This window comes from Oncorhynchus gorbuscha, linkage group LG15 (assembly GCF_021184085.1).
Source record: "Oncorhynchus gorbuscha isolate QuinsamMale2020 ecotype Even-year linkage group LG15, OgorEven_v1.0, whole genome shotgun sequence".
NCBI lineage: Eukaryota > Metazoa > Chordata > Actinopteri > Salmoniformes > Salmonidae > Oncorhynchus > Oncorhynchus gorbuscha.
The window spans coordinates 25,248,845-25,320,933 of NC_060187.1; the positions used below are offsets into that span (position 1 = coordinate 25,248,845).

At 42.3% G+C, this 72,089-nt stretch overlaps 2 protein-coding genes across 2 annotated transcripts; both read left to right on the plus strand.

The window, feature by feature from the left end:
- The first annotated feature begins 2,467 nt into the window (after positions 1-2,467).
- On the plus strand, positions 2,468-28,129 carry rgs8 (regulator of G protein signaling 8). The gene is made up of 6 exons (XM_046300640.1): positions 2,468-2,702; positions 21,076-21,167; positions 22,271-22,378; positions 22,615-22,676; positions 25,623-25,789; positions 26,830-28,129. Exons 3-6 carry the CDS (start codon positions 22,278-22,280, stop codon positions 27,022-27,024), a joined length of 525 nt encoding a protein of 174 aa, XP_046156596.1. The 5' UTR covers positions 2,468-2,702; positions 21,076-21,167; positions 22,271-22,277; the 3' UTR covers positions 27,025-28,129.
- A 12,270-nt stretch (positions 28,130-40,399) lies between these two features.
- Positions 40,400-42,543, plus strand: rgs16 (regulator of G protein signaling 16). Its single transcript, XM_046301069.1, has 4 exons — positions 40,400-40,535; positions 40,810-40,955; positions 41,356-41,522; positions 41,685-42,543. The coding sequence occupies exons 1-4, from the start codon at positions 40,492-40,494 to the stop codon at positions 41,883-41,885; spliced, it is 558 nt and encodes a 185-aa protein (XP_046157025.1). The 5' UTR covers positions 40,400-40,491; the 3' UTR covers positions 41,886-42,543.
- The last annotated feature ends 29,546 nt before the right edge of the window (positions 42,544-72,089 follow it).

The window sequence follows — 72,089 nt, forward strand, 5'->3', positions numbered from 1 at the left end:
ATGGTCCAGTCACACAAATGTCCTAGGTGGCAAAGGCCCGGAAAGATATTTTGATTTATTGGCGTAGTAACAAACCCCACCTCGCAATCCATAGGACCCCAAACTGTTCAAACTGTTCACACCCTTCTTGTTGGCAGAGAGACAAATTAGCAGTTTAAAGCTTATTATGCCATCAAGCAAACAAAACATTTAGCCATTTTTTCCCTGAAATTCCCCAAAAATGTGTGTCTTATTTGTGTTTATATCCTTACCAAATTCCAAAAATATTTGGACAGTATAGCTGTCGTACCTAGGTCTTTATCCAATAAATGTTTTGTGGGTGTTGTTCAGATTAAAGTTGGGTTTGATTGGGATTGTCCCTTTTATCTCTATTCTACTAAAGCTGCCATCTTCTGACACTACAACGCATTTGCTTTTGTACTTTCCAGCAATTTACTCACCAGCTTGAGAACCTTGAAAACCCCATTAGAAAAAAGCTTAAAACCCAAGGTTTAGAAGGGATTTTTTTTAAACTAAACATAATTTATGATTGTTTTGATTTGAATTTAGTTTGTTTTGCAGTCAAAGATTATAGCTTCGGTAGTTTTATTTTTTCAAATGTTTTTTTTTTTTTTTTATTCCAGTCTACTAAATAGTTTTTCCACTTTTAGTTATTATTTCAGTTTCAATTTTGTTTACTATAATTTACTATAATGTCGCTACAATCATATATAGGGCAATATGACACCAATCTCGATGACACACTCCGCGCCATTCATCATGAGCCGTACGTCCGTTACCAAAAACTACACACCAAATTTTTTACAGGTTCGTTAGCAAAATCTTTAGCCAGGAACTAGCTCAATATCTTGCCGTTGGATAAGAACAAGGCAACAGAGTCCATAAAGGGACCATTAGACTTGACACCTTTCGGACTGAATAAGTTTGTAGGTGCAACATTTTTGATTACATTTATAATTTATCACTCTCACATGCTGATTTTTATCATCTATGCAGCACTCCGCCAATCAGGCCTTTATGGAAGTGTCCAGATAGAAGCCAATCCTAAGTAAAAGGCACATGACAGCCCGCTTGGAGTTTGCCAAAAGGCACCTAAAGGACTCTCAAACCATTAGAAACAAGAGTCTCTGGTCTGATGAAACCAAGATTGCACTCTTTGGCCTGAATGTCATGAGTCACATCTGGAGGTAACCTGGCACCATCCCTACGGTGAAGCATGGTGGTGGCAGCATCATGATGTGGGGATGTTTTTCAGTGGCAGGGACTGGGGGACTAGTCAGGTTTGAGGGAAAGAAGAACAGAGCAAAGTACAGAGAGATTGCTGATGAAAACCTGCTCCAGAGCGCTCAGGACCTCAGACAGGGTCTGAATACTTATGTAAATGTGATATTTAAGTTTTTTATTTGTAATACATTCGCAAAAATGTATTAAACCCTTTTTTGGGGCATTTTAGTATAAGTCTCTAACAACAAAATGTGGAAAACGTCAAGGGGTCTGAATACTTCCTGAAAGCACTGTATATCATTTGGCTGTATGTATTTTTAGATATAGGCCTATTGTAAATGTGTATTAACGTTGCATCACCATCTTTATTGCAGAAATAAATTAAAGTACAAACATAACTTTAAGCAACATATTATTTTGACAGGGGTAATGAATTGTCAATTGATCAGCACAGCAATTGATAAAACAGGACAATTTTTGACACACAAGGGGTTCTGAGCTTATGTCAATATTACACAGGTAATCTAGCAGTTAAATGAATCCGGAATGTAGACAGGCTCTATCTATCTGAGCTACTGTGTTGATATGTTGGGCACCTACTGGCCAAAACAGTACATCATTATGATTTCTTTATGACACGTATTGCTAAAATAAAGGTTTAAGGAAATACATGCATACACCACATTACACCACATAGTTATTAGATATTCAGTTGGATGTTTCTCGATGTGGAAGCAGCGCAGTGGTCACATCCTTGCTGTGTATATCTCCCTCTGCTGAAAGATATCAAATTAATTTCTCTCCTCTCCTATCCTCTCCCTCTCCTTCCTCTCCTCTCCCTCCTCACCTCTCCCTCCTCTAAGAGAGAGGTGGATGAAAGGAAGGCTTTAGTCCATCTGCCAGCATCATTATACTTTTTTATCAGCTGAATAATGTTTCTGTCCTACCTCACCTTAGTGGTTATCCTGAAAATGCCTCAACATTCTCTGTCCAGAACAGTATTTCGATACAGCCCCTGTGTACAACTGTATATTTCTATACAGCCCCTGTGTACAACTGTATATTTCTACACACTGTATTGTTTCCCATATATCGTTTAAAACAACTACTCTGCTGAAGCTTGGCTTGTCCTCTGAGAATTCTCTGAGCATTAACAGTGTTCTCTACCTCTCCCTCCCTCTGTTTCTCCCTTTCTCCATATTCCTCTCCATACGCCTGTCTCTGTTTCTCTTTCTCCAATGTTTTCAAACCGATGAGCATGCTGTGTGGCTCCTAGCCTCCTACTCATCACTGCAACTGTAACAGTAACAGCAGAGATATCGCCACTCAAGAGGAGTGCCATCGCCGACATCTACACACACAGTCACACACACACCAACGTTGGATGAACATCGGCTTATTCTTCTCAAACGTACGCTGGGGAGGTAGAGAGAGAGAGAGTGTCCACCTGCGCTTATCTCATACACAACAGGGCTAAGGTAAAGCATCATCCATATTCATCTGGCTAGTAGATAGTTTCATTACGTAAGTAAGTCCACTATGGATAAGGGATGGGAGGCAGGCTGCCGTTATGTACATCTGCTGTTTTAATGTACTGTATGTCTGTCTGATCTTGACTGACATCAGAATATAAAAGATGGAGACTGTTTGTTTGTTTGTTTACAGGACAGGCAACTGTCATCATCTGGAAAATAAATACCGTTAGAGATGTAAGTGGAGAGTGTGTTTGCTACTAGTTAGGTAAAATTGGTTATTGATTATTTACTACAGCAGTGCACTGTTTACTTAAATGTAAATGTTTTGTAAAATTGGTTATTGATTATTTACTACAGCAGTGCACTGTTTACAAGTTTTGAAATGTGTGTGTGTGTGTGTGTGTGTGTGTGTGTGTGTGTGTGTGTGTGTGTGTGTGTGTGTGTGTGTGTGTGTGTGTGTGTGTGTGTGTGTGTGTGTGTGTGTGTGTGTGTGTGTGTGTGTGTGTGTGTGTGTGTGTGTGTGTGTGTGTGTGTGTGTGTGTAAATGTCAAACAGTGAAGGAGTCACAGATGGAGAGAGGCGGCTTTGAAGCACCCACACATCCAACCTACATGTTTCACACCTCTCTCTCTCTCCCTTTCTCTCTCCCTCAGATTTTTCATCCCCCTACTCAGAAAGTCAAAGCAACTCTTCCTTCCTGTTTATTTTTCTTCTCCTTCCTCCCTTCTCCTCTCTCTCAATAGGTATCCCTCTTCCTTTCAGTTTCTCACACAAGCATCTACAGTTAGGTCAATCATTTTTGCAATGTTGATAAAGATGCAAAAATGACTGCATAAAAGTAATATTACAAATACTGAGCTATGTTGCATGCAAAAACAATGCTAATTGATGTTACTTTATATACTAATGCAATTGCTCAGAGAAAGAGATAATATTTAAGTCATTAAAAATATATATTAAAAAGATAGGGGTCAAAATTTTGTGGATCGTTCAGCAAGAGAATAACTCCACGCACTAAGCAAAGTCCACATCGAAATGTTTAGTGGACCACAAAACTGACATTTTTCAATGGCCATCTCAGTCTCCGGACTTGAACCCCATTTCCATATCTGGAAACATTCTGCATGGAGGAATGTTCTATGATCCCACCCAACATGTTCTCCAATTTCATGAAATATTTCAGAAAAAGACACCCACCTGGTGTCTCAGGTATAAATCAGTTCCTGATTAGAGGGGAAAAATTAAAAAATGCAGGGGAACTGGCTTCAAGGTCCAGAGTTGAGTTTTAGGGCACAATAGAATTAAAACAGTGGTGATAATCATTTTTACCCATATCTTTAAAAAAAATTGAATTCATTACTTGTTAAACATTAGCTCTTTCGCTGAGCAATTGTATTAGTATGAAATAATATACATTTCCGCATTTTTGAGCATACAATAATATAGCTCAATATATGATTTATTTATGTTACAGACTTTTTTGGTCAACTTTTCCCAGTGGGTGGCAATAATTATGGACCTAACTGTCTCATCCTTGTGTATAGAGAGAATCAACATCTCTCCCTCTATTCTTCCCTCCCTCTCTTCCATCTCTCCATTCCTCCCTCTTCCCTTACCCCTCCCTCTTCCCTTATCTCAGTACTCTTCCCTCTCCTGCATATCTCACACAAGCACCTGCCCCTAATCCAACAAAGATTCTGTGTGGCCACTCTCAACACAGAAACACTATATGAAAGTCTACATTCAAACTGTGAACAGGATGGGTTTAAAAGAGCAAACAGCTGCCTAAACATAGATGCAGCTACAATACTTTTAAAACAACTGACCCTACAGATGGTGAGCAACTGTGAAGGTTTTAAACATAATGAGCTGTCAAATGTATACTTTCTGGATGGAGTGGTCTGCAAACCTAATCCCCCAAATAAATTGATGACATAAAATGCTAAAGTCAAGATTAAGAGCATCATTCCAACAGAAGAGCAATGGTCCGACTTGTAATCATAATCTTGATAATCATTATACTAGTGGTTATTATCACCACATAGAGCATGAATCCAGACCCCAAAACACACACATACACTGAACAAAGATATAAAAGCAACTTGTAAAGTGTTAGTCCCATATTTCATGAGCTGAAATATATGATCTCAGAAATGTTCATTTTGTACAAAAAAAACAGATTTCTCTCAAATGTTGTGCACAAATTAGTTTACATCCCTGTTAGTGAGTATTTCTCATTTTCCAAGATAATCCATCCACCTGACAGGTGTGGCATAACAAGAAGGTGATTAAAAAGTATGAGCATTACACAGGTACACCTTGTGCTGGGGACAATAAAAATGCACTCTAAAATGTGCCGTTTTGTCACAAAACACAATGCCACGGATGTCTCAAGTATTAACCGAGCGTGCAATTGGCATGCTGTCTGCAGGAATGTCCACACGAGCTGTTGGCAGAGAATTTTATGTAATTTCTCTACCATAAGCCACCTCCAACGTCATTTTAGAGAATTTGGCAGTACGTCCATCTGACATCATAACCGCAGACCAAGTGTAACCACGCCAGCCCAGGACCTCCACATCTGGCTTCTTCACCTGCAGGATCTTCTGACACCAGCTACCCGGACAGCTGGTGAGGAGTATTTCTGTCTGTAATAATGCCCTTTTGTGGGGAAAAACTCATCCTGATTGGCTGGATTTGACTCCCCATTGGGTGGGCCTGGCTCCCCATTGGGTGGGCCTGGCTCCCCAGTGGGTGGGCCTGGCTCCCTAGTGGCTGCACCAGTAATGTGAAATCAATTGATTAGGGCCTAAGTTATTTATTTCAATTGATTGATTTCCTTATATGAACTGTAACTCATTAAAATCGTTGAAATTGTTGCATGTTGCATTTATATTTTTGTTAGGTATATCTTTTTTAATGTGCTAAAATGCTTAACAAGTTTTTTTGTAAAACATACAATGATTCTAAAACAGAGACAAAAACAAAAGCTTATTATCTGATGCTCTGCAGAATGTCCCAATTACCGTGACCACTCTGTGCATATATTTATTTTAAATAGTAATATCCTCATCACCCAGGGCTGGATGGGTATGGCCAATCTCAGGGTCATCACAAACCTTGTGTCTTATGCCTCAATCCTCAACTTCCACCTCCATGTGTGGGTGTGCGTGTGTGTGTGCGTGCTAGCAAGAGATGCGCAGGTGCACATGCATGTGTGCATGCGTGTGTGTTTTACTCATACTTATTTGTCCTGGTTTAGAGTGCCTTAGAGTTTATTGTAGCCTACTGGGCAGCAGTAACTATTAAAATCAATCAGAAGCAAATTACCACTGTGGGGGAACAAAGTGACATTGACAGGACTGTACATCGATGTACCTGAAGAGAGCAAAGAGTAAAAATAGATAGACTGTATTCGTTTGATGAGCTGAGACTGAGAGGCTTCTGTCCTGGCTTTACCCCATGCCTCTCTAGATGAGCCATAAATCAGGGCTGATGTGTTCATCAGGATTAAGCCTACTCTATGAGAGTGTTTAGATAACAAGTGTAGGCTAAGTGCTAAGCTGGCGTGAGGCAAGGACATCAGTGAGACTGCTAGCTGCAGAACAGACAACAGGGCTATTTTTACCTGAGTGGGTAAGGTCAATGCCTCTGTGGATAAATCATGATAGCTGGAGGCCCACATAACAATGTTGGAGGGTAGCTGTTGGCAGTGGCTACAGGTAAACAAACAGTGAGGGAAGAAGAGATAGAGAGGGGCAGGGAGGAAGGGATGGAGAAAGAGGAAAAGACTGATGGAGGGAGAGATGGAGAGGGGGTACAGAGAGAGCGACGGAATCAGTTCAAGCGGAGTCAGGTTTTCCCCTCAGAGACACAGTGGACATCAGACAGACAGACAGTCTCCAGGCTGAAACAGAGAAAGGAGAGCAGCATAGGTCTGTAAGACCAGAAATTACCCAAACGGTCCTCCCGCCGGAGGCTACACATCAGATGGCCTGACACACTGTCTGTGGGCAGCACGGCTTCCGCAGGAGCCACTTTTCCTTCAGACAGGGACATAGAGGGTAGCCAAATGCACGCAGGTGCAAGTGCACACATTAAAACACAAACATAGGCATCTGAATGTGTCTGAAAGTGGAAGTACAAAAAGAGTGGGGGCTCCCAGGGGATTTTTTGTTTTTTGCATTTCCTGCAATTCTTGGGGGAATCCATATTTGTGACTCCTTTCAGGAAACTATGGGTATGTCGCGGCTCACTACTTCACAGGAGAGCCACCATGCAGAAATGCCTTCTGGAACATGTGAACTTTCATCTGCCTAAATAACAAACTTGTATGCCATTTGTAAATTCCAATAAAATGGTTAAATTACAACCGTAGTTGTGTTTGCCTCGGAAAAAAAGAAGGAACCTTCAAGCTAGCCATGATGGCTGAGAAAATGAGTGGGCTGGACATGCCGAGAGATGAGTTCAGATTGGTCTGCCATGTAGGTAACCCTTTCTAACGAGACTTTTTTGGAAGATATCACTTGGTAGAAGTACGTAAGTTTTGCTCTCCACTTTTTGGAGGACGGAGTTTTGAAATCAGTGGAATTAGAGTATGATAGGTAAGGAGATTGAGACATTTATGGCATATGATTGCAAATATGCAGACAGAGTCGAAAAGATAACGCACAGAAGGCTGTTGTATAAAACATCTGTCTACAGATTACATCTTCAAACTAAGGGCAACAATGACATCCATGACAGAGAGGGAGAAGCATCCATCCATGTATACAGGTAAGATAGTCTAGTTAGCTACATTTTCGAATATTACACATTTCTAATTTTGCCAGAAAGTTGTTTTCATTTCAAGTTAAAATGCTAGCTAACGTTATATGTATGATCTGTGTAGTAATATTATTCGTAACTCAGAGCCATTTGCATTGCTAGTTATAGCCTATTGTTAGCTAGCTAACATTGCACCTGGTTGGTTAGCTACCTGCAGATTCATGCAGTGTGGTAAATGCTATGCGTTGGGATTATGGTTCATTGTTTCGCTAACTTGCTACATGTCAAAACAAAAGACACTATGCAAGTAATCATTTCAGTTGAATGTTCATGATGTCACTGCGACCACCTCTGCTCTGGCTGTCTACTCTGATTTCAGATCACTCTCATCTGACTGTGCAAGAATAACTGACGAATTTACGAATGCTCAATACCTGTGTCAGTAAACGTTGCCAAAAAGGAGTAATTACATTGTTGCCAGCAGCACAGTTGCAGTCACCAACACTCTGGATAACATAAAAGCAGCCTAACCAGCTCTGCTAGGGCGAGTAAAATGATCAGGGTGAGCTGTTCTCTCATTTGTGTCTGGAAGTAGCTAGCAAGCTACCCAACGTTAGCCAGTTAGATTAGGTGCTTGACTGCTGTTTTTATGTCAAAACACTCAGATAAACCCTACTCCTCAGCCAGGGCATCCAGTGTGCACTCTGAATGCTCCAAGAGAGAAATGTTCTGTCTTTATGAACTGAAAATCTGACAACACTGAGTTTATGAACACCCAGAGCACACTCTGGCACTCCAGACTAAATTTATGAACACACCAGTAGTATAAACCAGCCTTTAGTCTTGATTTTTTTGTTTGTTTAGTACATGGCCTTACACGTGAATCCTTAAAGAGATCAATGGGGCTAAAGATTATGAGGGTGTGAACTATGCTGAATGGGTGTACCAAAACATTCAAGTGCCATTTTCTCAAAAGTGAGGTTACAAGTTTTCCAACTTTCAAAGCAGAATTACCTTGCCATTGTTCCTCAACTGTAGTGTATGATACAGAATTGTCTAGCGCTGAGTCTCTACTTTTATCCAAGTTGTAGTTTTCTAAGTGGCTCCCATTTCGGCCAAGCGCATGGCCGAGAGAGCGTGTTCTTCTTGTTTATCTCCGGTAAAGGCAATAACAATTATCCGTATTAAATGTTATTGTTTATTTGTGTATTAGGGTACCTAAGGATTGATTTTAAACATTGATTGACTTGTTTGGATAAGTTTATTGGTAACGTTTGGGATTCATTTTGTATGTATTTTGATGAAGGGAAACCGAGTGAATTATTGACTGAAGCGCGCCAGCTAAACTGAGTTTTTATGGATATAAAGAAGGAATTTATTGAACAAAAGGACCGTTTTAATGTAACTGAGACCTTTTGGACTGCCAACAGAAGAAGATCTTCAAAGGTAAGGCATTTTCTTCAAAGGTAAAAAAAATTCAAAGGTTACACTATTTCTGACTTTCGTGTCGCAACTCCCTGGTTGAAAATGATTTGTTATACATTTGTGTGCTGGATGCTGTCCTCAGATAATCGCATGGTTTGCTTTCGCCGTAAAGCCTTTTTGAAATCTGACACCTTAGCTGGATTAACAACAAGTTAAGCTTTATTCTGATGTATTGCACTTGTGTTTTCATGAAAGTTTAAAATTTATAGTAATTTAATTTGAATTTGGCGCTCTGACATTTCACCGGATGTTGGCCAGGTGGGACGTTACCGTCCCGCCTATCCCAAAGAAGTTAATGACGAGTTTGGAGGGTATTATGGTGTTAAATGCTGAGCTGTAGCCGATGAACAGCATTCTTACGTAGGTATTCTTCTTGTCCAGATGGGTTAGGGCAGTGTGCAGTGTGATTGTGATTGCGTGGGTCTAGGGTGTCAGGTAGGGTGGAGATGATATGGTCCTTGACTAGTCTCTCAAAGCACTTCATGATGACAGAAGTGAGTGCTACAGGGCGATAGTCATTTAGCTCAGTTATCTTAGCTTTCTTGGGAACAGGAACAATGGTGGCCCTCTTGAAGCATGTGGGAACAGTAAACTGGGATAAGGATTGATTGAGTATGTCCGTAAACACACCAGCCAGCTAGTCTGTGCATGCTCTGAGGACGCAGCTGGGGATGCAGTCTGGGCAAGCAGGCTTGCGAGGGTTAACACATTCAAATGTTTTACTCACATTAGCTGTAATGAAGGAGAGCCCGCAGGTTTTGGTAGCGGGCTGTGTCAGTGGCTCTGTATTGTCCTCAAAGTGAGCAAAGAAGTTGTTTCATTTGTCTGGGAACAAAACATCGTGGTCCACGACAGGGCTGGTTGTCCTTTGTAGTCCTTGATTGACTGTAGACCCTGCCACATACCTCTCGTGTCTGAGCCGTTGAATTGCGACTCTACTTTGTCTCTATACTGATTGTTAGCTTGTTTGATTGCCATGTGGAGGGAAAAGCTACACTGTTTGTATTCGATCATGTTTCCGGTCACCTTGCCCTAATTCAAGGAATGGTTCGTGCTTTTAGTTTTGCGCGAATGCTGCCATCTATCCACGATTTCTGGTTGGGGAAGGTTTTAATAGACGCTGTGAGTACAACATCACCGATGCACTTGCTAATAAACTCGCTCACCGAATCAGCGTATTCATCAATGTTATTGTTCGGCGCTATGCGGAACATATCCTAGTCCACGTGATCGAAGCAATCTTGAAGCATGAAATCTGATTGATCAGACACCTCAAGGATGATCAATGGAAGCTGGATCCACCTGAGCTCAATTTTGAGTCTGATAGCAAAGGGTCTGAATACTTATGTAAATCAGGTTTTTCTGTTTACATTTTTTTTTGTACATTTGAAAAAAAGTTTTTTTTTAAAGTTTTAGAGTTTGGCTTGGAGTAGGTGTCTCCACCACTTTATTTCAAAGGCTAACTCATACCCAAGAAAATGTGCAAGCTACTCATATACAGCCTGCGTATTAAACATTTTTTTTATGTAGGCCAAATTTGATGAATAGAACAAAGAACAGCGCTGCATACATAATGTAATTGCGTTTTGGTTTTTAAAACCACACATTTTGAACAAATATTCTACTGTAAGTCTACCTTGAGAATCTTGCCTTTTTAAGATGAGAGACAATAAAATGGTAATTCTGTTTAATAGTAGCCTTTTGAACAGCAACCACGGTGAGTAGGTTACATATTTGACAACAAATCATGAAGAAACAGACTAATAATACAAACTATGAGGAAAGCAAAAGTGTTCTCAGCAAGCATATTAATTGACCGTTCGGCTTTTCCTCCAACATAGACTTTAATTGACGCTGTTGTTTGAAGCGCTGTCACCATGACAATGTTAAAAATGAACTTGTCTTAGCAGCATACATATTTGATGCACCAAGGTTAGAAATGGCTTAGCAGAGCTGTTTAATCAAGACTCAAATATCCTGCGCTTTTCCATTTGATCAGAGACACCAGCTATGCTGCTGCGTTTGCAAATGAGGCTCAGCCAAGACTGTTACTTTGTAACTGAATGAAAACATTTTAACATTGAGATTTAACATATTGAAGTTGGGAAAATAGATAGCAAAAATGCACAATGGTGTTAGATGCCTGTAAACAGCTTTTGGGGGGGGTTATATCAAAGGTTTATTCATATAGGAATACTGATTATTTCTCACACTGGAGCTTCTGGAACCTACCAGTCGTTTCTGTCCCAGTGCTCCCTCATCTTCGAGCTGCAGCCTTTTTCATTCCCCTCAAGCCGCTCAAAGATAGAATACGTGATAACGCTGATGTCTGAGAGAGCACTCGCCTGGGCTACGGTGGTGTGTGAGCAACAGTCCACCATTTGCCTCAGTCTGGAGGAGTTTGTGGCAGAAGCACGAAAAGTGTTAAATTCTCCATTGTCCGAAAGAGACTGCTCGTAATGATACGCTTGGAGGAGCAGGTGAACCCAAGTGCAGACTCAGACCTTGGAGACAGAAATAAGGTAACTAAGGTATTTATTGAAAATTGTGGGGGGGTACAGGCCAGGGGAAGCTCGGGCGGGTAGCAGGGAACCAGGAACTGAGGCTGAGGCTGGGGAAAGGGAAGTAGGGGCAGGGTAAGCAGGTCCGGTGTGGAATGCAAAGATGCAGTAGATGGAGTAGAGCGGGGGTCCGGGCCTGGAGACACGGACCAGAGTGTACGGACGGAACTGTAGTTGAGAGAAAAGCAGCGTCAGCCTAGGGGAAACAGGCAAATAGGATAATAAGATCTATGCAGGAACAAATGACTTGAAACACAGACTGACTAAGCAGAGGCTATGAACTGGCAGTGTGGAAGTGGCAGGGCTGAGTATTTGTAAAGACCTTGATTATGGAACAGGTTGCAGCTGTTGGGGATCTGCTCTGCCTCCAACACATCTGTCTCCACTCACACAATCACATATACACACACAGAGAGAGATAGAGGGAGAGAACACTGGGGGAGTGGCGGCAGGTTATGGAGATACGGGATGAGAACTAGAGGGCGTGGGCAGGAGCAGATGTCACACGTAAGCTGCTCCAACTACGTCAAGACCCCCGTAGTGTGGTAGACTACGCGGTGGATTTTTGCACGTGGGGGTCTGAGAGTGCCTGGAACCTGGAAGCCCTGTTCAACACGTTTATTCACGGATTATCGGAGGTGATTAAAGACAAGCTTGCAGCCCGGAAGCTGCCCATGGACCTTGACTTCCTCATTGCTTTGACCGTCCGGATCGATGGGTGGATACGGGAACGTAGGGGGGAAAGGGGTCTGTTCCTTTTTACCCTTGTTCGTCCTCGAATTTCACCTTGCCTCCAAGGAATCCCTTTCCAAGAGAATCCAGTGTCACCCGAGTTCCCTTGGAAATTCCAGAGGGCTGTCGACCCGCCTTCTCCGGAGCCCATGCATCTGGGCAGGGATAGATTGTCTCATGTTGAGGGCTTACACAGATGGAACACCAAGAGCTGTCTGTATTATGGAGCTTTGGGACATTTCTTATCTACCTGCCCATTAAAAGGCCAGGCTCATCAGTAGGTATAAGTACACTGGTGAGCCGTATGGGGATTTTCCAATCGCTCACTACTCGAAAGCCCCTCTATGCTACCCTGTTGTGGGGAGACCAGTCCAAATCCGTCCGGGTGCTCACGAGAGCTTTATAGACACTACCCTGGTGTCGGAGCCGGGCATCTCCACTCAACCCCTTTCATTCCCGATGGACGTCAGAGCGCTGGATGGGTGCTCTATTGGCATGTCAGACAACTGCGTGTCAGACAACCACAGTAAATCTATGCAGTGAATCTATGGGGTTTTCATGGCTCCAAAGGCACAACCCCCTAATCGACTGGGCTACGGGTTCCATCGTGGTTTGGAGTCCATTTTGCCATGCATATTGTCTGAAGTCAGCGAAACCTGCCCCAGGACGTCTTCCTGCAAGCTTGGGTAAAGTCTCAGATCTCTCCCCCGTTCCCGCAGAGTACCAGGACTTAGGGAGGTTTTAATTTCTGCCCATGTCACATCTCTTCCTCCACATCGACCGTGCTACGACTGCGCTATCGACCTTCCACTGGTCACCGTACCGCCTCTGGGGCGACTTTATTCTCGGTTGGGTCTGGAGACCAAAGCAATGGAAGGGTACATTGAGGACTCTCTCGCAGCAGGGATCATGTGGAAATCTGCCTCCCCAACCGGTGCCGGGTTCTTCTTCGTGGAGAAGAAGGACAAAACCATGCATCCATGTATTGACTTCCGGGATCTTAATGACATTAAGGTTAAAAAACGTTACCCGTTACCACTCATCTCTTTGGCTTTCGAGCCTCTCCAGGGAGCAGTCATCTCCTCCAAGTTGGATCTTCGGAACACCTACCATTTGGTTCGGATATGGGAAGGAGACGAGTGAAAAACAGCCTTTAATACGGATAGCAGGCACTACGATGACAATGGTGATAACATTCGTACTGTTCCAGGCCCTGGTCAATGATGTGTTCAGTGATATGTTTAACCGATTTGTGTTTGTCTACCTCGATGACATCCTCATTTATTCCCAGTCAGCTCAAGAGCATGTCCTCCATGTCCAACAGGTCCTCCAGTGTATCCTGGAGAAACAGCTTTTCAAGAAAGAGGAGAAATGTGAGTTCTATTACTCCACTATCTCCTTCCTAGGATACGTCATCGCTGCAGAGAAAATTCAGATGACCCTGACAAGGTGATAGCGATGGTGGATTGACCTCAACCCACATACAGAGTGCAGCTGCAACGTTTCCTGAGGTTTGCTAATTTATACTGTTATTTTGTCCTGGGTTTAAGCACCCTTGCTTCCCTCCTCTCTGCACTCACCTCTCCCAAGGTTATGTTCATATGGTCTCCAGCAGATGACCGGGCATTCTCAGACCTCAAGCAGCGATTCACTACAGCCCCATCTTAATCGATCCGGATCCATCCCGTCAGTTCGTGGTGGAGGTCGACACCTCGGACGTCAGAATGTGGGCTGTCCTTTCCTAGCGTTCTGCCCAGGACCAGAAGCTGCATCACTGCGCCTTCCTTTCCCATCGTCTTAACTCCGCTGAGAGGAACTAGAAGGGGTGGAACATTCATTCTTTGTGTGGACGGACCATAAGAACCTTAAATATCTCAGCACTGCCAAGCGCCTCAACTCAGCAAAGACGGGCCATGTTATTCACTCATTTCCATTTCACTATCTCCTACCGCCCGCGGTCCAAGAATGTGAATCCTGACGCACTCTCACATCTGTACAGCCCTGCTACTACACCATCAGACCCCAAGACCATCCACCCTACTTCTTTTCTACCAGCTGCAATCATCTGGGGAATATAGAGTATGGTCTGCAAGGCACAGTGTTCCCAATTGGACCCCGGGGGAAGGAGGGGGCCCGTTAACCGGATGTTTGTCCCGGACTCTGTCCATGCTCCAGTCCTGAAATGGGCACATTCCTCGAGACTCACCTGTTATCCTGGCTCACGTCAGACCTTGGCTTTTATCCAACAACGTTTTTGGTTGCCCACCATGGTTTCTGATGTCTCCGCATTCGTTGCCGCCTGAACTGTGTGTGTGCAGAACAAGACACTGCGGCAAGCTCGGCTGACCTCCTTCAACCGCTCCCTGTTCCTCACCACCCCTGGTCCCAGATATCCTTGGACTTCATCATGGGTCTCCCTCCATCAGATGGCAACACCACCATCCTTACGGTGGTGGATAGGTTTTCCAAATCTGCCCATTTTATTCACCTTCCTAAGTTTCCCTCAGCTAAGGGTGGCCCAGCTCATGGTGCTACACATCTTCCGGATCCACGGACTTCTGGTTGACATGGTCTCTGATCGTGGTCCTCAGCTCTCATCCTGATTCTAAAAGGCTTTCTGCACCCTCATTGAGTCATTGGCCAGCTTGTCCTCTGGTTTTCATCCCCTGTCTAACAGCCAGTCGGAGCGAGCCAGTCAGGACCTGGAGACGACTCTTCATTGCCTCGTCTCCACCAATTCCACCCACCTGGAGCCCACAACACCCTTCCCTGTTCTGCTACTGGTCTTTCACCTATTGAGTGTTCCCTGGGATATCAGCCTTCCCGGAGAAGTAGGAAGAGGTCAGCATACCTTCTGCCCAGATATTTGTCTGTCGCTGTCGCCGTACCTGGAAGAGAGCCTGGGCCGCTCTTCTCAAGACCACCTCCAGGTATTGACGACAGGTGGACCGACACCAGACCCCTGATCCCTGCTACTGTCTTGGGTAGAGGGCATAGCTTTCCACTTGGGATCTGCCCTTACAGGTGGAGTCCCGCAAACTTTCCACCTGTTTAATTGGTCCTTTCCCCATCTCTAAGGTCCTTAGCCCGTCTGCTGTTCATCCTCTGTTGCCCCGCACCCTCCGTATATATTAAATTATACCCCTTTCTCACAGCCCTTTGTCTCCTGTTTCCAGGCCCACCCATCTCCCCAGTCTCATCGACAGCTATTCGGCGTACACGGTGAGGCACCACCTGAGTGTTCAAACTCCAGGCAGGGGATTCCAGTACCTGGTTGTGTTATGCGGGGTGGAGCAGGTGAACTCAAATGCAGACTCAGATGAGGAGATAAGGATAGGTAACCAATGTACTTATTGAAAAGTGGGAGAGGAGATGGGGTGCAGTCCAGGGAAATCTTGGCCGGGTAGTAGGGAAACCGGACTGAGGCTGGGGGCAAGGTGATTAGGACCAAGAAAGCAGGTCTGGAGCAGAATCCAATGAAGCAGTAGTGCAGGGACCCAGGGCAGGGAAGCAGGACTGAGGAGACTCTGGACTGGAGACAGGTACCAGAGTCAGAGCAGACGGGACTGTAGTGGAGAGAAAAAGCAGTGTGAGGCTAGGGCAAACAAGCATAAACAGTGACAAATGCAGACTGACTGAGTAGAGGCTACAATTTGGCAGCGTGGAAGTGGCAGGGCTGAGTATTTGTAGGGTTATTGACTGTGGAACAGGTTGCAGCTGGTGGAAATCTGCTCTGCTTCCAACACACCTGTCTCCCCTCACACAATCACATACACACAGAGAGAGACGGAGAGAGAGAGGGCACTGGGGGACTGGTGGCAGGTTAGGGATGTCCATGATGAGAAGTAGAGGGCGTGGCAGGAGCAGATGTAACAGGTTGACTGGGAGGGTTATGGCCCGGAGGAAAGGTGCTGCATCCCAACCAGGAATATCCTGGACCAGCACTCATGGCAGACTTCCTCCGTTGACACCCAGGTCAACCAGGCTTGTCCCAGGGAAGGACGCCTGGTGGGGGGGGGGGGTACTGTCACACCCTGATTTGTTTCACCTGTCTTGTGATTGTGTCCAACCCCCACCAGATGTCTCCCAGTACATCATGTGTATTTATACCTGTGTTTTCTGTTTGTCTGTTGCCAGTTGGTCTTGTCCAGTCAAGTCCTACCAGCGTGTTCCTGTGTTTCCTGTGGTCTAGTGTTTACTAGTCTTCTCAATTCTGACCTTTCTGCCTGTCCTGACCCTGATCCTGCCTGCCGTCCTGTACCTGCCAGACTCTGATTTGGATATCAAATCTTTGCCTGCGTTGACCTACCGATTGCCTGCCCCTTGTACTGTTATAAACTCTGAGACTCGTATTATCCACCCTCCTGTGTCTGCACCTGGTCTTAGCGTGATCCATGACAGACATGCAGTTTTCTGCTAAGGTGCAACATTTGGAAGTCTACGGAGCTCTAGTTTTCAAAAATGTTGCTCTGAATTTGTTGCAACCCCTATTACTAGCCTGTTCAACCTCTCTTTTGTATCATCTGAGATCCCCAAAGATTGGAAAGCTGCCGGAGTCATCCCCCTCTTCAAAGGGGGAGACACTCTAGACCCAAACTACTACAGACCTATATCTATTCTACCCTGCCTTTCTAAGTTCTTCGAAAGCCAAGTTACCAAACAGATCAAGTTAACAAACAGATCCCCGACCATTTCGAATGACACCGTACCTTCTCCGCTATGCAATCTGGTTTTCGAGCTGGTCATGGGTGCACCTCATCGACACTCAAGGTCCTACACAATACCATAATCACCATCGATAAGAGACAATACTGCGCAGCTGTATTCATCGACCTGGCCAAGGCTTTCGACACTGTCAATCACCGCATCCTTATCGGCAGACTCAACAGCCTTGGTTTCACTACCTCTCAGATAGAGTTCAGTGTGTAAAATCTGAGGAACTGTTGTCCGTTCTTCTGGCAGTCTCTGTGGGGTGCCACAGGGTTAAATTCTCAGGCCGACTCTTTTCTCTGTATACATCAATGATGTCGCTCTTGCTGCTGGTGATTCTCTGATCCACCTCTACGCAGACGACACCACTCTGTATACTTCTGGCCCTTCTTTGGACACTATGTTTTAACTAACCTCCAGACGAGCTTCAATGTCATACAACTCTCCTTCCGTGGCCTCCAACTGCTCTTAAACGCAAGTAAAACTAAATGCATGCTCTTCAACAGATCGCTGCCCAATCCTGCCCGCCCGTCCAGCATTACTGCTCTGGACGGTTCTGACTTAGAATATGTGGACAACTAAAAATACATAGGTGTCTGGTTAGACTGTAAACTCTCCTTCCAGACTCACACTAAGCATCTCCAATACAAAATTAAATCTAGAATCGGCTTCCAAAACATCCTTCACACATGCTGCCAAACATACCCTAGTCAAATTGATTATCCTACCGATCCTTGACTTCGGCCATGTCATTTACAAAACAGCCTCCAACACTTTACTCAGAAAATGGATGCAGTCTATCACAGTGCCTTCCGTTTGGTCACCAAAGCCCCATATACTACCCACCACTGCGACCTGTATGTTCTCATTGGCTGGCCCTCGCTTCATATTCGTCGCCATACCCACTGGCTCCAGGTTATCTATAAGTCTTTGCTAGGTGAAGCCCCGTCTTATCTCAGCTCACTGATCACCATAACAGCACCCACCCGTAGCACGTGCTCCAGCAGGTATATTTCACCGGTCACACGCAAAGCCAATTCCTCCTTTGGCCGCCTTTCCTTGCAGTTCTCTGCTGCCAATGACTGGAACAAACTGCAAAAATCGCTGAAGCTGGAGACTCGTATCTCCCTCACTAGCTTTAAGCACCAGCTGTCAGAGCAACTCACAGATCACTGCACCTGAACATAGCCGATCTGTTAATAGCCCATCCAACTACATCCCCGTACTGTTATTTATTTTATTTATTTTGCTCCCTTGCACCCCAGTATCTCTACTTGCACACTCATCTTCTGCACATTTATGACTCAAGTGTTTAATTGCTATATTGTAATTATTTAGCCACTGTGGCCGATTCATTGCCTTACCTCCCTTACCCTACCTCATTTGCATACACTGTATATAGACTTTTTCTGTTGTATTATTGACTGTATGTTTGTTTTTCCATGTGTAATTCTGTGTTGTTGTTTGTGTCGCACTGCTTTGCTTTGTCTTGGCCAGGTCACAGTTGTAAATGAGAACTTGTTCTCAACTAGCCTACCTGGTTAAATAAAGTTTAAATAAAAAATACAAAATAAAGAGCCTGCGCTACAGCGAAGCCTAATCAGAAATACCATGCATCATGGTTGTTATAGGCAAAGTGAAACGATACAATGAATTTGCATGTGGTGCCCTCATCTCAAATTATATTTAACAACACCATTGGACCAACACCATCTGACATGAAACAATGATACAAATGTAACAACAGCACAACAAAATACATAAACAATTTGATTTTGCAGGTGCCTTTTCATTTGAAACACCAGTGGTGTAACTAGTGCTTTCTAAATGCACTGAACCAAAACAGTGGCGTGTGGGTGTGAAGCAAAACTTTCCAGAGTTCAAAACCATTCATCTTGAAGGACGGGGGCGGTGGTGCAAAATAATAAAAATTTAATTATACTATATAAAAAATTAGCATATCTGTTTTAATACCGACTAGCTGAAAACACCACTAATTATTCAAAATGACAATTTACCCAATGGATCATGATCATTCTCTGGTAAAAGTGGGGGTGCAAAGAAATGCTTTTCTTCATTTCTAATGCAACATTTAGGATAGATAATACTGTACTGTAGCAACAGAGAGAATCTCTACAAGGTGAGAGACTGCTTGCATCAATTCAGGGTTGTTGTTATTCATGCAGCATTTTATACTGTACTGGGTACATTTTTTCAACAAGTAATAGATTGATTTGAAGTGATACATGTTCATTGCCAAATGGCTGCTGAGAGTGATGTTAGCTTAACAGATGGACATGCCAGGATCTGCTCTCCAACTACATTCTCCACACTAAGAACAAGAAAACCAGGGCAAAGGAAAAGTTGAAAAATCGCAATGCACCAAAATGACATCAAAAGGAATTTCAAGACTCAGTACTTTCAGGGTCCCTTTAAAGCAACCAGGCATCTTTGAAGAGGAATTGATAATGTTGGCATGTTCAAAATTCATGATGCAACATGACATCCCCATTTTTTCTGACACATTAAAATTCAGACTCCTTTTTATAGCAGCCCCTCCAGGAGTCTGTGCTTGCTGCATGGCTGAATAAAACATAAAGTGGCTTCCCCCTGACTGCACGGATTTGTCAGAGAACTTTATAAATAGCTCTGCAGGCAGGCAGGCACGTGTACCCACCCCATGTAGGCGAAAAAAAGATTCCGCCTGCTGCTAAGTAGAGTAGAGAGAGAACAGGAAAACACAGATCTGCTTTCCACTGCAGAGAGACTGCAGACTGGTTTGAAACCTGCAATTAGCAGACATATATTCCAAAAAGATTGATACCTGGAAAAGATATGCATCTTGAAATGCATTAATATTTGTGATATATCTGTGGTAATTCGTTTGCAGTTATCTTCAAAAATCTACGACACAGTAATCACTGGAGCATCATTAGTTTCTCATAAAACTAGCAGCTATTAATGTCATTAGTCTCAAAAGGGTTCCAAATTCACACTTTGTGACATCATTTGGTTTTATATACTGTAGTTTCATCATGTGACCTCTATACTTCAATGAAATCGTATCACTGACGCCTAAAACTATATATGCCCATACGTTAATATTTGCAGTCCTTCTGTAGCTCAGTTGGTAGAGCATGGCGCTTGTAACACCAGGGTAGTGGGTTTGATTCCCAGGACCACCCATACGTAGAATGTATGCACACATGACTGTAAGTCGCTTTGGATAAAAGCGTCTGCTAAATGGCATATATTGCAGTGTTAGGCTGACTAATACAACAAAGCATTGTAGAAGATATATCATTGTCATCAGAACATCTTCAGAAAAATGAAAAAATGAAATGCTTAAAAAGCTTAGAAATCAATTCCACATCTCCCTGTTGTTGATTTTGATTCCAAATAACAATTATTTTTCTCAAGAGACTACTGGAAGAGCTGTATACCCAGTCTCTTTCTATTTCATCAAGTTACCACACACACACAAATACAAGGACTAACGGACACACCACACACATAAACACACACCGAGCATCATAACAAATCAGCTCTGCCTAGATAGAATCTATGAGTGGAATCTTAAGAGTACATGATAAGAAAGCCCATTAATTCCAGTAAAGTGCTTTTCTCTAGAAACACAAGTGGTACGTTACATGCAATGTTCCCAATTACAGCAGATGGAAAAGCAATCCACCATATCGCCTCCTTCAACACCCATCAATGTGTGTAGAGGAAGTGTTTGTTCCGATAGATTCTAAAATACAGTAATGTAGTACATTTTTGCAGACACTTCCATCCAAATTGACCTAGAGTTTACACATCATGTATTCAGTATGTGTGGCACATGCAGGAATCAAACCAACAACCCCAGTGTTGCTAGCAGCACCATGCTCCATCCAACTGAACCATCTTAACCACAAATTGTTTTGGAAACTAGTGGCCTTTAGGGATCAAGCTTATTGAATAAGATAAGCTTTAGGGACCCAATCAGTTTGTTGATATTGTGGTGGGACTTCAGGTGGCATCTGGCATTAGGACAATGAGCACCAATGGGAGTAATAATTACACTAACTACCTTGCTGTTGTTCACTATAAAAATGCATGACTTTATTTCTCTTCAACAGAGAACTCCAGCAACCACCAGTGATCTTAGAGGAGTCCTTGGATTACTGAAGCTTGACTGACCATTCTAACAAAACCAAAAGGCAAAGCAACAGTGAGTAATCTAACATCTCTACCCACCAGCGGGATGGAGATTGTGTCCCTTATGTAACCAACTATTGATGGGAGTACTCATTCCACTCATTCCATTCCAGCATATTAGGCATTCACTGCAGTGCTTGGTTTGTTTGGTCTGTGTGTTATCAGGGGGGACTAGATGCATGGTAGAGAATCTCGTGGCTCACTATCCAGATTGGATGTTCTCTAGTGGCTAGCTGATGGGTATGTTGCCTGCTCAATATGGAGCTACACCTGCTGTAAAGGTCTATCTGGGCATTTAGAGCAATGACTCTTATCAGACCCATCAGTATGTCTGATCTGTCTAATCCTACAGCAGCTGGCCAATAGGTAATGGTATTAAACATCACTTTTGATTATATCTACAACTGGAGTGCATGAAACACCATAGACAAAACATTGATTAGATTGATTGTGTGATATGTACTGTAGTGTCAGAGAGTAAGCAGAAAAATGTTGAAAGCAAATGGCCATGCGTCATCAGGTCTGTGCAGACTAAACAAATGTGAAGTGATGTTTAGCAAACTTCATCAGGCACATCCTGAACCTGCTCTCCACCTCCTCCAACATCTGAATCCATTTTCGTATGCAGTCATTCGAAGGGTCAGTACACTGAGTGAAGACCATGGCCTTGCTTATGACTGATGCATTAACATACTGCCTATAGGCAGGAGGTTAACATTGTTACCTGTTAATCCATTAGGAGACACTTTTATCCAGAGCTATTTACTGCAGTGAGTGCATACATTTTCCTTCTGGTCCCCCATGTGAATTGCACCCACAACCCTGGCATTGCAAGCACCATGCTCTACCAACTGAGCCACACAGGACAACCGTGTGGCTCAGTTGGATCCGAGCACTTTCTGAGAAGACTATACTCAGAGCTGCAAGCTGTATGTGTACATGGAAATAGCTCAGTCTTTAGCTACTGTAGAAAAAAACTGTGAAGAGAAATGTATACATCAAAAGACAATCAATGTGATCTGCATCTGATATCATGTGTTTTGATGTTGTGATCAATATTGAGAAATGTACTGTACTTTCTTAAATGCTTGTGTTCTATTCTTCCCACCATTTGAGCATAACCATGAAGACCAGACTAGCCTGCCTGTCCAATAAGTCGGACTCCTACACCGACTTCACTGAGTTCCTGCCTCCTGCCCAAGACAGGACCACCAGATGCCTAAAGTAAGTAGACCTTTATATCCGATTGCATGGTGTCAGTCTCTCCCATTTATATAGTATTTAGATATTCTTTCTCCCAAAACTAGGGATATGTAATAGGACTACTACACAATAGATGGTGTAGGGTCTTTTTTTTTTTTACTTTGAAACTGTGAATATCTGTGTGTTGAAAACCTGCAACTGCATATTTGCATACACATTTAAAAACACGTGTCTCAGTATCTATGTCTTTCCTTCAGGCTGACAAAAGACGAGGTCATTCGATGGGCAGATTCCTTCGATGTTCTTCTATCGCACAAGTGTAAGTGAAATTTAAAGGATAGTCCCTTTTATATGAAAAAGTAACAGTCGATCCTTCTCTTTAGAGTTAGATATAAATATTTCACCTTTTATCAACCAACCTGGGAGTCCATGTCATTGTTAGCAAAGTGTTCGTAGCAAACCAGGCAACTGTACTGATGACATTTTCTCCTCCGTCCCATTCTGTACTCTTTCTGTTTGTCCCTTTGACAAAATGCTTGCCTATGTATTTCCTTTGACAAGAAGATTGTTTATCTGTTCCCTATCTGAGGATGGCTTTCCACATCAGCCCATTTCTCTTCCCCTAAACCCTTCTTATTTAACATCCCCTGTCTGTCTGGTTATTGATGTGTAGCACTCCACAACACACAATGAGACACACTCTTGGTTGTGACCTTCTCTGTGTATTACACAAATACACACATCCAAACACATGCAGATGTTCACGTGCACACACACACATGTACATGCAGAAATAGCTGTGGTAACTAGGCTCTCCACAGGGATTGGGAAATTACATTGCACAGAAGACTTTGGTTGTATTATATTTGTTTTGATTTTGTAGTGCATCAATGAACACCACCTAGCTGCTTTTGAATATTACTAGTTGTTCCTTCCAAAACCAGAACCTGGATGTTGTGCTGTGCAATGCACAGGGCAGGTTTTGCACTAAAAAGTTGACCTCTAAACCGCTGACTGATTCTGGCTTCATAATCATTATATCAGGCTTTGTTCTTCCAGTGTTCCTGAAAAGCAAACTAAATGTCTTACATTTTCTGTTGTTTTATTGTGCTGTTCCTTTGTTAGGATACCTAATAGGTCAATAAATATGTTGTCCAGACTAGAGATATAAACATGGACACAAATCAAGTCATATGTTAATGGTATTTGCAAAAACATTGCATGTGTGCATGTCTCATGTTAGTATTTGTAAGTAATGAGTTAATCAAGCATAGTATACATTATCCTGTAGACCCCACTGCCAACTGTTTAACAGGTGGTGTAGTTTGTATAACATAGACAAATTGGTGTGAACTTGATGGTTTGAAGTCGCATCCACACCTTATTTAACCAGGTAGGCCAGTTGAGAACAAGTTCTCATTTACAACTGTGTCCTGGCCAAGATAAAGCAAAGCAGTGCGACACAAACAACACAGAGTTACACATGGGGTGACACAAACGTACAGTCAATAACACAATAGAAAATTCTACATAGAGTGTGTGCAAATGTAATAAGATTAGGGAGGTAAGGCAATAAATAAGTCGTAGTGGCGAAATAATTACAATTGAGCAATTAAACACTGGAGTGATAGATGTGCAGAAGATGAATGTGCAAGTAGAGATACTGGGGTGCAAAGGAGCAAAAAATAACAATATGGAGATGAGATAGTTGGGTGGGCTATTTACAGATGGGCTGTGTACAGTGTGTACAGGTGCAAATATTATCTTCAAATGACAAATATTATCTTCAGACACAAGGGGGCAAAGAGACAGACTTTAGTATCCGGCTTCACTAAACATAAAGGAGTGAATCAAGACACACGCACACACACAACTTTATAATCACATAAGAGGAACAGAAGCAGTACTATTTGTTCCCATGCCTTGGCCACATTGGCTCTGTCCTCACCTCCTGATTTAGCACTTATTGGATCTAACAGGAGAACACAGTTATCACATTCACCCGGCCGATCATATAACCACAGCCCATTTGTATCACAGCTAATCCTATTTATCTGGTTGCCCTTTGCTTCTGGCTGGGTACCTTAGGCAACCTATCTGTGATGATGTGGTTTGTGACTGCTTCTCATTTCTATGGGAGTCCATTTTATGCTGAACTAAATAAGCCTCAATTCAACATTCATGGGTTTGAAATGTACACTGACCTACATTCACACATTAGAAGGCCTTGGCTTCATTAACACATCAGACTATTCCTAAAGACGCTGATTAAAAATAAAGCAGCGAGAGAAAATCTTCCTCCAAGAAAGGTTCAATGCCTCAGGGATCTATTTTTATTTTTAACAATGTCTGTTGACAAGGCTACATGCAGTAGGTGTCCTTCTGGTGATCTTCCTAAAAGCATTGTTTAGTAAGAGTGTGTGGCTAATGTTGGTGATTGGGCCTGATGGCCTACTCTCCTGGTGCTCCTGCTGGGCAAATGTTAAGCAAATACAGGCAAGAGAAAATAGCAAGTGAGGGAGGGAGGGAGGATGGATAAAACATGTCATCATGACACGGCCGATTGTGAAACAAGACCTCCCTCCATGTTTTCATTGATGTCAGACAAATTGATCTCATCTTTGATTGATGAAGACAAAAAGTTAATTGGAAGGTTGTGGGACACATTTTTGTGTTCTAGTCGCAGGGCTGTTTAATGTACTGAGAATGAAAGTGTTTGTCATTTTATATGAAGAGTCACTGAACACGAAAATACAAAATTCTGTTCTGTATGGAGGAAACACAGACACAGAAAACAATCACCCACAACTCAAGTGGGATAAACAGGCTGCCTAAGTATGGTTCTCAATCAGAGACAACGATTGACAGCTGCCTCTGATTGAGAACCACACCAGGCCAAACACATAGAAAACCAAAACTAGAACAACACATACTGTAGAATGCCAACCCCAAAACACGCCTCGACCAGCCTAAAATAGAAACAAAAAAAAGGAACTAAGGTCAGGATGTGACAACACTCCTCATCTCAGACAATACCAATGCATGATAATCAACCCTGTTATTATATGCATCAAGGGAACTACAGGTGCTCTCTGTGGAAAAAAACACATCAGTTCCAAAAAAAACTGGCCCATGTTCAGAAATAGGTGCTGGGATACGATATAGATCTTTGTAAAGACACACACACTTTCTCTCTCGCACAGACACACACACACTTGCTGTCCATTAGCCCCTCTAACTGGCTGATGGATGTTTTGTGTCGTAGATGGCCTGGCTGCCTTCCGGGCTTTTCTCAAGACGGAGTTCAGCGACGAGAACATTGAGTTCTGGATGGCCTGCGAGGAATATAAAAAAATCAAGACTCCCGCTAAACTGGTGACCAAAGCCAACAAGATCTACAATGAGTTTATCGATGTCAAGGCTCCCAGAGAGGTTTGTGTTGGATCAACCAGCTAATGATGCAAAATACGCATTTTGTCTGTTATATTGTGACTGTGCAGTGTTTCCAGATTTCTATGAAATATGACCTATAATTAATTACAATATGAGTAAAATAGTTTTCCTTCCAAAACAGGGTATTAAAGTAGATAACACTTTATTGGAACAGTCCCAAGTAGATGACTTTTAGATGGTTTGTAGATGTTCAGCTGTTGTAGATGTTCAGTAGATGGCTCAGTTGGTACAACATGGCACTTGTAACACCATGATTGTGCGTTCAATTCCCATGATGAAAATATACGCCTCCGCTCTGGATAAGAGCATCTACTAAATGACTCAAATGTAAATGTTCAATAACTGTCAGGAACATTTTAACTAACTGTACCTTATTCTTAAACATAACCCTAACTGTAACTTCTGCAGGCAATTGCTTATTAAAACATAGTCATACTATCAACAACCTATCTGTAAATCATCTATATGGAATAACGTGTCACCATAAAGTACGTTATAAAGCAGCTTTTCTGTGTTGGAACGGTGTAGATTTAATCCTCCAACAGAATGGTTATACCGGTCATTTAACATGTTCATGCGAGTAGACCGCTGATTGGCCAGCTCAGCCAATGAGCCAACATGACACTATGTTCCATCAGGAAATAGCAAGCATTTTTTAAAACTTTTTTCTCCCCAATTCACGCTTTGGCCACAAAAACGAGTATAGGATGAGTCATCAACATCATTTGGGTCCTAGTTAACAGAATATGAACTTTTAAAAGTTTGTTTTCCCTGGACAGTTACTTTAAGTATCAATGCTAAGGGTTGTGTTTGTTTTTAAACTGGAGTTACTATGTGTAACAATCCACAACTCTGCAATAGTACACATAGGTACACATGAATACACATACTTTGATTATATGGAATAAAAGTAATTTTGATACTGTCTTCAATTTTTGATACTGTTTTTCATAGAACATTGACACACTTAGATGATTCAGATATCTAATGTTTATTTTGCATTCCCTTGGTCAATGTAGGTAAACATAGACTTCCGTACACGGGAGGTGACGAGACAGAGCCTTGAGGAGCCTACTCCTTCCAGTCTGAACGAGGTCCAGGCCAGAGTCCACAGCCTCATGGAGAAAGACTCTTACCCACGCTTCCTCCGCTCCAAGATCTACCAGGACTTACTCAAAACGCAGTACACACCCTGCCAACGGAACTCTGTCTGAAGAACACACACGTGCAGCCGCAGATACATATACGCACACTTAAGTGATAATGCCGTGAAGCCAGTGTTTGGAGGATATATTGGTACGGGTGTTGCTAGGCCAGAGACAAAGTCGAGGGTCGGCAAACCGTGCCAATATATCCCCTAACATCAGCTTCTTGGGCATAGTCACTTTTATACAACGGGTTAGCAACATATTCAAATAATGATTGACGTATTTTCATTAAAAACATTCATTTGATAAATGTATTCATACTATTTCATCCTTCCACAATATATTGTCCCAAATCTAGGGTTGCTACCCAAGCTGGCTGGTTGTTCATTCTATCGGTTCGGTTTGCCAGTCATTCAGATTTTTTGTTCTGTATCTATGGAGGCGACACAGTCGTTCCTTCTAAATATTCCATTGCCATACTGGCTAGCAACGTTCTTATCCCTTGCTTGCTAGCTAGCAAACTACGGCTAACTTACAGTCACATCAAAAAAGTGCAGCCAGAACAACAGCAAGCATTTGCATTTGTTTAAGCTGTTTTCTAGTGACATTTATTTGGATACATCCATAACAATGAGCTAGTGAGGCGCAATTTCGTCTGGCATATAACATCTGCTCACTCGTCAGGATACAGTCGTTGAGAGGAGCTAGCCAACAATACAGCTAATGCAATCACTTCAAACTGAAGCTGGAAAGACTGCAAACTAGCTGCACTTCATTTTGGTTTACCTTGTTTCAATTGATATGTCTTTGTATATATCCATAAAAATTATGCCAGCTGATTCATGATTTCGACTGGCTGAGAAACGCAGCTTGCCTGTCGGTCTCATTCCGACTCCCGACACGTTCATTACTATGAAACTATGAGACTATTGAATATTGAAACAATGTTGTAAATGTCAGAGAGACATGCTGCAAGTTTTATACAAACCTCCTCTGTTGAAAACGAAATGTTCAGTCTAAAATAAATGTGAGATAATATCTAGATGCTTTTTTATAGTGGAGATCAAGTTTATATAAATTGCTTGGCTGGGCTGATGAGACAGTGGATTGCGCAGTCAGATGGAACAAAGTAAATAGGCATTTTAAGTTCATAGATTTAGCCAGTGGTAACTTGTGGAATAGACACCGGCTGGATTGCTGTTTTAACCAATCAGAATTCAGGATTAGACCCACCCGTTGTATAAACACGCACACACACACACACACACACACACACACACACACACACACACACACACACACACACACACACACACACACACACACACACACACACACACACACACACACACACACACACACACACACACACACACACACTTCTCCAGTCCTAACTTGAGATATATGTGCGTAACTCAATTTCAGTCTCCCATTGACATAGTGAATCATGTGAAAGTTTAAGTTAAAAGATTAAGTTTAGAAAACAAAATACCACAAGACCTTGTACTGTGTATACTTGTATTACTCTTATTAGACAACTTAGTGTTGTTAGTGTTGTATTAGTGTTGTTTTTGTTCATGTGTATTTATCCTCTCAATATATACTCATTTTGAAGTTGATAAGTTTCTGGGAATTTTATTCATCTTTTGCAGCACGTCATGTTCTATATATACTGTAATATTCTTTCAGATTATGAATATTTCGATAATTATTCTTTAAGAATTACATAGTATATAGAGTATCTTTGAATTATTGATGATATACACACTTTAAAAGATATGATTTAAACTTACTGTGGATCAGTGAAACTGCATGAGTAAAATATAAAATATACATATTTGCAATGGTTTGTTCATTTTTATTTCACCTTTATTTAACCAGGTAGGCTAGTTGAGAACAAGTTCTCATTTGCAACTGCGACCTGGCCATAGTGGTGCATTGAAAGTAATGTCCTCTTGAGTTTTTTTCTATAAAAATGAAATGACCTGTTGTCAAGCTGAATTTTATACACAGACAAAATGCACACAGATACAGACCAAACCAACGAACACATAACACCTCCGGAGAGAGGGCGAGAGCGAGAGGGAAGATAAAGATAAAGAAGACAGGGACAGCATCTGGTTATTCAGGAGGGGGTTTAGTAAAAATTCAAAACAGGTGCAGGTGTCAAAAATGTGTGTTTGCTGTGCCAGCCATGAGGGATCTGTGCCCTTTGAATGTTTAGGCCAGGTGCCCAGTGGTCTCGCCCACTGCACCACTTAGTTCGCCTGCTGTGTATATGTAAGTTGTTGAGTCACTGTGGGGAAGAGGACCAGGGGAAATGTAGGCCAGTGTTCTCATTCGTAAACACACGAGCAGTACACGGGCAGCACACGGGCAGCACATGGGCCGATGTAGGTCAATAGACAAACAACACACCCACTGAGCTACGTTGGATATTATTGATGATGATGGTTGTGTAATTGTGATGATTATGATGGGCATGCATGTTGCTAATAGCAGTAGTAATGGTACTCCTTTCTTACATAAAATAAGTCATCAACATCATGTTTTTGGCTGATCCTTTTTTGAATGTTATTTCCACGTAACAAATCTTTCTATATTTATTTGCAGTAAAGAGAAACAAATGTCCCACTCAAGCTGCACAGATTTCCAAAGCAAACTGTTGGCAAGGCAACACTTGTTCTACTTCACTAATGAGAAATCTAACAAACGTGCCACACTCTCTCTCTCTCTCTCCTCTGTAGCTTCCTAATCAATAGCAAACGCAATCACCTGCCCAGAGCCTGCTGCTGTTATGATTGCTCCTCACTCATCACATTTACAGAGAAGCAACAACAACAGTCCCAGAGAGTAGAAACCCATATGCCTCCATCCAAAAGATGGTGACTTTACATATTGATTGTTATTGCCAAAATCACTTAAAATGGCACATTGGTGTGAGTGAAGTAAGACACCTGTGATCAACATGTTATTTCCCAGGCTTCCATTGTGTAGTGAAAGATAAACACCAAATCTCAGCATGCTAGAGTTAATCAGTTAGCAGTCTATGTTGATCATATGGCCAAAAGGCGAGAAACCTCTATGCAGTCGTTAAACCCAGTCAAACAATGGGTAGCATGTGGTCAACACCTCAAGGTTCTGTTAGTGTAGTGTTCAATAAACTGGACATTATTCACGCTCAGTCCCTCCTCTGAGGCAGAGGAGCTGTGAAATGGTTTTATCACAGGGCAATAAAACAGACAAAACAGTGATCACATTACATGCAGTCACTGAGCAACTGTCTCAGCCCAGTCAATATGCTATGAAGGAACCAGCCAAACACAAGGGAAGTACATAGCAACAAGAGGTGTTGGAGACAAGCAAAACACGAGGAAAATTGACGGCCACTCCCTTATTGAAAAAACACATGAATTTCACATGTGAACACGTGGAAGTGTTCCAAAAGTACATGTTTTCATGTGATCACTTGTGACAACATGTAAAGCAACGTGTGATCAAATGAAACTACACATCTGAAATCGTGATCACATACGAAGTGTTTCAAAAACACGTTTTCACATGATTTTACATCTGAAATATAATGTGGAATCATGTGACTTTCCACGTGAAATCATGTGGTTTTTGATTGATTGTAATATTAAAGTCTGTAGTGTTCATGTGATGTCAACATATAAAATATGTTATTTTTCAGTGTGTATGATGGGAATGCTGCTTAATGCAGGTCTATATATATTCATATGGACATGCATCTTCTAAATACCGGAAGCATACACAGGTGTCAACCTGGTGATTTACCAGCACCCCATACCATGTATTACACATGCCACTTCCTGTACACTACAAAGTGGGTTTGATTGAAGCAGGCCCTCAAATCATTGTGAGCCAATAGGGAGAGGTTAGATTGCCTGTCCCTGTGGAGTCGTACAGTGAATATTGTGTAACTAGGCCTGGGCAGCATCTGTTGGCTCGGGGCTGAACCCTCCTCCACCTCATCCCTTTCGCTCTTCCCCTCTTCACTTGGGAACTATCAGACAGATGAGCAACCTAAGGCTCCCAAACTCACCACAAGGAGCCATGTTGCCACCACAGATGGAGGGGAACATTCTGGTACTAAAAATGTGTAATTCCAACTGATACTAATCGCATGGCATTCGATTGAAAACTAGTTTCAAATCAATCAAAATCAAATCAAACATTTTATTTGTCACATGGGCCTAATACAACAGGTTTAGACCTTACCGTGAAATGCTTACTTACAAGCCCTTAACCAACAGTGCAGTTCAAGAAAGAGCTAAGAAAATACTTACCAAATAAACTAAAGTAAAAAATAATTGTAAAAAGTAACACAATAAAATAACAATTTACGAGGCTATATACACGGGATACCGGTACCGAGTCAATGTTCGGGGGTACAGGTTAGTTGAGGTATTTTGTACATGTAGGTAGGGTGAAGTGACTATGCATAGATAATAAACAGCGAGTAGCAGCAGTGTAAAAAACAAATGGGGGGGTCAATGTAAATAGTCTGGGTGGCCATTTGATTAATTGTTCAGCATTATTATGGCTTGGGGGTAGAAGCTGTTAAGGAGCCTTTTGGCCCTAGACTTGTCCAGCATCTCTATAGCAATAGGGTTAGGGTTAGGGTTAGCTGATCCCACTCCTTCAACTCTGGGTTCATGGAGGTGCAACTTCCCATGTGTCTCAAGCACTGGCGGCTGGTCACACATTAATTGGGTAGGACAGCCTCATAGTAAGGAACAGGATAAATAGAATGGTATCAAACAAATCAAAGGTGGTTACCATGTTTTGGATACCATTCCATTCACTCCATTCCAGCCATTATTATGAGCCGTCATTCCCTCAGCAGCCTTCTGTGTTCTCAATGATTCCTTCAGCTGGCTGCTTTCATCAATTACCTTGAGAATTGCAATTTGTCTTTTTCCTATCATCATTCCACCTCAATGATATTAACCAAGCCATCCCTTTGCTTGCTGTTGACTAGAAGTCCTCAAAAACTAACAAACATTAAAAAATAGTCTGTGCTGCCGGGAACCATTGTGGGCCTTTCCGGTGGCATTGAACTGAAGTGAACTATATTCCAGGACACGGACACAGCACACACACACACACACGCACACGCACACAAACACACGCACACACACACTTATTTACCAGATTTCACATGCATTATGGTGCCTGCTGCTGGCCTTCAGAACACTCAACACACCACTGGGCAATTCACACAAGTTGCTAGGGTAACCATGATTTTGCAGGAGACAGAGAGACAGTCTATTATATAAACTGATGCCTGTGGATTTTGTTACATCTGTGTTAAGATGGAAACACTGAACTGTTTCTGTTGCTAGCTGAGGTGTGACAGTTTTTTTTTTATGAATGGCCATGCGAGGACAGAAAGTACCCTTGATAGAGGCTAAAAGTACTCTTGGGGATGAATGCTGATTGGTTTATATCAATGCAATCAATTATTGATGTTTGTGTAGTGGAAGCCCCTTTGGAGCCACATAAATAAAAATATGAGCTAAACTCTCCTATGTTGCTAGCAAAAACTGTACTTTGAATTTAAGAAAAATATATATATATTGAATGGGGTTCGACTGTAACAAACACATTAAGTACATTAGACTTCATGAAAGCACTCCCCATTTGTGTCCAAAAAGCCTTTATAATATTTTCATGACCCAATAAACCATAAAATGCTTTAACGTTCCAGCCTTGTCTTCAGCTGCGACCCAGAATGAGCTAGCAGTGATCAAACAATTTGTCTCGACCGCCCATCCAATACCTAATAACTAAAGCATCCCTCCCAGCTGGATCCAAATGGAGCTCCATATAAGGCTTAGTGGGAGATCTGGAGAAGGATATGATAGAATGAGATACAAGGAGCTACATTGGAGTGAATTATGATACCAAGGGGCTAGGTAAGGTAGAATGATTATACCTAGGGGCTAGTTAAGGTAGAGTGAGATACTTTATGTAGGGGCTGTGTTAGGTAATAATAATATGTGGTGTATAATACCTAGAGGCTACATAAGGTTGAGTGATTATACCAAGGAACTGCATAAGGTAGAGTGATTATACCAAAAAACTACATAAGGTAGAGTGATTATACCAAGGAACTACATAAGGTAGAGTGATTATACCTTGGGGCTTCATAAGGTAGAGTGATGATACCTAGGGGCTACATAAGGTAGAGTGAGATACTTTATGTAGGGGCTGTGTTAGGTAATAATAATATGTGGTGTATAATACCTAGAGGCTACATAAGGTTGAGTGATTATACCAAGGAACTGCATAAGGTAGAGTGATTATACCAAAAAACTACATAAGGTAGAGTGATTATACCTTGGGGCTTCATAAGGTAGAGTGATGATACCTAGGGGCTACATAAGGTAGAGTGAGATACTTTATGTAGGGGCTGTGTTAGGTAATAATAATATGTGGTGTATAATACCTAGAGGCTACATAAGGTTGAGTGATTATACCAAGGAACTGCATAAGGTAGAGTGATTATACCAAAAAACTACATAAGGTAGAGTGATTATACCAAGGAACTACATAAGGTAGAGTGATTATACCTTGGGGCTTCATAAGGTAGAGTGATGATACCTAGGGGCTACATAAGGTAGAGTGAGATACTTTATGTAGGGGCTGTGTTAGGTAATAATAATATGTGGTGTATAATACCTAGAGGCTACATAAGGTTGAGTGATTATACCAAGGAACTACATAAGGTAGAGTGGTTATACCTTGTGGCTTCATAAGGCAGAGTGATTATACCAAGGAACTACATTTACATTTACATTTACATTTAAGTCATTTAGCAGACGCTCTTATCCAGAGCGACTTACAAATTGGTGCATTCACCTTATGACATCCAGTGGAACAACCACTTTACAATAGTGCATCTAAATATTTTAAGGGGGGGAGGGAGGGTGAGAAGGATTACTTTATCCTATCCTAGGTATTCCTTAAAGAGGTGGGGTTTCAGGTGTCTCCGGAAGGTGGTGATTGACTCCGCTGTCCTGGCGTCGTGAGGGAGTTTGTTCCACCATTGGGGAGCCAGAGCAGCAGAGCAGTTTTGACTGAGCTGAGCGGGAACTGTACTTCCTCAGTGGTAGGGAGGCGAGCAGGCCAGAGGTGGATGAACGCAGTGCCCTTATTTGGGTGTAGGGCCTGATCAGAGCCTGGAGGTACTGAGGTGCCGTTCCCCTCACAGCTCCGTAGGCAAGCACCATGGTCTTGTAGCGGATGCGAGCTTCAACTGGAAGCCAGTGGAGAGAGCGGAGGAGCGGGGTGACGTGAGAGAACTTGGGAAGGTTGAACACTAGACGGGCTGCGGCGTGCTGGATGAGTTGTAGGGGTTTAATGGCACAGGCAGGGAGCCCAGCCAACAGCGAGTTGCAGTAATCCAGACGGGAGATGACAAGTGCCTGGATTAGGACCTGCGCCGCTTCCTGTGTGAGGCAGGGTCGTACTCTGCGGATGTTGTAGAGCATGAACCTACAGGAACGGGCCACCGCCTTGATGTTAGTTGAGAACGACAGTTTGTTGTCCAGGATCACGCCAAGGTTCTTAGCGCTCTGGGAGGAGGACACAATGGAGTTGTCAACCGTGATGGCGAGATCATGGAACGGGCAGTCCTTCCCCGGGAGGAAGAGCAGCTCCGTCTTGCCGAAGTTCAGCTTGAGGTGGTGATCCGTCATCCACACTGATATGTCTGCCAGACATGCAGAGATGCGATTCGCCACCTGGTCATCAGAAGGGGGAAAGGAGAAGATTAATTGTGTGTCGTCTGCATAGCAATGATAGGAGAGACCATGTGAGGTTATGACAGAGCCAAGTGACTTGGTGTATAGCGAGAATAGGAGAGGGCCTAGAACAGAGCCCTGGGGACACCAGTGGTGAGAGCGCGTGGTGAGGAGACAGATTCTCGCCACGCCACCTGGTAGGAGCGACCTGTCAGGTAGGACGCAATCCAAGCGTGGGCCGCGCCGGAGATGCCCAACTCGGAGAGGGTGGAGAGGAGGATCTGATGGTTCACAGTATCGAAGGCAGCCGATAGGTCTAGAAGGATGAGAGCAGAGGAGAGAGAGTTAGCTTTAGCGGTGCGGAGCGCCTCCGTGATACAGAGAAGAGCAGTCTCAGTTGAATGACTAGTCTTGAAACCTGACTGATTTGGATCAAGAAGGTCATTCTGAGAGAGATAGCGGGAGAGCTGACCAAGGACGGCACGTTCAAGAGTTTTGGAGAGAAAAGAAAGAAGGGATACTGGTCTGTAGTTGTTGACATCGGAAGGATCGAGTGTAGGTTTTTTCAGAAGGGGTGCAACTCTCGCTCTCTTGAAGACGGAAGGGACGTAAGGTAAGAGTGGTTATACCTAGAGGCTACATAAGGCAGAGTGATGATACTTAGTGGCTACATAAGGTAGAGTGATTATCCCAACTGGGATACATAATGTAGAGTAATGATACCTAGGAGCTACATAAGGTAGACTGATTATACCTAGGGGCTACATAAGGTAGAGTAATTATACCAAGGGGCTAGGTAATGTAGAATTATGATACCCAGGGGTAGGTAACGTAGAATATGTTGTAATACCTATGGGCTGCGTAATGTAGAATGATGATACCTAGCACCTAAGTAAGGTGAGGTCAGGTGGTCTGATACCAAATGTGACTAAGAAGGTATGGAGAGGTACTGTAAGGTACTTGTCCTCAACAGCTACCCCTCATGGTGTCACACAAGGAGAGAAGAATAATTACCACAGATAATACTTGTGTGATACTGTATTCCGCCCTGAACTGAAATGTCAATTTAGGTTTTATGCAGTGTTGTTCGGCTTTGCGGTGTCAAAAAACTTCAGGATGATAAAACATTATTAGTCCATTGATGAACATATACAGTTAGGTAAACAGATGGGTATTTGGCACAGAATAACACCCTCAGCTGCTACACAGGAAAACTACAAAACGCCAGCAAACCTGTTCAGAGAAGCTAAGTCAGGAGATTATCGAGAACATTTCATGGAAGACCAGAACAGAATTGATAAAAGAAGAAAGATGCTTTCAATTAATATTTCCCTTTGGAGGCATGAAATTATGTGTGACAGTTCTTCTCAATGACTGTCTGTTTTGTGAACGTATATCTTTGGGTCATATCTTGTCTACTCCTCTGCTTGTCTGCAGGGTTAGGGTACTGTATACCCAGAATAGGTCCTTATCAGGGGATCTTCTAACAAATCAGATCTTTGTGAGTGTGTTATATTGAGCATCTAACTGTTGCAGAGTATCAGTTGCTTGTGTATATTTTCAGAATCCCAACCAAAGACTGAAAGGCTACTATGAACTGCTACTGGACCTGGGTAAAGCATCCCTTATTGTTTTGGCTTCCAATAACTGATCTTCACCTCTATGAAGAAACCATTATCCTAGCATAAATCTTGAATTACTTGTGTATATGCCAGTGCTGTAGGCTTCTATGTAGAGTATGTTACAGGAGGAGATGCATTGTAGTGGAAAGAATAACTCTTATTGTCTGGTAGTTTCTCCCAGTGTGATGTTTCAGTGTCAATTAAATTGCCAATTAAATCGTGAGTGGCACATTTAACCGGTAACAAAAATACGTCTGAGAGGGTGCAGCAAGACAGATAGAAAGAGAGATTTGGAAAGAAAATACAGAGGGCTATGTCCTCCCTCCACACCTCCTGCTTGAGCAAATAGCAACCAAGTAAAGAATAGAAGAAAGTACCCTAGCTTACATCACCCAGGCAACTCCAACCTTAGAGAAGACAGCGTCAGACCTCAAGGACAGCTTCTTCACAGCTTCCGGAGAGTTCCTTTTGTAATTCCCACACCTTACACAACAAGCACAGTATTATTTCCTTCCAGACACTTCTTTCCTCCTTCGTTCTCCGATGTTAGAACAGACAGGCCTTTGTGTGTGATGACATCACAATGATAACTCTGTGTCTGTGTGTGGACAGGTTCTCCCAGGCTTTTCTAGGAACCGGAGAGACCTTTTATTCCCTCAAATGAAATTGAATGGTCTTTTACCAGAATGTTCCCCGTGGTATACCCATACAGTCCCCATGGTCTATTTTAAGAGCCATACACTGATGATGCAGGTGAATCATCCTCATCAATGCAAACTAACCTTGATTAATGCTGCAATAAAAAATGGCATTTGTGCATTGTGCAGTCATTATGTTTGTGTATTGCACAGTCAAATGTTTATTTTCTCTACGATCGTATAAGAAGGATGGGTAATACAAATGATGCATCTATCTGACGACGTTATGAAGATACTCCTAGAAATAAGTGTTTCCAAAAGGGTTCTTCGCGAAGGGTTAGGGTTCTACCAAGAACGATTTTCATCTGAAGAACGCTTTTTGGAAGAGTAGTGTTCTTTGTAAGGCAAAGGGTTTTACCTAGAACCTTTAAAATCCTAAGAACTATTTTAGGAAGAAAGGGTTCTTTGATGATTTTTGGAAGGCAAGAAGGTTCTACTTAGAACCCTTCTGAAGTTTTTTTATGATATTTTTTACTTTCTTTTAAATAGTACCTGAGCATTATTTTTTAAACCCCCTAAAGTCAATGCGGAAATCTAATTAGCATAATAATTAAAAAACCATCTATATCCATCGGTTTTAAACCAGTTAAACGTAACTAAATGTAATCTACGTAATCCCCAAAAGGAATCATTTATCATGAGAGGGCCATAAACAATAACTAGCAATTCTGCATACTCAAAGAAAGGTTAAAATATCACCTTTCTGATTTACATTTACATTGCTGAGGTGGTCACTTTCTAAATATAGCATAATCAAATTATAAAACGACAATAAGATTTCACCTTACTTATAATTGTAAAATACATATTTTATGTTTAGTTAGAGAAAATCTGCATATTTTCTAAAGCTCCGTCTTGATCAAAATGTCGTCCCCATCGCTGTGAACGTCTCACAGAGCTCCTGCTTTGCTTCCTGAACTCGTTAGGAAATCGTCTTCCGTTTTTGTGTTTACAATATTTTTGATTAATGGCCATAAATTGATCCATGAATGTGCTATCCTGATGAAAACACACTCTCTTGCTACGATGTAACGATTGCAGGTATGTGCTTTGTCAGTGGCTGTGTTGTAGGGTTCAGTCAGGAGTTGATGGACAGTTGGAAGAGCAAACAAAATGGTAGGAGGGACATGCCAGCTTCAAGTGGTTTCAGATTTCACATCCTATGTCACACAGGCTCAGAAAAAAAGATTACTAGTCTGTGAGAACCAGGGCTATCGCTAAATGCAAACCATTTCGATCTACAGATCAATTTATAATCCGCAGATCAATTTGTAAGCGTAAATGTTGGTCAGTCGGAACCGGTACCAGAACCACGCAAGGCCCCTAAAAAGGGGACCTTACATCTAAGAGGTAGCTAGAGATATCTGTTGATTTGCATGGGCTGCATCTCAATCCACCGCATCCGCCGATGTCAGCCTTCTGCATCTGCAGTGGACGGTGCAAGAGCTACAGCAGTGTTTGTCAGAGCAGGAGAGGTCCCGAAAATGGGTCTTTTCACGGAAACGTCTGAAGCTCCAAACCGCTCCAAACTAATATGTCCCCACTATGGAAAGATGAGACTCATACAGTACATGTTGGTTGTTTTCCTCTAAGACACCCACAAGCCTCACAAGGTGGCCTAGTACTAGTTAAAACAATTTATGGAATTATAATATATGGAAGTAGTTTAGTGCCCCAAAAAAAGGGGTTAAACATGGGTTGAATTATATACATATCAAATCAAATCCAATTTTATTTGTCACATGCACCAAATACAACAGGTGTCGTAGACCTGACATTGAAATTCTTACTTACAAGCCCTTAACCAACAATGCTTTAAGAAGTTTTTTTAATAAGTGTTAAGTAAAAAAAATGAAAATAGAAAATAAAAGCAACAAAAAATTAAACAGCAGCAGTAAAATAACAAGCGAGGCTGTATACAGGGAGTTCCAGTACAGAGTCAATATGCGGGGACACCGGTTAGTTGGGAATTGAGGTAATATGTACAGTACATGTAGGTAGAGTTAAAGTGACTATGCATAGATTATAAACAGAGAGTAGCAGCAGCGTAAAAGAGGGGTCTGGGTAGCCCTTTGATTAGCTGTTCAGGAGTCTTATGGCAGTCTGTTTCCTGACTTATAGCGCTCAGATATAGGAGAGACACTTCCACACAAACTTCTTTCTGATCTATTTTTTTACTATCTGTTTGCCATGTCTAAATATGTTATTCAATGTGTTTCTATGGGCTAATAGCAGTAAGGTCAAATTCAATATTTAATCAAATAAGAAAGTAAGAAAAATTGATACCAACAGGGGTCCAAAAATTCTAAATCAAGTAGCAAAATGATCCATGGTATGCTTAGTAAAAATCATTTTTACTGGTATTGTTTATCCAATCAAATGTTGTGATGAGCATTAAACTTTACAAAATAATCAAACCACATTTCCTTCCCTGAAACAGGCCCTGGACTTTTTATATCTATGAGATCATCTTTGTTGAGGGGTAATTCCTCCGTTGTAAGATGTAGTATTATTACTGTATTCTCATCTTATCTTCCCTGTTATCTCCTGTGTGTTTGTGTCCAAGCAGTGATCATTAACAGCAGACAAAACAGCTGCCCCAGACTTTGCCTAGTCAAATAAAGGTTAACAAAAATACAGCAGACAAAGGAAGAGCATAATAATTGCGCTGACATCCAACAGGTGGCGGATATAACAGTGCACATGTTGGCACCTCTTCCTTATGGTTAGTAAGCACTGCCACACATACACACATGAACTGAACACATGCACGCACACATATGAATAGATGCACACACACCCTGAAATGGACACACACACACACAAATGCCCACTGGCCCAAGTGGGAGATTAATTTTGTCCAATTAGACAATAACATGTTTTCAGGCAGCAGAAAGAAAACAAACAACATGAAGGACGTGTGATTTCACGTCTAAAAATATATATAAAAAAATATCAGAAGCTTTTATCATTAGGTCACACAGTCATTTCCCAGCTTCATCCTCCTCGATCTCTCGCTCCCTCTCTCCTCTCTATCCCTCTCTCGTTCTCTCTCCCCTTCCTTCCTTTCCACCCTCAATCCCTTCCTATTCCTTTTCCTCCTTCCCTATCTCTCTCTCCCTATCTCTCCCTATCTCTCTCTCTATCTCTCTCTCTCTCTCTCTCTCTCTCTCTCTCTCTCTCTCTCTCTCTCTCTCTCTCTCTCTCTCTCTCTCTCTCTCTCTCTCTCTCTCTCTCTCTCTCTCTCTCTCTCTCTCTCTCTCTCACACACACACACGCAGAGTCCTCAGGCCGTGTCATTGGCTGAGCAGGCTGATGATGAGTCACAGGCTGGAGGATAAAAGCTCTCTGCTCCCTCAATGCAGACACACTCTGTTGATATCAGTTCAGCTGCTACACATCTACCTATCTTGCTATCGCTCTCTATCACCCACAGCAACTATGTGCAAAGGACTAGCATTATTGCCTACCACCTGCCTGGAAAGGTATATAGAATTTTTTTTTACCATCCACAGGTTTACTGTTGCTGTCTCTGGCATTTGGATTAGAGGATTAAAGGGGATCATTATTGGGTGTTGTAGCTTCTGTAATGGTGAAAGTGAAGGTGGTTTTGGTAGATTCTAAATTTAGACCTTGCAGTGCGGAGACGTGTCTATTTTTGTGTGACTAGTTTGTAGCAAAATATTGTGCTCAACAAGGACACAATTCAAGGGCTTGTGGAGTATTTATCTAACCTATGATGTTATTCTCTCTCTCTAGGGCCAAGGAACTAAAAGCAAAGCTGGGCAGCTTTCTGCAAAAACCCGACTGGAGTCTAGCAAACTGCAAAATAGGCAAAACTAGACCTACTCTGGAACAATGTATGAGGTGGAAAGAGTCTTTCGAAAAGCTGTTGTCCAGTAAACGTAAGTAAACCTTACTCTGAAGACACTGCAAAAACACATGCAAACATATACACGATTAGCCTAGTTCCGACATAAATAATCCTTTAAGATTAGAGAGGGACATTTTGTCCAATTTTAGCCCCAGATTTTAGCCCCAGTATTACTGGGAGCTCGCTAATTACGAAGATAAGAGAAGACTTGATCCTCACCACATCACACAGCCGCTACTGTAGATTAGAACACACGTGCAGGCACTGTGCTGGTGGCTATACCACAAGATATAGACACATGCATACACGTGTACAGACACACAGCAGATAATGCAAGGACACAGATGCTAGGATAGCCCACTGCACAGCATCATTGTTATTGCACTGTACCAATATGAATCTCTCTCGCTCTTTCTCTCTCTCTTTATCAGATGGACTGATGGCCTTTACAGCTTTCCTGGTGTCAGAGTTCAGTGAGGAGAACATTGCATTCTATGTTGCCTGTGAGGACTTCAGGAGCACTAAGTCTGCTGCCAAGCTGGCGGCAAAAGCCCAGAGAATCTATGATGAGTTCATCTGCACCGACGCACCCCGAGAGGTATGCATCCCTCAACAGCTTACTTTACTCTCCCTCACCTATGGAATTTGCATAGCATCCCACGTTCAATAATCTTAATTATAACTCAAAAGTGAAAATAAAAAAACTTCATTCAAACTGCAGCAGATGACTAACCTCCCTCTCTCCATTATCTCTCTGCAGGTGAACATTGACCACGAGACTCGTGACATCACCAGGGCCAACCTGAAAGATCCATCTACATCCTGTTTCGACATGGCCCAGCATAGGATCTACCTTCTCATGGCCAAGGACTGCTACCCTCGCTTCCTTCGTTCCCCAGCTTACAAAGACCTGATCAGCCAGCTCCGTGCAAAGTGCACATCCATCTCCAAGAAGGCGTGAATTAGTAATAGAGGACCTACTGTGGTCGTCTGAAATTTTAAATAAGAAAATGAATGCATCGCCCATGAGCATTGACCGTGTGTGAAACCTCAAGACGGGAATTGTACAGATGGACGAATGTCTCGTCATGAACCAGAGGTTCTGGTGCCAGCTACTCTGAAAGATGATGAGAGTCAATCACCATAAAGCTCTGAAGGAGAGAAAGAGAAAAGTGATACCCCATGAGGATGGAAGATGAGACTTGAACAAGAACTGTGGTGGCAATATCAACACATGATGTCGACTATCATCAGTGAATGTACAGAGATACAGAGTGGGCTGAAGGAAGGGTGATAAAGGATGCATTGACAAGTTGGACATTTGCAATCAAAGGCACACTGTTATAGTGTCCCAGTCTACTGCATCAATGTCTAACACTGTGTTCATGACTAGGCATGTTTTCTACATGCTTTTTTAATGTTTATGGGAACTGAGTATTTATTCTATTGATTTGTTTCTACTCTGTTCTGTTGTCTCTGTGTTAAATATTCTGTTTGACAAGACCAACAAATGATGAAAAACTGTGCAATATATTTCTACTGTTATCTGATTTGTGATGTTTTTTACTGTAAAAAAAATATAAGTTATTTGAATAAAAAACAAAACCACAATATTAAAACAGTGTCTGTCGTACATAATATCACTTCCAATATCACTTTTGAGTCAGTTCACTATATTGATGGGTGGTCCTTCTGTAGCTCAGTTGGTAGAGCATGGCGCTTGTAACGCCAGGGTAGTGGGTTCGATCCCCGGGACCACCCATACGTAGAATGTATGCACACATGACTGTAAGTCGCTTTGGATAAAAGCGTCTGCTAAATGGCATATATTATTATTATTTATTATATTATTGATGAGGTAACTGAATAGTAGGTTGTGATCAGCAGGGTTGGGGAGTAATCAGACTACAAAAGAACTGTAACTGTAATCAGTTACGTTACCAGCAAAATTATGGTAATCATATTACAGATACTTTTGCTGGTAATGTATGCGGGGAAAAATACATTAACACCTTTATGTTAATACATTAACACCTTTATGTTAATACATTAACACCTTTATGTTAATACATTAACACCTTTATGTTAATACATTAACACCTTTATGTTTTCTCAATGACATTCATTCAGCATTGAAAATAAATTGTGCTTTATTGTCACATACACCACATAGGTTGTTATTTTACAGGGTCAGCCATAGTTGTACTGCACCCCTGGAGAAAATTAGGGTTATGTGCCTTGCTCAAGGGCACATAAAGAGATTTTTTATATTGTTGGCCTAGGTATTCAAACCAGCAACTTTTCGGTTACTTGCCCAATGCTCTAACCACTAGGCTACTTGCCACCCTACAGAAGGCACAAGTTTAAGTTTGCTCCACCTCAGCGAGTCTGACCACAATTCAGATCACTGTGATGACACATCAAATGTGTTTGATGGATCATTTTAGTCTTCTTCTAATACTTCTTAGACGGAAAGCAATCCCAAAGGAACTGAAAGTAATCAGATTACATTACTAAATATGGCTAATCCAAAAGTTATGGTACTGATAACAATTTTGGACAGGTAACTACAGTAGTTACGTCACCAGCAAAATGTAACGGATTACATTCATAAAGTAGCCTACCCAACTGTGGTGATCAGTACATGATTATGCCTGCGTAGTACAACACTGGCAACATGCCATTTAATAAAATGTTCACTATATACTGTAGTTAATAACTAAGTAGCACAAAATATGTAATTTAGCGATCATTTTCTATATATTTACTATTCATAATACCGATCAGAGCCTCTCCTTACTAAGCTAGACAACATCCATTTCAGTGTAACAGGATATCAGACATGCAATACAACGGTCATCTTCGGATGATGATAGAACATGTTTGCTCATACTCTATCATTACTATGATTATTATGAGGCTGGGATTATTTTCATTAAACCCAATCGGCAGTGACATTAACTTTACAGTAATTGGGTCACCAAGGCAACCGTTTTGGGATGTATTCCAAATCACCAGGAACACCAAATGTTCCTGCCAGCTAATAACTGTGCATTGTATGTGCATTGTGTAGACTATCTGAGCTTTTGTTTCATATGGTGTGAACTGGAAGCTAGTTCTTGGAAACAGGAAATAAAAGAGAGATAGTGTGAGAGCATCTACGTAATATAGAGTCATAAAGCCTTGTTAGTTATTATTGTTTGATCAAGTCATCTAAGTTTGCAACCAATGATATAAATCAAACTAGCATTATGGCAGAACAGTTCTCAGCATATATCATATGCCTACCGAACTAGCATTATTGACACTCCTCAGCTGCTACAACCACGTCAGCCATCTAACATATCCACAATGGTTCATAATCCTGCTGAGATTATGTAAAACCAGTTGTATGATTTAATTTAGATAATGTTGAGGTAACACTTTTAAAGTACTGTCACTAATACATGCAATGCAACGACATGGTAACTATTCAAGTAATTAATTTGTTGGTAGACTACACAATATTGCATAGTACCCACTACAAATGTGATAAGAATAATTATCTGATTTAGAAAATGTAATTTTGAAGATGTCTTTTAATCAGCCAATGTCTTGATGACAAGTGTCCAAGTCATGGTTATTTAAATGTCATCAGTGAGGAGTGGACCTAGCGCAGGTGGAACTCAGAGCTGCTGAATTTGTATTTAAGTTAGATCTGATCTTATTTGTAACAAAATGTCCATTAGTCCCAGCCGAGGAGTATCAATAAAGCTAGTTTGTAGGCAAATGCTGGGAGCTGTTCAATGCATTGGGGATAATGAAGAGGGGTACTCGGGACTATTTTGATGAAGCCTCTTCAGCATGGACTCACAGATGTACATTCCCTTTAGTGGAGCACCAGGCAATGTTCTGACTGAGAAAGCAATGTTCCAAACCAGAGATAATGGTTGTTTGACCTCGAAGGTAAAAGTAACAAATATAAAAACTGAGCTCTATATCTGACATGGTACAGGTGTCTTCTTTCTTTTAAGCCCATAATAACCATGTGTGTGAGGTGTATACTTTTGTTTCAAAGTAGATTTGTTTAAGGCTACAAATAAACACTCTGTGTGAACCTTATTTAGCCCACTGTCGTAAAAGGTTTATATATTTTGGGCCAGAAATGGGCCTCAAATTCTTTTTTTTTTTGGGCTGTAATTTAGTCATCTGGTGTTATTTTTTCAGGAATTATGATTGGAACCTAGTCGGGTTAACCAGTTTGGTCACACACAGGCAAACCCATGTTGGCAACATAGGTCCCCAGTGGGCTATCTGGCGTGAATATGGTCAGAGGTTGTCTCTGGGACCCAGTTGCATATACCACCTGGGGTGCATACGCATTCAATATTGGGCACAATACACAATTTCTCATTCAGGCGCTTAACGTTGGAGATGTCCAGGCAAGACAACGGGAGCTGGAAATCTAGTTATTCACCTGGTAAGTGGGACTCAATACATGTAACATTTACTTGCTAATCGTTTTTTGTATCTTCTGCTGCTGCCTGACTGCAGACTCGTTATAGCTAACATTAGCTAGTTAATGTTTGGCATGGTTGCTAGTTAACGATATTGGGTAACGTTAGCTAACTCAAGGCGGGCTGAAATACAATGGCTAGCTAGCAACTTCACTCAGAGTCACCTTTTTGTTCAGTTAGCTAGCTAGCCTTGAAGTTGAGCGAATTTATGTGTGTTGTCGATTTAGCTAGACAGGCGTGTCAGTCACACCTATCTAACGACTACATCCTGTCGTTTTCAATGGAAGGCAAGTGAGCCGAGTAGGTGGGATCAAGTGTCGAGATGGGTTTTTCAATGTCGCGTTTATTGGTCTATCAGAAGTCAGTCAGATGGGGTCCTCCCTGTTTCATTACAGAATAGTAATATGGCTGGGCACATTGGTAAATGCTGCCTCATGCTAACGTAAACTCATACATCGCCTTGGTTCGTACAATTGCCCTTATTTTAGTGACCCAAAAACTTCATATTTCCAGATCAACTGTAATGTCAATACAATTATAAAGCACAATTACTCCTCTTTCCAACAGAATCAATTACATGAGCCCCACGTTGCCCGTTTCTGCATAATTCAAGCAGGCAATGAGCCCCGTCTGTTAAAAAAAATGGCGGGTGGGGAAGCGAAACTAATGCGTGATAGTGAGAAGGAGAGATTTGTGTGGGACAATTGCTTTTTTTTCACTCGATCTGTCCAACTTATCACCTTATCGCCTCTAAAAAGTAAATAAAACACGATAAAGAGGTTATATAATGTGTCATTACATACCTATTTGAAGGTTTGTGTCGAATTTGAATCAGGTTTTTTAGGGCGGTGCCAAAGTGATCTTATAAGTAAACAGCGGCTTTGAGTATCCCCCCTTACCCCCGTCACTGTCAATTTATTGTTTTTAAAGGATGATAGAAGTGCTACACCTGGTGGAGAGAGATTGTAAGACAGAAATAGTTGCTTTATGCGTGCGATACGTTACGACATGACACGTCAATATGTAACAGAGGGTCAGTTTTATCAAGTTTTCTCCAATACTATAGAGCCATTACCATGTTGATCAACGCTTGAATAGAAACCTAGTTCACACCCCTGATTTTGACGTCAACACAGTCGCTACAGTCCCATTAGTTTTCTTTGTAGCCTCGTTTGAATGTTGCGGTTGCGCACATTTGTACGGAATGGGGTGTGTTTACTTAGTTGTGTTAAACCCAACTATAAATGTGTTTCATTACTGGTAGCTAGCATGTTTTATCTATCAGTGATCATTGCTTTGCCGATTGATTCGATGGGTAGTCATGGATACAGCACATTACTGATTACACAGCCAAGGACGCGTGACTCACCATGCAATAATTACTCCAAATGCATCTTCTCATTGTTTATTACATACCTTTCAACGTCTGTTGAAAACTGGGAAAAGGATGTAACACCCTTCCATTTTACAGTAAACAAGGTATTTGTTGATGAGATATGTTTCTATTGTGAAAAAAAGCTGAATCACAGGAGTAACTTAATATTAGTGGGAAAACTTGCAAATAAATGTGCGTATTTAAAAAAAAAGTGAATTAGCTAGCCAAATATCTACTTGGGACAAGCTAGCTAGCCACCTCCAAAGAGAATGAAGACCATTTGTGCCTTGCTGAATATGCATGACGTTCATTAGGAAAACGCCCACTAGGAAATCCAAACAGGAAGTGAGAAATCTGAGGTTGGTCGATTTTCAACCCAGGCCCTATTGAATTCACAGTGGGATATGGATGAAGTAGCACTTCCAATGGATTCCACTAGATGTCAACCATCTTTAGAAACTTGAATGAGGCTTCTACTGTGTTGTGGGGCTGAATAAGAACTGAATGAATAAGATTACTGGCAGAGAGGCATTTCCTGGTCACGCGCATTTCACATGATATCGACCTGCGTTCCATGGCTTCTCTAGAAACAAAGGAATTCTCGTTTTTGAAGATTTATGATAGTGATTGATTCTATACTTAGTTTGAAATGTTTCTTCAACCTGTAATATAACTTTTTGAAGTTTTTGTCCGAAGTTATGCTGGACCTGCACGAGCGTTTGGATATGTGTACCTAATGCCCTAACAAGTAGCTACTTGGACATAAATAATTGACATTATCGAACAAATCAAGCATTTATTGTGGAACTAGGATTCCTGGGAGTGCATTCTGATGAAGATCATCAAAGGTAAGGGAATATTTATAATGTGATTTCTGGTTTCTGTTGACTCCAACATGGCGGATAATTTTATTATTTTTCTGAGCGCCGGCTCAGATTATTGCATGGTTTGCTTTTTCCGTAAAGTTTTTTAAAAATCTGACACAGCAGTTGCATTACCTTTTTAGGGATAGGGGGCAGCATTTTCACTTTGGATGAATTGCGTGCCCATAATGAACTGCCCCCTACTCTGTTCCAGATGCTAATATATGAATAGTATTATTACTATTGGATAGAAAACACTCTATCCACAATTATGTCTGTGAGTATAACAGAACTCATATGGCCGGCAAACTTCCAAACAGGAAGTGGAAATTCTGGGGCTGGTTGATTTCAACTCATCGCCTATTCACATCCCAGTAAGATATGGATCTGTTCACACTTCCTACGCCTTCCACTAGATGTCAACAGTCAGTAGAATGTGGAATGAAGCCTCTAGTGTGATGTGGGGCCGGATGGCAGCTATTTGAGTCAGTGGTCTGGCAGAATGTCAGTTCCTGGTCATGCGCATTTCTCATGATATTGCAATGCGTTCCATTACTCTGTAGTCAAAAACGAATGCTCCGGTTGGAACGTTATTGGATATATATGATAACAACATCCTGAAGATTGATTCTCTACTTAATTTGACCAGTTTATTCGACCTGGAATATAACTTTTTGAAGTTTTCGTCCGAGTTCGCCTGGACTGGCGCCAGCGTTTGGACATGTGAACTAAACGTGCTAGCAAAAGTAGCTAATTGGACACTAGTAATAGACGTTATTTGTAAGTCGCTCTGGATAAGAGCGTCTGCTAAATGACTTAAATGTAAATGTAATGTTATCGAACAAAACAATTATGTATTGCGGAAGTAGGATTCCTGGCACTGCATTCTGATGAAAGATCATCAAAGGTAAGGGAATATTTATGATGTAATTTCGTATTTCTTTTGACTCCAACATGGTGCAGAAATGTTGTGTACCTCTGAGCGCCGTCTCAGATTATTGCATGGAATTCTTTTTCCGTAAAGTTTTTTAAAAATCTGACAGCGGTTGCATTAAGAACAAGTGTATCTTTAATCATACGTAAAACATGTATCTTTCATCAAAGTTTATGATGAGTATTTCTGTTTTATGACGTGGCTCTCTGTAATTACTATGGATATTTTGGAGGCATTTCTGAACATGGCGCCGATGTAAACCGAGATTTGTGGATATAATTATGCACATTATCGAACAAACATAAATGTATTGTGTAACATGATGCCCTATGAGTGTCATCTGATGAAGATTATCAAAGTTTAGTGATTCATTTCATCTCCATCTCTGCTTTTGTAACTCTATCTTTGGCTGGGAAAAATGTCTGTGTGTTTTGGGGGATTTGGTGGTGATCTAACATAAATATATGTCATGTTTTCGCTGTAAAACATTTAAAAAATCAGACACGATGGGTAGATTAACATAGATGTTTTTCATTCATTTTCTCTATTGGTCTTGTTAATGTGTGCGAGTTAAATATTTCTAAAAATATTTTGGAATTTCCCGCACTGCCTTTACAGTGGAATGTTGGGGGGGTTCCGCATTCCGAATGTCCAAGACATGTTAAGGAGAGGTATATCTATAATTCCATGTGTATAACTTGTATTATCATCTACATTTATGATGTAAACTCAGATTTTTTTATATAAATATGAACTTTATCAAACAAAACATACATGTATTGTGTAACATGAAGTCCTATGAGTGTCATCTGATGAAAATCATCAAAGGTTAGTGATTCATTTTATATATATTTGTGTTCTTTGTGACTACTCTCTTTGGCTGGAAAAATGGTTGTGTTTTTCTGTGAGTTGGTGATGACCTAATATAATCGTTTGTCGTGCTTTCGCTGTAAAGCCTATTTGAAATCGGACACTGTGATGGGATTAACAACAAGATTACCTTTAAAACGGTATGTTTAAAACGTGTATGTTTGAGGAATTTTAATTATGAGATTTCTGTTGTTTTGAATTTGGCGCCCTGCACTTTCACTAGATGTTGTCATATCGATCCCGTTAACGGGATTGCAGCCATAAGACGTTTTTAATTTAAAAAGTAATCTCTAAAAACAATTAGGTATGTCAAGTCTACCTAATTTAGAGGACTCTGTTTCTTATAGATTATATTTTTGGAAACAGAAAACTGTATGGAGATCAACTATTTCATTTATGAGAAAATGTGCAGATTGTGTTGCAAAAATCCATCTAGCTCAATCTTCTCCCACTGCCGTCCACTGGGCTTCCATAGTTGGTAGTGAGAGGAAACCAACCAGATGTCTCACATTTATACATGAATGAAACATCTGTATCATCTATCTGTGCTATTGTTTAATTATCTAGTTAACATTGGTTAGCTAGCTAGTTTTGCATTGGAACTAACTTTAATCTTTAACATGGTTTGCTTGAACAGGCTTGCATTAGTAGTAAACTAAAAAAACTTGTGTTTGATTGAGTTGATTTTGTCGTTCTTTGCGAGTGAACATTTCTCAGTAGCTAATTATACGGCCTTCGCTGTATTTATCTACTGTTGGCCGACTCGGTCCAAGTCATGTTTGTACCAAGGCAAATACAATTTGACAGACTGTATTAAATGGCAGCAGCCATTTTGGTTGCACAATGCTGATGAATTGTTCACGGTTCACATGCTATAATGTGTTGGGAATTTATTATTTTTAAGGAATCAAGTCCTTTTTTTGTGGATTTTTTATTTTAATTCTATAAAGGTTGTAAAAAAAGAAAAGAAAAAAAATGAACCCAAAACAAAACTGAAATTAGAAACTTTGCCTCTGTAACGGTTTTTTAGGTGTGGTGAAGGAGAGTCGGACCAAAACGCAGCGTGTAGATTACGATTCACGTTTAATGAAGAAAACACACTAAACGCACTAAACGCACTAAACGCACTAAACGCACTAAACGCACTAAACGCACTAAACACTAAACTAAACGCACTAAACGCACCGAAACAGCCTAAACTGGTGCAAACTAACACTAGATCGTTACAAGGACACTAAGGACAATCACCCACAAAACAACCAAAGAATATGGCTGCCTAAATATGGTTCCCAATCAGAGACAACGATAAACACCAGACTCTGATTGAGAACCACTCCAGACAGCCATAGACTCTGCTAGATCACCCCACTAGCTACAATCCCACTATATACCAAAACCCCAAGACAAAACACACCACAATACAAAAAACCCATGCCACACCCTGGCCTGACCCAATACATAAAGATAAACACAAAATACTTCGACCAGGGCGTGACAGCCTCCTACACTAACTAAAATAAAATAAATATAATGTTAAATTATTGAGCTGGCTAAACTCAGTTTATTAGAACAGGCTGATCAGAAAAGTTTAAATTAAATATGATTTTGGAATTGATTCTGAAATCTCAATGCTCAAAAATATTAAGATTATGTAATCATAAGCACATAAGTGGTAAAGGGTTCTTTTGGCTGCGTTTACACAGGCAGCCCAAATCAAATCTTTTGCCCAATTATTGGCAAAAGAACTGATCTGATTGGCCGATTAGTGGAAAGAAGAAACTGAATTGGGCTGCCTGAGTAAATTCAGCCAAAGCGGCTCATGTAGCCCACATGTCTTATTCATGTCTGGCCAAAAGGTTAACCCTTAGAGCCCTTAGATAAAGATTGAAATGTTACACTAGATCAGTAACCTTAAATAGGTTATGTTTTCTTTTCACAGCTACCTATGAACAGGCCTGGATCCACCTTAAAAAGGCAGAGGAGACTTCTGATCTGCAGACTCTCAGACATGGATGAAGAAGAGTCAGGACTTAAATAACTGTGGTAAAACAGCAACAGCAGCACTGCTCGAGGGGCTGATTTCCCTGTGAATACTATCATAAATGTGGAGGCGATGGAGCAAAAGTTACTTGACAGCTTTCCTGAATGGAGTGGTAGGTGCTATGAAAGGGATGTTTTACAACAGCAACATAAAACTATTGTAATATTGTATGTTATATAAATGTTGCATGTTAGCAATCACGCAATCACGATAGAGTACTTTAAGTACAGGGCAAAAAGTGTGATGATGCAAATTATACGCAAATTACCAACATGATTGTTCTATATGATTTGCATCACACTTGCTTTGTACTGCAATGTTTCCCAATCCTGGTCCTAGTGACTCAAAGTGGTGTTTTTTGCCCTAACATTCACACACTTCCTTTCACTAAGCAACTCATCATCAAACCTTTGAATTGAATAAGGCATGTGAATGCAAGGGCAAAAACTAAAATGTGCACCCCTTGGGACCAGGATTGAGGAACACTGGTGTACTGAAAGTCCTCTAGCTTGAGAACTTCACTACTGACATGCACATTTTTGGGATTGTATACAGGGTGAGGAAACCAATGTGTACATTTTGTCATTTGGATTGAACTATCGCTTTACTCAGAGTTCCTACATTGCATTTGATCTGAGCATGTACTATAAATAAACATTTATTTATTTTACAAAGAACTGCTTTAGTCATCTCTTAAGAAAGCTTTCTTGGGCAGCAGTATCTGGCTCCTACATGGAGACTGAGAACAAACCCAGGTTGGTCCCAGGTGGGCAGCCCAATTGAAAATCACATTCACAGCCTACCTATTGCCCATATACTGTAATAAATACAAAAATACCAATTCTACCGAGTTCCAAACTTCCTCTGGAAGCAACGTCAGCACAATAACTGTTCGTCGGGAGCTTCATGAAATGGGTTTCCATTGCCGAGCAGCCACACACAAGCCTAAGATCACCATGCGCAATGCCAATAGTCGGCCGGAGTGGTGTAAAAGCTCGTTGCCATTGGACTTTGGAGCAGTGGACACGCATACTCTGGAGAGATGAATCACGCTTTACCATCTGGCAGTTCGACTGACAAATCTGCGTTTGGAGGATGCCAGGATAACGCTACCTGTTCCAATGCATAGTGCCAACTGTAAAGTTTAATGGAGGAGGAATAATGGTCTGGAGCTTTTTTCATGGTTTGGGATATGCCCTTTAGTTCCAGTGAAGTGAAATCTTAATGCTACAGTATACAATAACATTCTAGACGATTCTGTGCTCCCAACTTCGTGGCAACAGTTTGGGGAAGGCCCTTTCCTGTTTCAGCATGACAATGCCCCTTGTCTACAAAGTGAGGTCCATACAGAAATGGTTTGTTGAGATCGGTGTGAAAGAATTTGACTGGCCTGCACACAGCCCTGACCTTAACCCCATCAAACTCCTTTGGGATGAATTTGAACGCTGACTGCGAGCCAGGCCTAATGACTGAACATCAATGCCCAACCTCACTAATGCTCGTTGGTGAATTGAAGCAAGTCTCTGCAGCAATGTTCCAACATCTAGTGGAATTCCTTCCCAGAAAAGTGGAGGCTGTTATAGCAGCAAAGGGGGGTGACCAACTACATATTAATGCCCATGATTTGGAATGAGATGTCCGACGAGTAGGTGTGCACATACTTTTGGTTGTGTAGTGTATGTAACCAAGAGCCCCCTGCATGAGGTCGAGCACTGGGATAACATTCACAGAAGAGTACTGCCACCATGTGGGAATAAACTGATACAGCACAATATCCTTTCAATTCAATTCAAAGAGCTTTATTGGCATGGGAAACATGTTTACATTGCCAAAGCAATTAAAACAGATAATAAACAAACGTTAAATAAAACAATCAAAAAGGAACAGTAAACATTACACACAAGTTTCAAAAGAATAGAGACATTTAAAATGTCATTATGGCTATGTACAGTGTTGTAACGATGTGCAAATAAATAAACATAAATACGGGTTGTATTTACAATGGTGTTTTTTCTTCACCAGTTGCTCTTTTCTAGGGGCAACAGATCACAAATATTGCTGCTGTGATCGCACACTGCAGTATTTCACCCAATATAGTGGTTCCCAAACATTTTATAGTCCCGTACCCCTTCAAACATTCAACCTCCTGCTGCGTACCCCCTCTAGCACCAGTTTCAGAGCACTCTCAAATGTTGTTTTTTGACATCATTGTACGCCTGCCACACACACACTATACAATACATTTATTAAACATAAGAATTGGTTTTTGTCAAAACCTGGCTCGTAGAGAGTGACAAAGAGCTCTTATAGGACCAGGGCACAAATAATAATATAATTATAATCAATCATTTTGCTCTTTATTTAGCCATCTTACATATAAAACCTTATTTGTTCATCAAAAATTGTGAATAACTCACCACAGGTTAATGAGAAGGATATGCTTGAAAGGATGCACATACCCCTGCACTGTTGGGTGTTATTGGAGAGTCTCAGTCTTAAATCATGTTCGACACACAGTCCATGCCTGTATTTAGTTTTCATGCTAGTGATGGCCGAGAATCCACTTTCACATAGGTAAGGGGTTGCAAAGGGCATCAGTGTCTTAACAGCACAATTTGCCAAGGCAGGATACTCTGAGCACAGCCCTATCCAGAAATCTGGCTGCGGCTTCTGATTCAATTCAATTTTCACAGAACAGCTTGTTGCAATTTAGATGAGGCTCTCTTGTTCAGATACCGGTAAGTGGACTGGAGGCAGGGCATGAAAGGGATAACGAATCCAGTTGTTTTGGTTGTCCATTTCTCACTCAGGTGCTTCGCTATATCACATTTGACATTGTCCGTAAGCTTGAGTTAATTTGCACACAAAATATATACAATTATGGGAAGACCTGTGTTTGGTCCTTGTTAATGCAGACAGAGAAGAGCTCCAACTTCTTTAATCATAACCTCAATTTTGTCCCTGTAATCCTTGATTCAGATAATTCAGGAGAGAAAACACGTCCCCCAGGTTATCCAGCCGTGTGAGAAACTCGTTGTCATGCAAGCAGTCAGACAAGTGAAAATTATGGTCAGTAAAGAAAACTAAGCTCGTCTCTCAATTAAAAAATATGTGTCAAAACTTTGCCCATTGATAACCATTGTAAAAGCGTTACATGGTCGCTGCCCATATCATTGCATATTGCAGAAAATACACAAGAGTTCAGGGGCCTTGCTTTAACAAAGTTAACCATTTTTACTGTAGTGTCCAAAACGTGTTTCAAGCTGTCAGGCATTCCCATGGCAGCAAGAGCCTCTCGGTGGATACTGCAGTGTACCCAACTGGCGTCGGGAGCAACTGCCTGCTTGAGCGTTACCACTCCACTATGTCTTATTAATAAATTATTTGACTAGGCTACCTATATTTGACATTGTGTTGTTATTTCGCTGAACACTAAATGGTTTAATTAGATTTTTGGCAGTGAAACGAGTCTATTCAGGTATACTCGAGTCTACTCACCCAAATGTATAGCCCAGTTGGAAAATCTAATTGTACAGTTTTAAAATGTGAATTACATTGCGCGTTCCCCAGTTTGGGAATAGCTGACCCAATATATATGGTAGTTATCAAAATTGTATTTGTTTTCAAATTCTTTGTGAGTCTGTGTAATCTGGGGGAAATATGTGCCTCTAATAGGTTCATACATTTGGCAGAAGGTTAGGAAGTGCAGCTCGGTTTCCATCTCATTTTGTGGGCAGTGTGCACATTGCCTGTCTTCTCTTGAGAGCCAGGTCTGCCTACAGCGGCCTTTCTCAACAGCAAGGCTATGCTCACTGAGTCTGTACATAGTCAAAGCGTTCCTTAATTTTTCGTCACTCAAGGTGGTCAGGTAGCAGGAGACGCCAACCATTCTAATGCAGATCGGTGTACAACTAGTAAAATAAATGTATGTTTATTTCAATGGACGAGGGAGAAATCACTTGTAGTCTGTATATATGAATGGACAAGGCCATCAATCACGTGACACCATTCATTCTTATGTGAAGACTCACTAGTGCATTGAAGCCAAAGGAAGTTGGTCAATATGGCTTCTCATGGAGACATACAATGCACAGTTTGAGCTACTCCAGGAAGTGACATTCCAGGCTAGCTCAGTGCAGCCCCTCTTATTGAATAACTCCAGTTGAAGGCCAACCGGGGTCCTGCAGGCTGCCATTGGCAAGTCAATTATACTCATAACTTCTTCTGTGTGATTTTTAGATAATCGGTTCAAGGATATACATCTGGTGTAGTAGAAGCAATTATTGGTACCTTGATTGTCTTGGACACGTGTTTTTATTTACACAAAGATTGCCATTTTTTCATTCACTATAATGGGGGATCCTGTTTTCTGAAAGCAACTCCTGCAGTACGCCGTTGGTCTTGAACTTCCATGGCTTCAATGATAGGGGGCGGTTGTTCTCCACTTAGGCGGAAGTTCTATGAGGGAACCACCAGTGGGGGTACTAGACTTCTAAATAAAAAAGAAGCATTGAGCCCAGTTCTGTTTCCCCCCTTCTCCTCCCCCCTAATAGACTGGGGGGGAAATTATTTTTAAAAGAATGCTTTCCAGGCAGCATTTAAATGTTTTTATTTTATTTAAGGGCTAGTAAATAAATACACCTGGGCTAGGAACTTGTTATCAGACTAAGCTACAGTTCTTTACAAGCATTTCGCTACACCTGCAATAGCATCTGCTAAATATGTGTATGTGACCAATAAAATTCGATTTTGTCCTCTTCCACCTGTGGTTATGGTTGAAACATCTGCCTGTTCACATTCCAAGCTCTGAGGCCGTCGTCCTCCCACCATTCTCTCTAACCCCCAACAAATACTGTACTTTCCATAATATTTTGGCAGGGTGACATACAGTATGTTATCATAAGTTATGAGAAAGAGATGATGGGGAGGTTGGAGAGGGAGGGAGAGAGGGGGGGTCCATATTTTCCAATAACTGCTAGGGAGGGATTTTTGGAGAGGGGGGGGGGGGGGGTGTTGATGTCCCTTGAGTTTAAATACTTCTGAGGTTAAATGGACATCCAATTTGGTTACATCTAATCTCAACTAGGGAGGATAGAGAGAGAGAGGGTGTGAGAGAAGGAGCAAGAGAAAAAGAGAGACGCAACTGCATGTGACACTCGAAGCGTGGGAAATGTTTTGTTGCGTGTCCCTAACGGAAAGGGAAAACTGTGCTATCCCCTGACCTTGGTCTCCATGGGGTTTAGATGCTCTATCCTCTGTGGATCACAGAGACCATCTCATAGGCCATTTCTCTGTTATTTCATTCAACTCATCATAAGACAAAGAAAATACTCAAATATGTATGATTTCCTACTGAGTGCCTGTTCATCACAGATGTGTTCCATATAAGCCCACTCACAACATCAGAAATGCAAAAACCTTCCATAAAAATTGTCGATAGTTAATTCAAGAAAATGTGTATTTAATTTTTGTTAACCTGAACGTGTTGGCTAACCTTATCTCAATCCACGGGCTCAATGTTAGATGAAGAGTGGCAGGAGACTGGACTGCTGTGACCTCAGCAAAGCTTTGACTTGGCCTCTCCTCCCTAAGATCAACGAACACTAATTGAGCCTCAACCTTCACGTTCTCTGCTTTTATTCCTCTCCTTTGCACTCTGTACCTGCGTGAGAAATCCACTCTGCGCTCCTCTGAGAACATTCTGTTCCCTCTGAATAGAGGCACCCTTGATGAGGAACATAGTGATGAATATGAAGTAAGAAACAGACTGATGCTTTCTGGGCGACTGCACAAAACAAGCAGCAGGTTATTTGTTGTTTAGCTCTCTGAAATTAATCACAGCGTTCTTTGCATGTTGCTCCATGTTTGAATTTAACTCACATAGGACTGAGAAAATTAACAATCAGGCCTAATCTGCTAAATTCTGATACCAGGGTAATCAAGACACCATATTGAGAGGAGAATCTGGCTTTCTAGCTTTGATAGCTATAGTACTGTATGTCTCTATAATAGGGAGAATAACGAGAGACTACATTAACGTGTTCAAGTCTTGCAGGCCAAACAAAGGGCGAAATCTCTCCTGTGAAAATATGATTTTGCTCAATACCTCAGATCTTATCTGACCTACCATAATCCAAAAAGTATGTAGTTCAGGCCCACACAGTCAATTTAGTCAAATTTCTGTTAGATGTGTTCCTCTGTGTGAACCCCCTCCTCCCTCTCCCTGTCAGCCAGCCAAACACTATAGATTACAGTGAGCTCAATAGGCTACAGGGTATTTAAAACTCCACAAAGGGGATGTTTCACAAGCACAACTCAGCCTTCTGTTCCCCTCACCATCTCCAAGATCACACAAGTGGTCACCTCAGACTGCAGCCATTTTCCATTATAACTTTAGTTTGGTTTGGCCGTTTTCTAACTCGCCTCATTAAGGTCAAGCAGTCTGATCAAATCAAATCCAATCCAATATTATTTGTCACATACACATGGTTAGCAGATGTTAATGCGAGCTTAGCAAAATGCTTGTGCTTCTAGTTCCGACCATGCAGTAATAACCAACGAGTAATCCAACCTAAAAATTCCACAACTACTACCTTATACACACAAGTGTAAAGGGATAAAGAATATGTACATAAAGATATATGAATGAGTGACGGTACAGAATGGCATAGGTAAGACGCAGTAGATGGTATCGAGTACAGTATATACATATGAGATGAGTAATGTAGGGTATATAAACATAAAGTGGCATAGTTTTAAAGTGGCTATTGATACATGTATTACATAAAGATGGCAAGATGCAGTAGATGATATAGAGTACAGTATATACATACACATATGAGATGAGAAATGTAGGGTATGTAAACATTATATTAAGTGGCATTGTTTAAAGTGGCTAGTGATACATTTTTACATTAATTTCCATCAATTTCCATTATTAAAGTGGCTGGAGTTGAGTCAGTATGTTGGCAGCAGCCACTCAATGTTAGTGGTGGCTGTTTGACAGTCTGATGGCCTTGAGATAGAAGCTGTTTTTCGGTCTCTAGGTCCCTGCTTTGATGCACCTGTACTGACCTCGCCTTCTGGATGATAGAGGGGTGAACAGTCAGTGACTCGGGTGGTTGTTGTTCTTAATGATCTTTATGGCCTTCCTACACCACTGTTGCGTTCCCCAGTTTATGTGTTGTAGTTTGTGTATTTGCATGTGTTTATTTCAGGAAATTGCTTCCTGAAATCCCTCAAGCAGCTGATTGGTCGACTCCATGGCTAATTGGAGAGCTGACCCCGCCCCCTCGTCAAGACACAGCTGTCTCCAATTACCCATTCCTTCTGAAGCTATATAAAAGCCAGTGTTCTGTTCAGGAGGAGAGAGATTTTCTGGGAGGTCATTGCAGAGATTTTGCTAGAGAGATTTTCTGGGAGGTCATTGCAGAGATTTTGCTAGAGAGATTTTGCTAGAGATTTTGCTGGGAGTTCATTGCTGAGAGTTGGTATGTTTTGTGAGTTTGTTGCTCAGATAGAGCTTATTTGATGTCCTTTGTTTCTTAGTTTGTTTGTGAAATTGTTTAATATTCTGTTTTCATTTGTACCCAGGGGGGGAAGGGGAAGGCACCTAGGGAGTGCTTAGGCAAGAGGCCCGCGGGCATACATATACCCGTAGCATATTCGTTGTCTAGGCACACTAAGTAAGACCTGGGTGGACCATCCCCTGTATTTTGGTTAGGGCACCAGGTGGTGCTAAATTAGGTAAGTAGTGGGTAGGCAGGTAAGATAGGAGAGGGGGGGCTTTGAGATTTACTTTCTTTGCTTTGGTTCCGTCCAGCCCCTTTTCCCCATATTACCGTGTGAAGGAATAAAGTCCTTGTAAACAGTACCACATTCTGCCTGTTGTCATTCTTACTTGCACCTACAGTCTATACCTTTTTCACTTCACTGAGAGTTTAGTTGTAGCAGGGTGTTGCGTTCCCTCTTCATGGAGGCGTGCGTAACAACCACAGACTGGCAGCTGTTGCCCCCGATGTGTGTTGTGCAGAACTGACTACCCTCTGGATAGCCTTACGGTTGTGGGCGGAGCAGTTGCCGTACCAGGCAGTGATACAGCCCGACAGGATGCTCTCGATCGTGGATCTGTAGAAGTTTGTGTGCTTTTGGTGACAAGCCAAATTTCTTCGGCCTCCTGAGGTTGAAGTTGAGGTTCCTTAAGTAATACAGGTGGTGCGATTCCTGTTTCTTTCCCTGTATGCTTGGTTTTTGGTTCTTGCTCATTTTTGGTTCTTGCTCATGATTGCTACTGCAATAAACAGCATCAGTGCCTACCAAATATACAGTAATTACAGTTCAACTCAGAAGTTTACATAGACCTTAGTCGATTACATATAAACACCGTTTTTCACAATTCCTGACATTTAATCCTAGTAAAAAGTCCTTGTCTTAGGTCAGTTAGGATCACCAATTTATTTCAAGAATGTGAAATGTCAGAATAATAGCAAAGAGAGTGATTTATTTCATCACATTCTCAGTGGGTCAGAAGTTTACACACACTTAATTAGTATTTCGTAGCATTGCCTTTAAATTATTTAACTTGGGTAAAATGTTTCCGGGAGCCTTCCACAAGATTACCACAATAAATTGGGTGAATTTTGGCCCATTCCTCCTGACAGAGCCGGCGTAACTGAGTCACGTTTGTAGGGCTCCTTGCTTGCACACACTTTTTCAGTTCTACCCACAAATTTTCTATAGGACTAAGGTCAAGGCTTTCGAATACCTTGACTTTGTTGTCCTTAGGCCATTTTGCCACGACTGGAAGTATGCTTGGGGTCATTGTCCATTTGGAAGACCCATTTGTGACCAAGCTTTAACTTCCTGGCTGATATCTTGAGATGTGGCTTCAATATATCTACATAATTTTCTTCCTCATGAAGTGCACCAGTCCTTCCTGCAGCAAAGCACCCCCACAACATGATGCCACCACCTCCGTGCTTCACGGTTGGGATGGTGTTCTTCATCTTGCAAGCATCCCCCTTTTTATAACATAACAATGGTCATTATGGCCTAACAGTTCAATTTTTGTTTCATCAGAACATAGGACATTTCTACAAAAAGTACAATCTTTGTCTCCATGTGCAGTTGCAGACCGTAGTCTGGCTTTTTTATGGCGGTTTCGGAGCAGTGGCTTCTTCCTTGCTTAGCGGCCTTTCAGGTTATGTCGATATAGGACTCGTTTTACTGTGGATATAGATAATTTTGTACCTGTTTCCCCCAGCATCTTCACAAGGTCCTTTGCTGTTGTTCTGGGATTGATTTCCGTGTAAAAGTATGTTCATCTCTAGGAGACGGAACGCGTCTCCTTCCTGAGTGTTATGCCGGCTACTTGTCCCATGGTGTTTACTTATGTACTATTGTTTGTGCAGATGAACGTGGTACCTTCAGGCATTTGGAAATTGCTCCCAAGGATGAACCAGACTTGTGGTCTACAATTTTTTTCTGAGGTCTTGGCTGATTTTTTACATTTTCCCATGATGTCAAGGAAAGGGGCACTGGGGTTGAAGGTAGGCCTTGAAATACATCCACAGGTACATCTTCTATTGTCTCAAATTATGTCAATTAGCCTATCAGAAGTTTCTAAAGCCATGACATAATTTTCTGGAATTTTCCAAGCTGTTTAAAGGCACCGTCAACTTAGTGTATGTAAATTTCTGACCCACTGGAGTTGTGATACAGTGAATTATAAGTGAAATAATATGTCCATAAACAATTGTTGGAAAAATGACTTGGTTCTCAATCAGAGGCAGGTGTTAGTCATTGTCTCTGATTGGGAACCATATTTAGGTAGCCTGTTTTGTGTTGGGTTTTGTGGGTGATTGTCCTTAGTGTCTTGATGTCCTTATTCTGTGTGTATGTGCACCAGTATTAGGCTGTTTCGGTTTTCGTTACGTTTATTGTTTTGTAGTGTTTAATATAGATTCGTGTTACTTTTTTTGAATAAACATGGATCGCAATCTACACGCATTTTGGTCCGACTCTCCTTCACCACAAGAGAACCGTTACAGAATCACCCACAACAAACGGACCAAGCAGCGTGTCAACAGGCAGGAGCAGCCCAAAGAGGAGATGCGTAAGAAGGATTTCTGGACATGGGAGGAAATCCTCGACGGGAGAGGACCCTGGGCTAAACCAGGGGAGTGTAGCCGCCCAAAGGTGCAGCAGGAGAAGAGGCAACAGGAGCAGCCCAAAGAGGAGTACAGTATGGACTATACTTTTTGGGAGGAGATAGACAGGTGGGCGGTCGACCCAGGGAGAGTGCCGGAGCCTGCCTGAGATTCGATGGAGCAGTGCGCGGAAGGTTACAGGAGAATGAGGTTGGCGAAGCAAGCACGGCGGCACGGACAGAAGCCCGAGAGTCAGCCCCAAAAATGTATTGGGGGGTGGCTCACAGGGAGTAGAGCTACGTCAAGTAGGATACCTGCGCAAACTGCCTGTGCTTACCGGGGGGCTAGAGAGACAGGGCAGGCACCGTGTTATGCAGTGGTGCGCACGGTGTCCCCAGTGGGGTGCATAGCCCGGTGAGGTATATTCCAGCTCCTCGTATCGGCCGGGCTAGAGTGGGCATCGAGCCAGGTAAGGTTGGGCAGGCTCGGTGCTCAAGAGCTCCAGTGCGCCTGCACGGTCCGGTCTATTCAGTACCACCTCCACACCCCAGCCCTCCGGTGGCACCTCCCCGCACCAGGCTTCCTGTGCGTGTCCTCGGTCCAGTACCACCAGTACCAGCACCACGCATCAGGCCTACAGTGCGCCTCGCCTCTCCAGCGCTGTCGGAGCCTTTCTCCTCTCCTGCGCTGCCGGAGTCTCCAGCCTGTTCAGCGCAGCCGGAGCCTTCTTCCTCTCCTGCGCTGCCGGAGTCTCCTGCCTGTTCAGCGCAGCCAGAGCTGCCAGCCTGCATGGAGCAGCCAGAGCTGCCAGCCTGCATGGAGCAGCCAGAGCTGTCAGTCTGCATGAAGCAGCCAGAGCTGTCAGTCTGCATGAAGCAGCCAGAGCTGTAAGTCTGCATGGAGCAGCCAGAGCTGTCAGTCTGCATGAAGCAGCCAGAGATGTCAGTCTTCAGGGAGCAGCCAGAGCTGCCAGTCTGTAAGGAGCTGCCAGTCTGCAAGGAGCTGCCAGTCTGTAAGGAGCTGTCAGTCTGCAAGGAGCTGCCAGTCTGCACGGAGCCACCAGAGCTGTCAGCCTACATGGAGCAGCCAGAGCCGCCAGTCAGCATGGAGCAGCCAGATCTTTCAGTCTGCCAGGATCTGCCAGTCAACCAGACTCTTCCAGATCCGCCAGTCAACCAGACTCTTCCAGATCCGCCAGTCAACCAGACTCTTCCAGATCCGCCAGTCAACCAGACTCTTCCAGATCCGCTAGTCAACCAGACTCTTCCAGATCTGCCAGTCAACCAGACTCTTCCAGATCTGCCAGTCAACCAGACTCTTCCAGATCTGCCAGTCAACCAGACTCTTCCAGATCTGCCAGTCAACCAGACTCTTCCAGACCCGCCAGTCAACCAGACTCTTCCAGATCCGCCAGTCAACCAGACTCTTCCAGATCCGCCAGTCAACCAGACTCTTCCAGATCCGCCAGTCGGCCGGGATCTGCCAGAACTGCCAGTCGGCCAGGATCCGCCAGTCAGCCAGGATCTGCCAGTCAGCAAGGATCCGCCAGTCAGCCAGGATCTGCCAGATCCGCCAGTCAACCAGACTCTTCCAGATCCGCCAGTCGGCCGGGATCTGCCAGAACTGCCAGTCGGCCAGGATCCGCCAGTCAGCCAGGATCCGCCAGTCAGCCAGGATCCGCCAGTCGGCCGGGATCTGCCAGAACTGCCAGTCGGCCAGGATCTGCCAGTCGTCCAGGATCCGCCAGTCAGCCAGGATCCGCCAGTCAGCCAGGATCCGCCAGTCAGCCAGGATCTGCCGAAACCACCAGCCAGCCAGGATCTGGTAGATCAATCAACCTGCCTGAGCTTCCTCTCACTCCTGAGCTTCCTCTCACTCCTGAGCTTCCTCTCACTCCTCTCACTCCTGAGCTTCCTCTCACTCCTGAGCTTCCCCTCAGTCCCGAGTTACCCCTCAGTCCTGAGCTACCTCAGTCCGGAGCTGCCCCTCAGTCCAGTGGGGCCCGTTTTTAGGTTTCCTAGGCCAAGGTTAGTGACTAGGGTCGCCACTCAAAGGACGCTAAGGAGGTGGACTAAGACAATTATGGAGTGGGGTCCACGTCCAGCGCCAGAGCCACCACCGCGGACAGATGCCCACCCAGACCCTCCCCTATCGGTTTAGGTTGTGCGTTCGGAGTCCGCACCTTGGGGGGGGGGGGGGGGGGGTTCTGTCACAGTCTGACCATCGTTCGTATGTGTTTTCTTTGTTTTAGGGTTGGTCAGGACGTGAGCTGGGTGGGCATTCTATGTTGTGTCTGGTTTGTCTATTTCTGTGTTTGGCCTGATATGGTTCTCAATCAGAGGCAGGTGTTAGTCATTGTCTCTGATTGGGAACCATATTTTGGTAGCCTGTTTTGTGTTGGGTTTTGTGGGTGATTGTCCTTAGTGTCTTGATGTCCTTATTCTGTGTGTATGTGCACCAGTATTAGGCTGTTTCGGTTTTCGTTACGTTTATTGTTTTGTCGTGTTTAATATAGATTTGTGTTACGTTTGTTGAATAAACATGGATCGCAATCTACACGCTGCATTTTGGTCCGACTCTCCTTCACCACAAGAGAACCGTTAGTCATGCACAAAGTAGATGTCCTAACCGACTTGTCAAAACTATAGTTTGTTAACAAGAAATGTGTGGAGTGGTGGAAAAACAAGTTTAATGACTCCAACCTAATAGAACGTAAACTTCCGACTTCAACTGTATGCACTCGCTTATACATTATGCTTGTGGAACAAAGTTCATATTTATACTACTGACAAAGTGCTCCACGGAACAAATCAAATGGCATCTATAAACTACTTACATTGAATTCAGAAAGTATTCAAACCCCTTAACTTTTTTCACATTTTGTTACGTTACAGCCTTAATTTAAGATGTATTCTATTGTTTTTATTCCTCATCAATCTACACATAATACCCCCAAATTACAAATCAAAAACAGGTTTTTAAAATACAGAAATATCACATTTACATACAGTACAGGTAAAAAGTTAGGACAGACATACTCATTCAAGGGTTTTTCTTAGTAAAAAATTATTGTAGAATAATAGTGAAGGCATCAAAACTATGAAATAACATATGGAATCATGTAGTAATCAAAAAAGTGTTAAACAAATTTAAATACACTACCGTTCAAAAGTTTGGGTTCACTTAGAAATGTCCTTGTTTTTGAAAGAAAAGCTAATTTTTTGTCCTTTAAAATAACATCAAATTGATCAGAAAAACAGTGTAGACATTGTTAATGTTGTAAATGACTACTGTAGCTGGAAATGGCAGAATTTTTATGGAATATCTACATAAGCCTACAGAGGGCCATTATCAGCAACCATCACTCCTATGTTCCAATGGCACGTTGTGATAGCTAATCCAAGTTCATCATTTGAAAAGGCTAAATGAGCATTAGAAAACCATTTTTACAATTATGTTAGCACAGCTGAAAAATGTTGTCCTAATTTAAAAAAGCAATAAAACTGGCCTTCTTTAGAATACTTGAGTATCTGGAGCATCAGCATTTGTGGGTTCGATTACAAGCTCAAAATGGCCAGAAACAAGTACCCGCAAAACACCAGTCTAAACATCAACAGTGAAGAGGCGACTCCAGGATGCTGGCCTTCTAGGCAGAGTTCCATTGTCCAGTGTCTGTGTTCTTTTGCCCATCTTAATCTTTTATTTTATTGGTCAGTCTGAGATATGGATTTTTCTTTGCAACTCTGCCTAGATGGCCATCATCCCGAAGTCGCCTCTTCACTGTTGACGTTGAGACTGGTGTTTTGCTGGTACAATTTAACTTAGCATGATAAAATTCGACAACATCCTGTGAAATAGGAGCACGCCAAATTCAAAATACAAAATTGAAAAATTAAACATTCATGAAAATACAAGTGTCATACATGATTCTTTAGCTTAGAATCTTGGTAATCGAACTGTCAGATTTACAATAGGCTTTACATCGAAAGCATAGCATTCGATTATCTGAGGACAGCGCCCCACAACAACATTTTTTTCTATCCAGCACAGGCGTCACAAAATCATAAATAGCGATAAAATAAATCACTTACCTTTGAAGATCATCCTCTGTAGGCAATCCCAAGGGTCCCAACTACACAATGAATGGTCGGTTTGTTCGATAAAGGCCTTTATTTCCCAAAATGTCTGTTTAGTAGGTGTCATTGAGTTCAGTAATCCACCCGTTCAACACGCAGACAAAGAAGTCCCAAGGGTTACTGGTATAAAGTTCATTCAAACAAGTCAAACGACATTTCTAATTAATCCTCAGGTGGTCTAATATCTAAATAAATGCTAATACTTCATACGGAGACTAGTATGTTCAATTGGAAAGGAAAATAATAAAGAGCGCACCCTCGTTCATGAGCGCAAAGAGACTGATTTTGCTTTTGCGCTACCCATGGATAAACTACTATTCCTCGTTGGATTTTCATAGAACAAGCCTGAAACCATGTATAAAGACTATTGACATCTAATGGAAGCCATAGGAACTGCAATCTGGGATGCGAAATCATAGTTTTCAATAGCTTCACATTTGAAGTGGCTGGGAGCTCAAAATAAAAACATTCTGGAGGGATTTATACTCACAGATATTATTTTAACAGTTTTAGAAACTTCAGAGTGTTTTCTATCAATTATACCAATTATATGCATTAGAGGTCGACCGATTATGATTTTTCTTAAATGTTCTTAAGTGTTCTTAAATGACTTGCCTAGTTAAATGAATATTAAATAAAGGTGTAAAAAAAATGTCAATACCGATTTCCGATTGGAATGAAAACATGAAATCGGCCTTAATTAATCGGCCATTCCAATTAATCGGTCGACCTCTAATATGCATATCCTAGCTTCTGGGCCTGAGTAACAGGCAGTTTACTTTGAGCATGTCAGACAGGCGGAAATTCAGGAAAGTAGACTGTGCGTTGAAAGGTGCCACTGTGCGTTGAAAGCTGCCAGTTGAGGACTTGTGAGAAGTCTGTTTCTTAAACTACACACTATAATGTACTTGTCCTCTTGCTCAGTTGTGCATCGGGGCCTCCCACTCCTCTTGTTATTCTGTTTAGTGCCAGTTTGCGCTGTTCTGTGAAGGGAGTAGTATACAGTATTGTACGAGATCTTCAGTTTCTTGGCAATTTCTCGCATGGGATAGCCTTCATTTCTCAGAACAAGAATAGACTATCGAGTTTCAGAAGAAAGGTCTTTGTTTCATGCCATTTTGAGCCTATAATCAAACCAACAAATGCTGATGCTCCAGATGCTCAACTTGTCTAAAGAAGGCCATATTTATTGCTTTTTTTAATTAGGACAACATTTTTCAGCTGTGCTAACATAATTGCAGCAAAAGGGTTTTCTATTGATCAATTAGCCTTTTCAAATTATAAACTTGGATTAGCTAACACAACGTGCCATTGGAACACAGGAGTGATGGTTGCTGATAATAATATGTAGGTATTCCATAAAAAGATTCTGCCATTTCCGGCTACAATAGTCATTTACAACATTAACAATGTCTACACAGTATTTCGGATCAATTTGATGTTATTTTAATGGACAAAAACAAGAACATTTCTAAGTGACCCCAAACTTTTGAACAGTAGTATATTTTAGATTTTAGATTCTTCAAAGTAACCATCCTTTGCCTTGATGACAGCTTTGCGCACTCTTGGCATTCTCTCAACCTGCTTCATGGGGCAGTCACCTGGAATGCTTTGCAAGGTATGCCTTGTTAAATGTAAATTTGTGGAATTTATTTCCTTAATGCGTTTGAGCCAATCAGTTGTGTTGTGACAAGGTAGGGGTGGTATACAGAAGATAGCCCTATTTGGTAAAAGACCAAGTCCTATTATGGCAAAACCAAATAAGCAAAGATAAACAACAGTCCATCCGATGAGAAATTGTATCCAAACCTTTGACTGGTACTGAAAGTATTCAGATCCTTTACTCATTACTTTGTTGAAGCACCTTTAGCAGTGATTACAGCCTTGATTTTTCTGGGTTATGACACTACAGGCACGCCTGTGTATGGGGAGTTTCTCCCATTCTTCTCTACAGATGCTCTTAAGCTTTGTCAGGATGGATGGGGAGCGTCGCTGCACAGGTATTTTCAGGTCTCCAGAGATGGTCGATCAGGTTCAAGTCCCTGGCTTGGCCATTCAAGGACATTCAGAGACATTTCCCGAAGCCACTCCTACGTTGTCTTGGCTGTGTGCTTAGGGTCGTTGTCCTGTTGGACGGTGAACCTTCGCCACAGTCTGAGGTCCGGCAAGCGGTACTGGAGCGCCAAGTAGGACCAAAAGGCTCCTTAACAGCTTCTACCCCCAAGCCATAAGACTGCTGAACAATTAATCAAATGGCCACCGGACTATTACATTGACCCCACCCCCCACCCCTCCATATGTTTTGTACACTGCTGCTACTCACTGTTTATTATCTATGCATAGTCATCTCACCCCTATCTACATGTACAAATTACCTCAACTAACCTGTACAGCCACACACTGACTCGGTACCGGTACCCCTGTATATAGCCCTGTTATTGTTATGTTATTGTGTTATTGTTTCATCATTTTTTACTTTAGTTTATTTGGTAAATATTTGTTTAACTCTTCTTGAACTTCACTGTTGGTTAAGGGCTTGTAAGTAAGCATTTCACTGTAAGCTCTACACTTACCGTCAAATAAAGTTTGATTTGACTGCTCTGGAGCAGGTTTTCATCGAGGATCTCTCTGTACTTTGCTTCGTTCATCTTTCCCTCGATACTGACTAGTCTCCCAGTCCCTGTTTCTGAAAAACATCCCCACTGTCACGTTCTGACCTTAGTTCCTTTGTTTTGTCTTTTGTTTTAGTATGGTCAGGGCGTGGGTTGGGTGGGTTGTCTATGTTAGTTTGTCTAAGATTTTCTATTTCTGTGTTTGGCCTGGTATGGTTCTCAATCAGAGCCCGTGGTCAATCGTTGTCCCTGATTGAGAACCATATTTAGGTAGCCTGTTTTCCATTGTGTTTTGTGGGTGGTTGTTTTCAGCCTTTGTGTGTCTACACCAGAAAGAACTGTTCCGGTTGTTTCTTTGTTGTTTCTTTGTTGTTTTGTTATTCAGTGGTCAGTTTACTTTATTAAAAAAGATGAGCTCGTACCACGCTGTGCATTGGTCCTCACCTTCGTCCACCCAAGACAGCCGCTACAGAACCACCCACCACCAAAGGACCAAGCAGCGTGGTAACGGGCAGCAGCAGCAACAGCGGCTGAAATCGCAAGAATCCTGGACATGGGAGGAGATTTTGAACGGCAAGGGACCCTGGGCACAGGCTGGAGAATATCGCCGCCCCAAGGCTGAGCTGGAGGCAGAGAAAGCCGAGAGGTGGTGGTATGAGGAGGCAGCACGGCTGGAAGCCCGAGAGGCAGCCCCAAAAATGTATTGGGGGGGCACACGGGGAGTGTGGCTAAGTCAGGTAGGAGACCTGAATCAACTCCCCGTGCTTACTGTGGAGAGAGAGGGACTGGGCAGGTACCGTGTTATGCCGTGAGGTGCACGGTGTCCCCGGTGCGAGTGCATAGCCCGGAGCAGTACATTGCAGCATCTCGTATCGGCCGGGCAAGAGTGGGCATCGAGCCAGGTGCCATGAAGCCGGCTCAGCGCATCTGGTCTCCAGTGCATCTCCTCGGGCCGGTGTACATGGCACCAGGCCTACGCATGGTGTCCCCGGTTCGCCAGCACAGCCCAGTGCGGGCTATTCCACCTGTGTGCCTTTTACTGAGGAGAGGCTTCTCTACCATAAAGGCCTGATTGGTGGAGTGCTCCAGAGATGGTTGTCCTTCTGGATGGTTCTCCCATCTCCACAGAGGAATTCTGGAGCTTTGTCAGAGTTTGGCCGGGTGGCCAGCTCTAGGAAGAGTCTTGGTGGATCCAAACTGCTCGACACAATCCTGTCTCGGAGCTCTGCGGACAATTCCTCATGGCTTGGTTTTTGCTCTGTGGGACCTTATATAGACAGGTGTGATAGACAGGTGTGTGCCTTTCCAAATCATATACAATCAATAGAATTTACCACAGGTGGACTCCATTGAAGTTGTTGAAAGAAGTCAAGGATGATAAATGGAAACAGGATGCACCTGAGCTCAATTTTGAGACTCATAGCAAAAGGGTGTGAATACTTACGTAAATAAGGTATTTCAGATTTTATTTGTAAACATTTCTAAAAACCTGTTTTCACTTTGTCATTATTGGCTATTGTGTGTAGATTGGTGAGGGGAAAAAATAACTTCATCCATTTTATAATAAGGCTGTAACGTAACAAAATGTGGAAAAAGTCAAGGGCTCTGAGTACTTTCCCGAAGGCACTGTACATCTCTATAAAAATTATCTTATAGAGCCACTTAAAACCCTTTAGACTGACACCGTCCTTTCATTTGTGGTGGAAACTAAATTTTCTCTCAATGAGGATTCATTTATTTCTCTAAGGAGAGGAATGATAACTCACATATCTATTTATCTCCTGGCCTGTATTTAGCTTCGGATACACTTGCATAATGGGAAAGAGAGAGAGGCATTGTAATTTAAAAGCAAATAATTTTAAGCAGGCGGGTTCTCCGGAAAAGCCTTTGCAAATAAACCTCCTTTATCTAAGCAATTAATGGTGCTGTGGGAAAAGCCATTTAATTTCCTCTCTCTTCTGGCCTGTGATAGCATTCTGGAGAAATATGACACCTTTGTAGGAATCCATCCAGGCCTGCCTGTCCTGGGTCAAGTCCAGTCCAGTTTGGAACAGTTTAAAAGTGTTGAGATCACTGGTTTAGCTCATCGTGATCATCTTCATCTTTTTCAGTGTCACGCCCTGACCTTAGAGAGCCTTTTTATGTCTCTATTTGGATTGGTCAGGGTGTGATTTGGGTGGGTATTATATGTTCTATTTTCTATGTTTTTGTATTTCTATGTTTTGGCTGGGTATGGTTCTCAACCACGGACAGCTGTCTATCGTTGTCTCTGATTGGGAATCATACATAGTCAGCCTTTTTCCCTTTTGTCTTGGTGGGAAGTTGTCTTTGTTAGGGGCACTATTGCTTTTGTAAGCTTCACGGTCGTTTTGGTTATTTCTTGTTTTTGTTGGCGACATTAACAAATAAAAGAAAATGACTGCTCACCATGCTGCACCTTGATCTCATTCCGACGACGGCCGTGACAGAACTTCCCACTACAAACGGACCAAGCAGCTTGGTAAGGGGGAGCAGCGTCTTCAGGAGGACTGGACATGGGAGGACATCCTGGAAGGCAAAGGAAACTGGACATGGGAGGAGATCCAGGCCAGAAGGGATCGTCTTCCATGGGAACAGGTGGAAGCAGCTAGGAAGGCAGAGGCAGCGAGTAAAAGGTCCCAGCGTTACGAGGGAACATGGCTAGCACGGAAGCCCGAGAGGCAGCCCCCCAAAATTATTTGGGGGGAGGCACACGAGGAGATTGGCTGAGTCAGGTTGGAGACCTGCACAGCCCAGTGCGTCCTGTGCCAGCGCCCAACATTTGCAGGGCGAAGATAACCATCCAGTCAGGACGGGTTATGCAGGCTCTACGCTCGAGACCTCCAGTGCGCCTCCATGGCCCAGTGTATCCGGTGCCTCCGCCAAGAACCAAGCCTCCTGTGTGTCTCCCCAGCCTGGTAAGCCCTGTGGCAGCTCCATACACCAGGCTGCCCATACGTCTCCTCACTCCAGTGATGATCCATGGCACGAAGCCTCCAGTGATGATGCATGGCACAAAGCCTCCAGTGATTATCCATGGCACAAAGCCTCCAGTGATGATCCATGGCAAGAAGCCTCCAGTGATGATCCATTGCACGAAGCCTCCAGTGATGATCCATGGCACGAAGCCTCCAGTGATGATCCATGGCAAGAAGCCTCCAGTGATGATCCATGGCAAGAAGCCTCCAGTGAGGATCCATGGCATGAAGCCTCCAGTGAGGAGTCATGGCACGAAGCCTACATCGACGCTCTCCAGTCCGGAATCCCCAGCGAGAGTCCCCAGTCCGGGGCCCGCAGCGATGGTTCCTAGTCCGGGGCCTGCAGCGAGGGTTCCCAGTCCGGGGCCCGCAGCGAGGGTTCCCAGTCCGGGGCCCGCAGCGAGGGTTCCCAGTCCGGGGCCCGCAGAGAGGATCCCCAGTCCGGGGTCGACACGTATGTTTTTATTTATTCTATTACAGGAAATGTACTTTCTAACTGCAACATTTTCTCTTAGACTCATGGCAAAATGTGTAGAATAGCAGGAAAATGACTCTAAAACAACAACATCTTCACTCGACCTCATTGCAAAATGACTAAAATAGCATGAGATTATATAAAACGCACATTTTTCTCTCTGCTTGAAAATTGCGGTTTTCCTTGTAAAACTGTGCTACGCCACTGGTGGAGATAGCA

What these genes read in the sequence shown, in the direction of transcription:
- rgs8 (XM_046300640.1), top strand. Translation starts at nt 22,278, where the DNA reads ATGAAGACCAGACTAGCCTGCCTGTCCAATAAGTCGGACTCCTACACC. An exon ending in AGGACCACCAGATGCCTAAA is followed by an intron (nt 22,379 to 22,614) that starts GTAAGTAGACCT and finishes TCTTTCCTTCAG; the next exon opens with GCTGACAAAAGACGAGGTCA. An exon ending in TGTTCTTCTATCGCACAAGT is followed by an intron (nt 22,677 to 25,622) that starts GTAAGTGAAATT and finishes TTTGTGTCGTAG; the next exon opens with ATGGCCTGGCTGCCTTCCGG.
- rgs16 (XM_046301069.1), top strand. Translation starts at nt 40,492, where the DNA reads ATGTGCAAAGGACTAGCATTATTGCCTACCACCTGCCTGGAAAG. An exon ending in CCTACCACCTGCCTGGAAAG is followed by an intron (nt 40,536 to 40,809) that starts GTATATAGAATT and finishes CTCTCTCTCTAG; the next exon opens with GGCCAAGGAACTAAAAGCAA. An exon ending in AAAGCTGTTGTCCAGTAAAC is followed by an intron (nt 40,956 to 41,355) that starts GTAAGTAAACCT and finishes TCTCTTTATCAG; the next exon opens with ATGGACTGATGGCCTTTACA.